The sequence below is a fragment of the Passer domesticus genome, chromosome 9, assembly GCF_036417665.1.
Source record: "Passer domesticus isolate bPasDom1 chromosome 9, bPasDom1.hap1, whole genome shotgun sequence".
Taxonomy (NCBI): domain Eukaryota; kingdom Metazoa; phylum Chordata; class Aves; order Passeriformes; family Passeridae; genus Passer; species Passer domesticus.
The window spans coordinates 9,856,323-9,927,673 of NC_087482.1; the positions used below are offsets into that span (position 1 = coordinate 9,856,323).

At 46.3% G+C, this 71,351-nt stretch overlaps 2 protein-coding genes across 2 annotated transcripts in view; both read right to left on the minus strand.

Moving 5' to 3' along the window:
• Positions 1-34,986: 34,986 nt before the first annotated feature.
• On the minus strand, positions 34,987-44,962 carry LOC135307616 (complex I assembly factor ACAD9, mitochondrial-like). The gene is made up of 13 exons (XM_064432025.1): positions 44,856-44,962; positions 44,040-44,140; positions 43,301-43,379; positions 42,220-42,394; positions 41,548-41,621; positions 40,251-40,326; positions 39,491-39,561; positions 39,041-39,160; positions 38,287-38,415; positions 37,454-37,533; positions 36,838-36,964; positions 36,057-36,134; positions 34,987-35,570 (listed from the first exon to the last, which is right to left on the minus strand). The coding sequence occupies exons 1-13, from the start codon at positions 44,937-44,939 to the stop codon at positions 35,346-35,348; spliced, it is 1,419 nt and encodes a 472-aa protein (XP_064288095.1). The 5' UTR covers positions 44,940-44,962; the 3' UTR covers positions 34,987-35,345.
• A 14,700-nt stretch (positions 44,963-59,662) lies between these two features.
• LOC135308320 (IQ motif and SEC7 domain-containing protein 2-like) overlaps positions 59,663-71,351 on the minus strand; it is a 16,314-nt gene continuing 4,625 nt past the window's right edge. Inside the window, exons 2-5 of the mRNA XM_064433261.1 lie at positions 68,724-68,885; positions 67,719-67,895; positions 61,518-61,567; positions 59,663-60,115 (exon numbers count right to left, since the gene is read on the minus strand). Of these exons, the coding sequence (XP_064289331.1) occupies positions 59,663-60,115; positions 61,518-61,567; positions 67,719-67,895; positions 68,724-68,885 (842 nt within the window). The remainder of the gene's footprint in view (positions 60,116-61,517; positions 61,568-67,718; positions 67,896-68,723; positions 68,886-71,351) is intronic.

Genomic DNA, 71,351 nt, shown 5'->3' on the forward strand with positions numbered 1-71,351 from the left:
TTTTCCTCTGCTTCAATAATGGCGTATCCTGATGCCCATTTTCCCATTACTGTTTGGGAGGATCCATCTATATACTGGATCCTTCCATATGGTAAGGGGTCTTCTTCTAGCTCTTCTCTTACATTTGTTTGCATCTCAATTAGCTCTATACAATTATGCTCTAAATTTTCCATTTTTGGTTCCCCGGTTAAGAATTGAGCAGGGTTTCAACCTTTTGAGGTGACAGTCTCTAGATTCTTGACATTCATCAGGGTTATTTCATACCTCAGGATTCAGCTGTGTGTTAGCCACTGAGGAGTTTTTGGCTTAACACTGTCCTCAAATAATGGGATGTGTGTACTGAAATCCTTCCATTTAATGTAGGATTTGGAGTGTCTTCTAATAAGGTAGCTGTGGCTGCCACAGCTTGAATAGAGGCTGGCCACCCTCTTGCAACCACATCCAATAATTTTGACAGATAAGCCACCAGCTTCCTGCTTCCCCCCCAGCCTTGGGTTATCACTCCATATGCTATCCATTCATTAACATTAACAAACAGATCAAATGGTTTTCTTCAATTAGGCAGACTCAAAACTGGGGTTTTCGTCAATCGAGCCTTTAAGTCTTGGAACCGTTCGGTATCCTCCAGAGTCCAGACTACAGGTTCTGTGCTTGTTAATTTTTCATACAAAAATTTTACAGCTTGAGTATACTGATCAATCCATAATATACAAGAGCCCATTAGACCTATTAGCTTTCTTACATCTTTTTTAGTCTTGGGTGGTGGAATTGACAGGATCCCCACAACTCTTTCAGGACTGAGCTTTTTCTACCCTTTTCCAATTAGATGTCCCAGGTACTTTATCTCTTCTTCTACAAATTGGAGGTTTTTCTTTGATCCTTTTAATTCTTTATCTGCCAGAAAGTTTAGTAAACTTATACTGGCCTGTTTGACTTGTTCTTGATCTTTGCCTGATATTAGCAGGTCATCCACATATTGTAGAATTTGTATTTCTTCCCCAGATACAGAGGATTTTAAAGGATCCTCTAAGGCTCGTCCAAATAGGTTAGGGGACTCTGTGAATCCCTGTGGGAGGCAGGTCCACCTGTGTTGTTGTTTACATTTGCAGTGTGGGTCTTCCCGTTCAAAGGCAAACAAATTCCTGCTCCCCACCTCTAATGGACGGGCCCAGAAGGCATCCTTCAAATCTATTACTGAGAACCATGCATGCTCTTGTGGAATTTGACTAAGAAGAGGATATGGATTTGATACTATTGGCTATCTGGAAATTGTTTGTTAATTTCCCTCAAATCCTGCACCAATTCATAGGTTCCGTCAGCCTTCTTGACAGCTAACATTGGTGTATTATGTGGTGACATGCATGGTTCTAGTATGCCTTCTTCCATGAGTCCCTGTATCACAGCTGTTAGTCCTCTCTGGCCTTCAGGGGAGATGGGGTATTGTTTATCCTGAGCAGGGGGAATTTCTGACTGCATTTCTGTCTTAATTGGTGGGATATTTAACAACCCTGGCCCTCCTCCTTCCGCCCAGACTACTGGGTTAATTTCTCCCAAATCCTGTCCAGTTAATAACATTATTTGGGGTACCAAATCCTCCCCTCCTTTGGCACTACTGCAATTCCCATCTTTACTTGCAAGCCTTGCCCCAGTAAGTTACAAGTTATTTTTGGGATATAAAGGAAATCATCCCTACATTCCTTTGAATTGCCTTGTATAATTATGCTCTCTGTAACCTGGGCTCTGAACGGTTCCCCTTTTGCTCCCCACATTTGGCAGATCTTTTGGCTTAGCTGAGCCCCTCTGGGAAGCTTTGTCACACAGGATCGATCAGCACCCGTGTCCACTAAAAACTCATATTCTTCACTCTGGGGACCAATTTCTAAGTTTATCAGGGACTCTATCTAGTGTCCAATCTCATCCCCCACAGCATCAACCCCTGACACCCCTAATCATCATCTCCTCTCAGAATCTTCTCTAGGATGTGACATTCATATTTTCTGAAAAATCCCTTTGCCCAGGGTTTTTCTCCTGGGAAGCTGAAAGGTAGTGAGAGAGGCCTCAGAGAAAAGGAAAACAGTTCTTATCTCCTTTGCTGCTCCTGTGTTGTGCTCGTCTGGAATGTGTTTGGACATTGTTTACCCAAGGGTGATTGCCGCTTTGGACTCTGGTGTGAGTTGTTTTGACTCATTGGCCAATTAGTGCCAAGCTGTGTTGGGACTCTGGAAAGAGTCACGAGTTTTCATTATTATCTTTTTAGCATTGAGTAAAAAGATAATAATCTTTTCCGTATTCTTTAGTATAGTACAGTATAGTATTCTTTAACATAATATAGTATTATAAAGTAATAAATTTGCTTTTGGAGAACATGGAGTTCTCCACGTCATCCCTGCCTACATTGGGGCCCTTTGTTTACAATACTAGGGTGTCCTGTTCTTTCTCAATTGCTTCATCCATTTGTAATTTTTCTACAGGACTGCTTAACATGCTTTCTTTAGCCACAGTAATAGGAATACACATAATCTAAGGGTGGTTTTTTCCATTTACCCAGCTTCTCTTTATTTTCTGCTCCCCCTTTTGGCTCCCCTCTTCCCACTTCTAGGCTTCCTCTTGTTACTGCCACCATAATTTTTGCTTTTGTTCTGTTCTCCTCATGTCTCCTTAAATAAATTTTCAGAGTTTCCCAGATCCTTAATTCCCCTTTCTTGCCAGTCTTCCAATTTTTCCAGTCTTTTAATTTTTCTAATTTCTGCCTGATGTCAGGCCAACCTTTGGTAACAAACCATACTTTTAATAATACTTGGCCCTCTGGTCCATCAGGATCAATGCTGGAATGTAACTGAAAATTTTGTTTTAATCGATTTAGCCATGCCCCCGGGGACTCATCCTTTTCTTGACTCCCATCAAATGCTAATTGCTGCTTTTGGGTACAGATTCTTTTATGCCTCTTACAATTAGGTTCCTGTAGTCTTGCATGTTTCCCTGGCCCTCTTCCTGGATGGGATTCCAATTTGGGTCCACTACAGGGAGTTTTTGCTCACCTGGGGGTCTGGTGCAGTTTTCCTTCTCCCAGATCTTAACCCTGCTGGCCTAATGAGGCATATTTCCTCTGGGGAGAAGAGGATGTTCATAACAGAATGCAGCTCCCCCCAGGTATATATATTGGGACCCAGGAACTGATCTCATTGCTGTGCTGTCCCAATGGGATCTTCTACCAGGTTACCCAGTTCCTTTTTCAAGGTTCTTTCTTCAGAGGTTGTCAGGGGTGCATTTACAAACCTATTCCTCCCACGCCCCCTCCTAGAGGGACTTCCCTCAGGGGAAACAGCTTGTCCAGATTTACCTCTGGCCTTACACCCCTTTTTGATCTGGTATTACAGTAAGGGCCAGCATCTGAAGGGTTATTCGACTGGCTCACTAATTCTTTGTTATCATTTTCGGAAAGGTGCAGTTGTTAGGTTGGAGGATATATGCAGAGGCTTTTTCTCAGGGAAAAGTGTTGTATTCTGACTTAGAGGTTGAGCATGCTGCAGGTTAGTGGGTGTAGGGGGCAGCAGAGGAAAAGCATCAAGGGGTGGATATATATGGGGGAGTGGAGTTGTTGGAGGGGGTAAAAATGACATGGAGATTCCCTGAGGAGACAGAGGAGAGGCGGGGATCACTGGAGGGGGTAAAGGTTGGTTTTGAGAAGCAGGAGGCTGGGTGTTAAGCAGGGGGGGGGTGGCTTGATAGTTGGGAGGAAGAGTTGGTGGGGCTACATAATCAAGGGGATCCCACCTCTTTTGAATAACTCTCTTGTTTTCTTTATCCTTTCCCTCAGATTTCTGCTCTTTATCTTTTTTTTACTTTGTATACCTTTGAATCTCCTTCTAAGAATTTGACCCAGCAAGTAACTAACTCTACTTCTTCTGCATTAGGGCTTTCTTGGTTACACACTTGCTGATATAATAAATTACATAACCACTTGTGAAAAATGCCAGTCACTTGTTCTAAAATTTTAAAAGTTTAATAGTAAATAAAATAGTTTTAAAATGAGTAATAAAAATTAGAGCAATATTAATTTGGACAATCAGAGTTAGGACAATAAAGGAGAATAAAAAGCAATTTTTTTCTTTTTATTCTCATTTATTGTCCTAACTCTGATTGTCCAGATGCTTCTTGGGCACCAAGGCCCAAAAAGCATGGCTTGCTAACAAAGGATTAACCCTTAAAAGCAATACCCTGTTGTATATTCATATATCTCATACATGATTCAAAAATTCTTTTCAAACAAAAGGTGTCTTCTGCTTAACTTCTGCTCCCCCCTCATCTTGTAAATCAATTCCTCTGCCTCTTTTGAGTCTGGAAGAAGTCTGGTTCTTTCCGATGAGAAGTTAATAATTCTTCTCGTGGAATTTTGGTGTCTTGGAGCTGTTATATCTATGCGCAGAATTTCTTCATTCTCTCACAGATTCCTTGAGCTAGTTACAAAACATATCTTACATCATATAGGGTCTATTTTAATATTATGCTGTAGATGAAAAACTTTATTTACCACACTATTTAAAAGGATTAATACAACATAACTTTCTAACATAACACATATAGCATTCATTTTAATAATTGCTGTGAAAAACGCCAACCACTTGTTTTTAAAATTTTTAAAAGTTTAATCATAATAAAATGGTTATAACAATAGTAATATAATTAGAGTAATAAAAATTTGGACAATTTGGATTCAGATAATATGAGACAATAAAAACAAAGAGTTACAGACTTCCGTGTACCTTTTTCTGGGCAACACAAGCCCGAAAAAGGACACCTGTTAACAGAGGATCAACCCTTAAAAACAACAGCCTATTGCATATTCATACATCTCATACATGATGCATAAATTCTATTCTAACACAGGATTCTGTCTGTTCATCGTCAACTTCTTTGTCTTAATGCTAATGCCAACTTCATGTCTGAGTGAGACAGGAAGAAGTTAGTTTACTGCTGATAAGGGAACAATAAATTCTCTTTCTCGGAAAGTTGTAGATGTCCTGTGGCTGCTACCTGGTGCATATCCTTTCTTTAAAAAAATGTCATACATAGGAATAAACCGTGGCAGGGGTGACTCCCACAACCCCTCGGCCAGGCAAAGTGGATCTGGAGCCCCCCTCGGCAGACCCCGCTAAACAACTTCAGAACAAGATCCAACCACAACTTGTTTGGAAGAGGAACAGGGCGCAGAAACAGCAGCCCTTGTTTTGCAAACCTTCCCCAAACTCTCATCTCTCACACCCGTTTGACTCCCAATCTCCCCAGAACACGACTCCTGACCCCCCAAATTCTCGCAGCGCAACGAAAATCCCGCATGCTTTCCCGGGAAATCCAGGGGTGGATGATTTTGCGGAGGAATGGAGGATACCTGGTCGCAGCATCAGAGGCACAGGGAATCCTGGAAGAAACAGAGGACACGACCGAAGCTGGAAACTGATCTGATTCCCCCTTCGGGGGGATTGGGATGCTGTTCACACTGCCTGGGGAAACCCCAGACATGCCAGGAGAAGGGAAAGAGCTACAAACAAAACCCGAGATCCTCCCAGAGATGGACAAAGACCTAGCACCACTCGGAGTTAACATCTTAGAACTAGGTGTTCTGTTTTGGTGTTTGAGAAAGTCTCTGTTACGATCATTCTGTTTAAAGCTCTATGATAAAGCTCTGGAAACAGGTTTGATTAAAGTCTCTTCCTTTTCAGAGAGACTAGATTGTAAATTTTCCAGTTTATCCAGTCCCAGAAATCAAAGGTAAAAGCAGACTTCAAGTCTATATTTTGAGTATTCACTTTTACCCAGATTAATAAGTCTTTTTGTTCATGTTTTGAGCTGTCTGAATGTCCTTTTTCCTGTAAAATTGTCTGAAGCCGGTAAAAGACATCCCCTCCTGTTTTAGATAGATGGTTTCCCATCTCATTGCCCAGGAGCCCCTAAAGTTGCTACTTGTTACTTACAAGGATACCAGCTACAGACAACAAAGGGCATGATCCATTCCTCCTTTTAACAGCCTGGGCCTCAGGCAATAGCACTGTCCACGGTTTTCTTTTTTATTTTTTATATTCCTCTAGTCTACAAATCCTCCTCACTGAGGAGCACCATTTATTGCCGGCCGGGGGGGTCTACGTACAAATCACGAATGGGATGGGACTGCTGGGGAATGGGTCTCGAGCTGTTTCTTTTCCAGCATCAGTCCCATTACATGGCTATGACAATGGGAAGATGCCAGCAGCTCACATCCCTGGCAGCAGACCAACAACTTAATATTACAACTTACTTTAAAAGTTTTTTGACCAATCACACAAAGCAAAAGCATATTGACAGTAGTTCTATCTGTGAGAAACAACTGCTCACTTTGAAAATTTAAAAAAGGTTTATTAAACCTTAACAAAAATACAACAAAGGACTATATAAGGAAAAATTTGCAGCGCTGGGAACTGGCCTTGTGGAGACCACGTTGCTGGTTCTTTTTCAAGATTGGTGCTCAGCCTGTTCTACCCCTGAGTGTTGCATCAGACAGCCCTGGGCCCTGCCAAAGTCTGTCAGTCAGCTCTTCTTTGCCATTTATCGGTGGAGATTGCTTTCTTGTAACTTGATGGGAGATCAGGTATTGCCATGCTGCACCCCCTTGGCAACAAGCTTCTCCATTCCCAACTGCCCCAGGTAAGGGACACGTGCACGCCTTTTTCTACCCGGCCTTGACAACCCCGGCTGCCTGATGGTAACAATACATGGGGGGAAAGGGAACTATGGGGAGAACAGAGGACATCTAAACTACAATAACATAACTACACATCACTGTTGCTTGGCCCAGCTAGATGGTGACAGGGGGGCAACAATCCCCCTCCCCCGAGCTCCACTAAATCCCAGCTGCCAGTGATGGCACAGCATGAAACAAAGGAACAGCAACACGGGTCCTGGGGTAACTTTATTTGATGGTAAAAGTTCCCCTCTTCATCATCCCAGGACCCTGAACTGAGGGCAAACAGTAACTTATAGACAGGGGCAGGTCCCAGCAGGAGGATAAAATCTTTAACAAATCAGGAAAAATGGGAGTAAAAACAAGGCGGGAAATACAATGTATAAACCAATAAAGAAGTTCAAGGGAGGAAAACAGTTTCAGTGAACTAATAAAGTTTGAAGAAATACAAAACTGAAAATTCTCAAGGGGAGGCAAGCTTTTGGGTCATTCCCAGTTCATTGAGATGTTAAGCTCATTTCCCTTGAGAGTGGTGCAAGATCCCTTAAAAAAGCCATGAGAATTCCTTTCCCTAAGGCAAAGGCAAACCAAGCCTGACTGGAGACATGAAACAAAAATTAAACTTGGTATATTATCCAACACCCATGTGCAGCGCAAGTGCCCGGCTGCTGAGGGAAATGCACCCACTAGGCCCCCTCTGCAGCTCACTCAGCCTCTGGTGCAGAAGTTTGGATGCCTGCAGGGGTTGCTTGTCTCCTCTGGGTTTGTTCTTCCCTCTGGGAGGGCCCCAATGGAAATTAGTTCCATTTCCCCTGCACACCAGAGTGGCAGTGAGTCACTGCAGGCTGCTGATAGTCTGATACAAGGAAACAGGTGTGCATAAAAATCACGCTGTGAAAAGCCAGTGTCCATAAAGGAGCCAGAGGAGTCCTGTAGCTTTGTTTGAACATAGGGAGCGAGTCCATTGGGACATCCGCTTGTGGGGTTGTCTCTCTCAGCTAGTGGGGAACACAGCCTCCTTTTAAACCCCCAGCCACATATTGCCCTCTTCCTTTCCTGGGGCAGGGGACTCCAGGGACCTTTGTACCCTCTTTTCCTTTTGCCAGCTATTAGTTCTGGTCTCCATCCAAACCCAGTCCAAAGGTGGGATGAGCGTGTTAGTCCTGACAAGGATGGGCTCCCTGCACTCCCAGCCCCTCTGCAGCCTGTGCTTTTCCGTGCCCCACTTGGCTCTTCAGGTGGCAGATGGCTTGGGGGAGGTTACTCCAGGCACACAGCGGTGCCCGTGGAGGCCCAATCCCTAAAGCTCTCCCAGAGCTGTGCTTGGCTCCAAATCTCGTCTGCATCCACCTGATTTTAAAGACTGTAGCACATCTGCAGTTTCAGGAGGTAGTACAGCCAGTGCTGCACTCTGAGAAGTAAGTCCACAGTCTGAGATGTTGATGTAATTTAACTAATTTGTGGCTCATTGTGATGATGATGATGATGATGATGATGATGATTGTATCCCAGAACATTTCCTTTTTTTTCCTCCCCCAAATGAAATGGTGCCATTCAGCTTCTGGAGGAAAGAACTGTCAAAGGTGCTGTTTGTCAGTCATGGAGGGGGAGGTGCGGGGGAGTAAATTATGGCCTGGAAGGATGCTCTGGTGGGCTCCAGCATTTTAAAAAGTTCCTTTGATACACAGACTGGGTAATTTTCAGTACTAAATGGCTGCATTAAAAGGTTTTCCAGGCTGTATGCTGGCCAGAAAGCATTGAAAGCCCATGGGAGATTAGGCTCCATGAGAAAGGTAGCATCAGTTCCTTTGCCAGGTGAAACACAGCATTCAGAAGCTCAGCTTGTGTTTCGAGAAGCCACCAGCCTAATGTAAGCAGGGTCAGAAAGCTTCTCCAATCCAGCTGAGCGGCTGTGGCAGAGCTGTTGTGTTTTACAGCAGCTCCATGGCAGTGCAGCAGCTGCAGGAGAGGGCTCAGGACAGGCTTGGGGGGAGCGGGGCGGCAGGAAGCTGAGAGAATCCTCTGCTCTAGAACTGAGGCAGTTCTTGGCAGAAACAAACAAAGATGATGACTTGAGGAGATTCCTACTGTGCTCAAAGTTTGCCTCTGGAGACTAAGAGGTGAGCTTGTCAGAAATCCCAGAAAATATGAGGGAAAAGGTTCTTGGTTAGTTGTGAGAAGATACAAATCTGCCCTGGGCAATGAGCCTCTCCAGTAGACTATGTTTCTTCAGTGAACTTAGTTCTTCCAGGAATAAAGATTACCAATTAAATGCAATTTTTTTTTTTTATTTTATTCTAGAAGTGTGAAAATATTCTGGTTTTCCAACTACTAAAACTACGCTGAGAAATATAGAACTGTTGTGGGAAAGGGGAAGAACTATTAGGGGAATATTCTATGACAAATGTTCCTAAATTTTGCAAAATTAAAAATAAATATATTAGATCCTAGTGTCAGGAGACACATGCCTGGCTGCTGTATGCACAAACCTGGCGGTGCCCAGAAAATCAGCACAGGCAGGGCTGATGCTACCACCCAGAGAGCAGAGGTAAAAGACGTTGATCAAGCCCTTCCCTGGCAGGAGGGTCCCACCTTCAGTCCTGGCTGGACACCAATGCCAGCACATTTAGGGCCAGAGGCTCCTGTTCTGGGTGGTGGCAGCATGTCCCTAGCAACAAGCTGGTAATGCAGCCGTGGCAGGGACTTTGGACACTGGCATAGAGAAGGCTGATGAGAGGCGCAGGTGCAGGTGGCAGTCTCCCTGATGGAACTCTTTGGCCGGTCTTGTGAAGCTGCAGAGGCGCTCCTGTGGAGAGAGGAGGTGGCTGAGGCCCCAGCTGCCAGTGGCACACAGGGACCCTCGTGCACAGCAGGGCCCAGAGCTGGCAAGGCTCCCCAGCATGGCTGGAGCTGCTGGCACAGCTGGGCCCAGCTGGACAGCTGCCCCTCAAGGCCCCAGCCAGCAGGGCACGGCTCTGGGCAGGGTCCCTGCTCAGGAGCGGGCCCCACAGCGCCTCTGCCTTTCAAGGGCAACCTCGGCCCTGCTCTTTCTCCTCCCCACCTCCCTCTGCCTCTGCCCCGTGCCCCTGGGGCTGCTCTCGGCCACAATTGCTAATCTGTGATTGTTCTGTCAGCAAAGGGACATGGAGAAGTTGCCTCCAGCATCCAGCATGATCTTCACACTGTGACTGGCCAGGACTTCCAGTCAATCCATCTCTCGATCCCAGTGTCCATGGGAGCACAGTTCAGAAGTGTCTCCATGCCGTGCTGGCTTGCCCACGTGCTTTAGGGAAGTGGGCATTGCAAGGAGCTCCTTCCTCAGTGGCAGAAGGCACGGCCTCAGCTGCAGCCCCGGTGCCGCCTGTGGCGCAGGGAGCGGCCGTGGCTGTCCCTGTGCTCGGCTGCAGCACAGGGCCAGGCCGGAGCGGGGCCCTTGTTGTGCCTCCGCCGCTGCTCGGCAGCGCCGCCGGAGCCCGGGGCCGCGGCCCTTCCCCGCCGGGGCCGGGACCTGCCCGACAAGGGTGCGGCGGCTCCAGAGGCCCCGCCCGACCCCCAAGGATGGGCTCCGCCGCCGGCCGCAAGGCTTGGCAGGAAGCTTTCTGCCCACTTTGCACAGCCTCCACCCAGAGTGGCCCTTTGCTGCGCTGAGGAGACTGAAAAACCCCGCTGTACATCTCATGAGGGATCCCTGCACACCTTCGTAGAGACCATCAATACTCCTTTGTGCCTCCTGAGGGATCCCTGCACCCCTCAGCAGAGACCCCAAAATATCCCTGTGTGCCTCACAGAGAATCCGTGCTCACCAATGCAGAGACCCCAGGGCAGCCTTGTGTGCCTCACAAAAGACCACAGCCTCCTGCCCACCTTAGGAAGGACTCAGCTCCTCTCCAGGCCTTGACGGCAAGCACTAAACCACCACGTTAATCACGAGGTACTCAAGCCCCTGCCAGCCTTACAGATATCTCCAGTCCCCTGTACGCCACAGAAGAGATCTCACATCTCCTGAGAACCTCACCAGGAACCCCAGCCCCGTGCACCACTTACAAAGGACGCAAAGCCCTGCATGCCTTCCTGCAAAACCCAACACCTACAAAACCCCCCCTCCAGTTCGTGTGCCACATGAGGGACCCCGGCCAAGTGCCATCCTTACAGGGGTCCCCCAATCCCCTGCATGCAATAGGAAAGCCAGGCTTGGCATTAACTCTAGCCAGCAGTGTGTTCCCTGGCAGAAACCAATTCCCTTCTGGGCATCGGGAAGACGTGTTGTGGTGCCGGCTGCATCTGTGGGAGCGATGGGGAGCGTGAGCCCGTGCTGTGCTGCACTGCTGAGCTGGCAGCACGGTGGATACGGGCAGGATGTTCCCTGTTTCCCCCAGAGCTGGGGCCTGCAGGCACCTTGCCGGCCCTTGGCACAGGCTGTGCCAGCCAACAAAGCCCAGCAGGCCGGGAGGAGAGCCCGGGGGCAGCAGGAAGCTGAGAGAAGCCCCTGCTCTGGAACTGAGGCAGTTCTTGCACAAGAAAACAAAGATGGTGACTTGAAGAGATTCCCACTGTGCTCAAAGTTTGCCTCTGAAGACTAAGAGGTGAGCTTGTCAAGAATCCCAGGAAACATCTGGGAAAAGGTTTTACATAACGTGGTTGTGACTAGGTACAAAGTTCCTGTGGGAAAAGATCTTTGCCTCTGCAGCAGGCTGGGTGTCTTAGGGTGCCTTACTTCTTTGCAGAGTAAATATTACCACTGAAATGCCACTTTATTTTTTATTGTATAAGTGTAAAAAATTTTCCAGAACTGTAAAACTACTTTCAAAAATAGAAACATAATGTGGAAAAAGGGATGAACCATCTGGTGAACTGTCTCTACAAGAAGCATTTCTAAATATTTCTAAAAATTAGAAGTGAAGATAAAATAGGGTTGCTTTTTCAGGATTCTAAAACTGCTTTAGGAGTGAAGTCCTTAGTCCTTGAAAAGTCCTTAAATTCTGTAGTACTCAGGAATAAATATTTCAGGAAATCGCTCTACAGTAAATACATTTAAAAATATTTCTAAAACTTTCTCATTTCTAAAAATTAAAAACAAAGGCAAAATGGGGTGGCTTGTTCTTAGGAGCCCCATGCTGCTGCCTGCCCCCTGGGCTCCCCCATCCCCTCGGGGCCCCGCCGCTGGGCACAGCAGCCCCTGCCTGGCTCCTGCCTGCCCACACCGTGGCCATCCACGGCTGCTCCTGGGCATGGAGCTCAGCCAGTGCTGCTGCCAGGTGGGCTTTGCTGCTGCTACCTCTCAGACACTGGGGTGACAGCTCCATCTCTCTATTGCAACAGAAGAAGGGGCCATCACCTACCGATTCATAGAATCACAGAATTTCAAGGTTGGAAGAGACCTTTAAGGTCATCAAGTCCAACCCATGTTCTAGCACCTCAACTAGATCATGGCACCAAAGTGCCACATCCAGTCTTTTTTTAAACACATGCAGGGATGATGACTCCACCACCTCCCTGGGCAGATGATTCCAGTGTTTGACCACTCTTGCTGTGAAAAACTCCCTCCTTAAGTCTAGCCTGTATCTCCCTTGGTGCAGCTTGAGACTGTATCCTCTTGTTCTATCTCTTGTTGCCCAGAGAAAGAGACCGACCCCCAGCTCACCACAGCCACCCTTCAGGAAGTTGAAGAGAGTGGTAAGGTCACCTCTGAGTCTCCTTTTCTCCAGGCTAAACAATCCCAGCTCCCTCAGCCGTTCCTCGTATGGCTTGTGTTCCAAGCCCCTCATCAGCCTCGTTGCTCTTCTTTGGACACACTCAAGCATCTCAACATCCCTCCTAAACTGAGGGGCCCAGAACTGGACACAGTACTCAAGGTGTGGCCTCACCAGTGCCGAGTACAGGGGAAGAACGACCTCCCTGCTCCTGCTGGCCACACTATTCCTGATACTGGCCAGGATGCCATTGGCCTTCTTGGCCACCTGGGCACACTGGTGGCTCATGTTCAGCCGACTGTCAACCAGCACCCCCAGGTCCCTTTCCACCTGAGCACTGTCCAGCCACACCGTCCCCAGCCTATAACGTTGCAGGGGGTTATTGTGGCCAACGTGCAGGACTCGGCACTTGGATTTATTGAACTTCATCCCAGAAGATTCTGCCCATCCATCCAACCGTTCCAAGTCCCTCTGCAAAGCCCTCCCTCCCTCTACCAGATCCACACATGCTCCCAGCTTAGTGTCATCTGCAAATTTACTAATAAAAGACTTTAAACCCTCATCCATATCATCAATAAAAATATTAAACAGAACTGGCCCCAGCACAGACCCCTGAGGGACACCCATGGTGGCTGGCCGCCAGCTGGATGCAGCACCATTCACAACCACTCTCTGGGCCCGGCCATGCAGCCAGCTCCTAACCCAGCACAGAGTGCTCTTGTCCAAGCCACGGGCTGCCAGTTTATCAAGGAGTATGCTGTGGGAGACAGTGTCAAAGGCCTTGCTGAAATCCAAATAAACAACATCTACAGCCTTCCCTGCATCCACTAGGCGGGTTACATGGTCATAGAAGGTGACCAGGTTGGTTAAACATGACCTACTCCTCCTAAACCCATGCTGACTGGGCCTGATACCCTGGCCATCCTGTAAATTCTGTGTGATGGCACTTGATATAAACTGTTCCATTATTTTGCCAGGTACTGAGGTCAGGCTGACCGGTCTATAATTACCAGGATCCTCCTTTGCACCCTTTTTGTGAATGGGTGTCACATTGGCCAGCTTCCCGTCATCTGGAACCTCACCAGTGAGCCAGGACTGTTGGTAAATGATGGAGAGTGGCTTTATAAGCTCATGTGGCAGCTCTCCCATTACCCTGGGCTGGATCCCGTCAGGTCCCATAGATTTATGAACATCCAAGCATTTCAGTAGTTCTTTGACTGCCTCCTCTTGGATAATGGGGGGGACCATTCTGCTCCCTGACACCATCAACCAGCCCAGGCGGACAGGTATCTTGAAGGCAAGTCCTCTTCCCACTAAAAACTGAGGCAAAGTAGGCATTAAGCACTTCTGCCCTCTCCTCATCTGCAGATACTGAGTTCCCTCCCTTGTCCAATAAAGAACAAAGGCTGGTCTTACCCTTCCTTCTAGCATTAATGTATTTGTAAAAATATTTTTTATTATCCTCTACAGAAGTCGCCATTCTATGTTCCAACTGAGCTTTGGCCTCCCTAATTTTTTTCCTGCATGCTCTAGCAGCCCTCTTGAATACTTCCTTAGAGACCTGACCCTCCTTCCAAAGCTGATACATCCTCTTTTTATTCTTAAGTTCCTCCTAAACCTCCTTGCCCAGCCAGGCTGGACGTTTACCCCACTGACTCATCTTTCGGCACACAGGGACAGTCTGTTCCTGTGCCCTCAAGATCTCTGTTTTGAGGCATGCCCACCCTTCCTGGATCCTTTGTTTTTAAGGGCTGCCTCCCAAGGGACGCTCTGAATAAGTCTCCTAAACAGGCCAAAGTCTGTCCTCTGGAAGTCCAGTGCAAGAGTCTTACTGGTGCTCCTCCTGACTTCATCAAATATTGAGAACTCTATTATGTCATGATCACTCTGCCCCAAGCGACCTCCAACCACCACATCTCCCACCAGCCCATCTCTATTTGCAAACAGCAGATCTAACATAGTCCCTCCCCTGGTGGGTTCACCCACCGGCTGCGACAAAAAGTTGTCCTCCATACACTCTAAGAATTTCCTGGACTGCCTCTTTACTGCTCTATTAAGTTCCCAGCAGATGTCTGGTAGGTTGAAGTCACCCACAAGAACAAGGGCTGATGATCCTGAAACATTACCTAGCTGCTTATAGAATAAGTCATCTACCTCTTCTTCCTGCTTGGGTGGACGATAACAGACTCCCAGTAGGGTGTCAGCCTTGTTGGCCTTCCCCTTAATTCTTACCCATAGACATTCAACTCCAGCTTCCTTAGTTTCAATTTCTATGGCATCAAAAGTCTGCTTAATATAAAGGGCCACCCCTCCACCTCTTCTTCCTTTCCCGTCTCTTCTGAAGAGCTTGTAGCCATCCAGTGCAGCGCTCCAGCCATGTGGGGCATCCCACCATGTTTCCGTGATGGCAGCTACATCCTAGCTCTGCAGCTGCACCATGGCCTCCAGCTCATCATGTTTGTTGCCCAAGCTGCGTGCATTGGTATACACGCATCTCAGCTGGGCTACTGACTTCACCCCTAACTTAGCCTTGCAACCCTTGGGCCTGCTTCCAGACAGCCCAGCTGCATCCCCATCCCCCTTCAAACCTAGTTCAAAGCCCTCTCAATGAGCTCTGCCAGTTCATGAGCTAAAAACCTTTTGCCCTTAACAGAGAGATGTACCCCATCTGGTTCCAGCAGAGCAGATGCTGTAAAAGTTTCCCCATCATCAAAGAATCCAAAATGTTGCCGATGACACCAACCCTTAAGCCATTTGTTGGTGATGCGGATTCTCCTGTTTCTTTCATCATTTTCCTCCGCCACCAAAGGGACTGAACAGAACACTACCTGTGCTCCTGCCCTATCAACTACCTGACCCAGTACCCTAAAGTCCTTTCTAATTGCCTTGACACTCCTCTTTTCAATCTCATCATTGCCAGCCTGGAGTATCAGCAGTGGATAATAATCAGAGGGCTGAATCAGCCCAGGAAGTCTCTCAGTGATATTTTGTACCCGGGCCCCAGGGAGGCAACAGACCTCCCTGTGGGATGGGTCTGATCGACATACGGGGCCCTCAGTTCCCTTCAGAAGGGAATCACCTACTACGATTACCCTTCTTTTCTTCTTGATGTTAGAGGTAGTGATCCATCTTACAGATGAATCATAATTGGGGGGCTCACTGGGCAGACAGTTTTCTTCTAAATCATCTAGTTGGGTCTTTAGTTCCAGGACCTCATACCTATTCTGTAGTGGGACCTGCCAGGATGATGGGGATGGGGAGGAGTTTTTGTTATTACCTCCCCAAATGGGGACCCATTTCCACTCCTCTTCATCCACCAGGTGCCCTTCTATTGCCTGACAGCGGGAGGCATAGAAGTCCTCAGTCTCTCGGTCAGAGGCCTCCCTTAAAGATGGAAGGGCCGAGCTCCACCAACCTATTTCCATTTCACTTTCCCTGATACTCCTTAACCTTTCAACTTCCTCCCTAAGCTCAGCCACCAGTGAAAGGAGGTCGTTCACCTGTTCACACCGCAGGCAGGTCTCCTCCACAACACTCCCTGAAGCCACCGAAAAGCTCAAACATTCTGGGCTCGGATGGGTCTGTACAGACACATCCTTTTTGGAGGGCTCAACTCACTTACACTTATACCAGCCACAGTTTGTGACCGTGTAGAAACCATTACTAACAGACACCTCAAACACAAGCAGGCAGCAGAAAAACCGCAAACAACACAGAGGACTCCTTACTAGCAAGAAAGTTGGCAACCCTGCCTGTTTGCCCTGCCTGTGGGAACTGCCGTGCAAACTGCCTTGTATAAGCCCCAGAGACTCACCACACCCCTGTTTGCTCGCTCCTGTTTGCCCTGCTCCCCAGACACCTCTTATAATCAGCCACGCAGCAGCAACTCAGGTAGCTGCACCCCTTGCTCCTCACTGACTCACAATGGCCCAATGGCGGGGCAGCAGGGCTTAACTCCAGTGTTGTTTAGAGGGCAAGGCCAGGGAGCTCAGGGGCAGAGGAAGGGATGCGTTGGTCTCAGGAGGGGCTGGAGGCTGCTCGGCTAGTCTTGGGGTCTCTAGAAGAACTTGAGAAATGGCTGGGACAGGATACAGGGAGACCAAAAAAGGGATGAAGGCATCTTGGGGAGACCTATGGGGAGAGCAGGTGGCAGTGGGATCTACAGGGTAGGAGGAGGTTCCCTTGCAGATGGCTGTTCTGGGGTCCCTTTCACAGAGCACTTGAGAGGGCTGTCCAGGCCCTTATTACTGCTGGAGGAGCTGCTCACGCTGTCTGGGTGTGAAGTGCAGCCACCGTCTTTCAACTCCTGTCCCGAACTGCCCCTGTGGTGAGAGGAGGTGGCTGAGGCCCCAGCTGCCAGTGGCACACAGGGACCCTCCGGCACAGCAGGGTCCAGAGCTGGCAAGGCTCCCCAGCACGGCTGGAGCTGCTGGCACAGCTGGGCTCAGCTGGACAGCTGCCCCTTATTGCTGGATCTGGATCTATGTAGAAATCACAAACAGGACAGTACTACTCAGGAATGCGCCTTGAGCCGTTTCATTTTCCAGCATCAGTCTCATTATATAGTTATGACAATGGGAAGATGCAAGCATTTCACATCCCAAGCAGCAGACCAAGAACTTAATGTTGCAACTTACTTTAAAAGTTTCCTGGCCAATCACAAAACCCAAAACCTATTGACAGTAGTTCCATCCAATTAATGTAAGCACACATTCCTTTGGTTAAAGTAATGCTTGCTTATTTCAAATACAATATCTGCTTAAAATACAACGCACAGAGCTCCATTATTAAGCTTAGAACTTCCTCACGTTCAACTAGATAGACTTTTCTGCAGGTTAGGGAGTTGTTTTAGACAAGTGTTAATACATAGACCATTGCTCTCTAAGTCTTTACTTGCCTACCTCTTATACAATTTTTCTGCTGACAAATCTTATGATTACTTTTTAGCTCTAATTGCAGTTCTGCTGTCACTGAGGCTTGCCTTTTGCAGCTTTCCCAAAACCCTCAGATTCTATGGATTTCCACAATTCCCCCTCTTGGTTCAACTAAAAAGAAACTTTCCTAACTGTCTCCTTTATTAACTCCCTTGCGTTTTGTAGATTTCCTATAATATATCTGCTTGTTACTTGCTTAAAGCTTCCTTTTTGCTCACATTAAGTATTGCTATACTAAAACACAGCAATTTTAATGCTGTGAAAGTCCAGTCAGTTCAAAGGGCATAAGTCATGTCTGATAATAATTACAAGTCATTGTTCAAAAAATCTCGCCTGTTCTAAGTTTAATTCAAAACATTTTTCTATGGCTATACCTTCATCTACCATCTCTGTAAGATTTTGACAACTTTCTGTGAATCTATTTCCTACTTTTCTCTCTTGTATGACAAAAACTTCTTTGATAGTTTTCTCCATCATTTGTCGCACCAAAGTCTGCAAGGTGTCACTACTAGTATGGCCACCAAAACACTCAGCACATATAGACCTATCTTACAGAGTTCCCTTAGCCAAGGTGCAAAGCTCCATTCTTGGAACAAATCATCTAACTATGACAGACCATCTTCTTTAATTTGAGCTGTCAAATCTTTCAGCTTTTGTATGCTGTTTGGATGGATTCAGAATGCTCTGACAGGATCATGCAACAGAATCCTTCAAATTCCTCACAACCGTGTCCATGTGCCAGTAAAAGAAAATCTACTGCTGCCCTGTTTTGAAGGGTAGCATGTCTAACACTAGTAACATCTGTCAGCATATCACTGATTGCAGTGGATGTGGCATTAGTTTCTTTACTCAGCCAATATCCAACTCAATCTCATTGTTTCAATGCCCTTGCTGAAGCCAGTTGGGGTGAAAACAAACCTGGCAGCCTGGGCAGCCCTGGCAGGCAGGGCCACGGCCAGGAGGAGCAGGAGGAAGAGGCGCAGAGCAAGGGCCATGCTGCCTTGCCCTCTGCCAGTCCCGCAGCTCTTGCTGCCACCGCTGTCCCGACACCGCTGTCCCAACGTCAGCACCACTGCTGCCACCGCCGCTGCTGCCGCAACAGTTGTGCTCAGGGACTGACTGCTGGCTCCTTGTGCTGCTGTGCAACCACGGGGCTCTGGGACCTCAGAGCCTGCTCTGACATCATGGCCAGGGTGGAATTGTTTGGGAAGGTGGATCTGCCTTCTTCAGGAGCGAGCTCATCCTGCCCAGCTGCTCTGCCCAAGGGCTGTGACACAGTCCCAGCTCAGCTGATCTCACAGGCTGGGACATGAAGGGATGCAGAGCAGCTCTGCCAGGATGGACTTGGGGTTGCTGCTAGAAGAGAGGCTGGACGTGAGGCAGCCATGTGCATCCAAAGGAGAGTGCCCAGCAGGTTGAAGGAGGTGATTCCACCTCTCTGCTCTGGTGAGACCCCACCTGGAGTACTGTGGAGGAGGTTTTACAGTGGCCTCTGTGAGCCATCAAGATGTTTGATAAGAGGATCCACGTTAACCCTGGAAATAATTTTCTGCCAATTTTCTATGTCATTGACATAGAAACCAAGAAAGAAAGAAGGATAAATAAGAGAAACCTGCAATGGCCTATTCCAAGAAGAGCTTTGTAAGAATGTAGAAAAGGCATGCAGGCTAGAATAAAAACAGGGTTTGAAGCCTTCTGGAAATGGAGTGTGTTGCTTTGTAGTGTCTCGGTCTCTACCACAACAGAGTACTGCATACTGCTGTGGGTCCCCAAGACAGGAAGGATCAAGTCCAGAGGAGGGACAAAATGCTCTGAGGGCTGGAGCCCTTCTGCTTTGGAGACAGGCTGGGAGAGCTGGCAGTGCTCAGCCTGGAAGAGAGAAGACTCCAGGGACACCTGATTGCTGCCTTTCAGTGCCTTATGGGGGCTTGTAAACAGATGGGACAGAATTTTTAGTAGAGACTTTTGTGACCAGACCGAGGGTCTTTTAATCTAAAAGATGGTCAATTCAGACTAGATGAAAGAAGCACATATTTTATACTATTGCTTTTGAAACCCTGGCACAGGTTGCCCAGAGAGCTGGACATCCATCCCTGCAGACATTCAAGCTCCTGCTCTGAGCAACCTGACCTAGTTCAAGGTGTCCCTGCTCACTCCAGGCCATTGGGACTAGATGGCCTTTAAATGTCCCTTCCAACCCAAGCCATTCTGTGCTCCTGTGCACCATCAAAGCAGTGCTGCATTAGTGCTGGGCTGATTATGCTGGCACCTGTATTTTGGTACTTGTGCCATTTAGCAATTGGCCACGAGAGGATTGATGGGCTGGACAGTGAAGTTTGCAAATAACACACAGTGTGCTCAAGGAGAAACAGGAGAGGAACACGGCTTCCACTTCAGATAAATGTCAGCATTTTGCTGCCCATTTCCAGTTAAGAAATATAGGAATGTCCTGAAGATCCCTTCATGTGGGTGCATTATTGGCCATATCAGTACTTGTGTTCTGTAAAACAGGTTAAGTTGTTACAGCTTCTTGCCCCATTTATCCCTGGATAAAACCCAAATACTGCATTGCTCCTTGTCTACTTTCTTCCAAGTCAAGGCAAATTTTGTTCATTACTGAGTGGGACATAGTCATCTCTTCACAAGCAAATTCCTCTTGCCATTCACACAATGGCTAGACTGCTTTGTTGATTTGCTCTAATTGGACTGTAATTAAGGCCTACCTCTCACTAGAATTAAAGCTGATGCATTGGGAGGCAAAGTGTTGAGTCATTTCTCCTGGAGTCTGACACTGTAGAGAGTTGTTCTGTAAGTAAATGACATCTGAAGACAGGTGTAGTCTACCATACTTCTGGCATACTAGAAGTGAGAAAAACCCTTTGAATCAGGATTTTATCCTTTCTTCCTCCACCTCCTCCTCCCAGGAATTTTAATCTCTGAGGTCTAAGCTCTTCAGCTGCCTCACAAACATTGTTTTAATTCAGACAGGCATCCATGCATTGAGCCACAAATCAGGACCATGGTGTGAACCTTGAAGCAATGTAGGTTTATAGCACTGAAAATAATAATCCAATACCCAGGTTAAGCCAAGCCTATTGGTTATTTCCCAAATAACTCTACCTATCCTCAGAGATGTTTCAAAAACGATCATTGTAAAGGCTAGGAGCGGGGAGAGAGAATGTTATCAAAATTAAAAATAGAGCTTTCTGAACTCTTTATATTCCTATAAAAAGAGAGTCCAAACCGTTCATCTATAGAACATTAACTGAGAAGTGAACAAAAGACTGTCAAAATAATTGCTTGGGGAACAAAAAACGCATAAATAAATACAAGCTTAAATGTAGTGTTGCAGTGTTGGTCTGCCCCTGATTGCCTGTAGAATAATCACCTTTGGAAAACATAGAGAAGACCTCTCCCTGTTCCTTGTCCCTACCCTCAGGGCAGTCCTACCCCCAAGGCAGTCCACCTGTGCTGTAGAGCAGCTGTGCCCTGCAGCCACAGCCCAGATTCGACAGTTTTCTGGGGGCGGCCCAGTGCCACTGTGGGTGTGGGCAGCTAGTGGGGCTGAAGAAATGGGGCAGCACAGCACTTCCCAAATCAGCTCTTCTGCTGCAATAAAGAGATGCAGCTGTGACCCAGTGTCCTGGTGGTAGCACAAGCAAAGCCCAGCTGGCAAAAGCACTGGCTGAGCTCCATGCCCAGGAGCAGCCGTGGATGCCAGGACTGAGCCCAGCTGTGCAGGAGGGTCCCTGTTTGCCACTGGCAACTGGGACCTCAGCCACCTCCTCTCTACACAGGTGCTCCTGTGCATATTCAGAAGACAAGCAGAAAAGCAGAGGCAATGAGAAGTTGACAGTTTATGCCAGGTCTTCGCTTCTGCCCCTATCTGCCCTGCTGTGGCTGCACCCCTGCCATGAGGCCGTCCCAAAACCCACCCCTCCACAACGAGACCCTCTGCCCCTGAGTCCCCTGGTCCTGTTCCCCGGCCAGGACTAAAGGTGGGCAGCCCTTGTCTGGCAGGGCAGGGCTTGTCCCACATTTTATGTTCAAATAAAGAGATGGAGTTGTCGCAACTATGTCCGAGTGGTAGCAGCAGCAAAGCCCACCAGGCACCAGCAGTGGCTGAGCTCCGTGCCCAGGAGCAGCCGTGGATGGCCACGGTGTGGGCAGGCAGGAGCCAGGCAGGGGCTGCTGTGCCCAGCGGCGGGGCCCCGAGGGGATGGGGGAGCCCATGCTGAGCGTCCCTGGGCTGAGGGCACATTTCCTTCTTTGGCATCATCTCGGCCTGGACCCCGTCCAGGGGCATGCCCAGGAAAAGAGGGAAACCACCTAGAAAGTGCTTGCCTTGAGATCAATGGAATGAGGCTGGACTCTGAAGGAAGTCCTTCATAGCCTGAGGGGTGAGCTCAGAGCCCAGAGACAGAGACTGAGCCTGTGGCACCCGCAGATCTCTTATGAGCAGAGAGGCCATTTGCCCCCAAGCCTCATCTGTTCCCCCAGGGACACGTGGTGAGCACACACCGAAGATGGCTCAGCCCTGTTGCTGCTCCCTGAGTGTTATGTTTGGCTCCCTCTAAAAGGCACGCAGGGGCTTTAGGTCATCTCGGTGCTGTGCAAGGGGCTGGGGGCACCCAAAATGGTGCAGGGAATTTATTGTATGTGGAAAGGTGTGCAGGGGTCAAGGGACACCTGTAAATAGAGCAGGGGTCTGGGGTCTCCTGTGAGGCACACAGGGGGATTTTAGGGTGGCTGAGGGTATAGCCATAAGATGTGCAGTGGGTTTGGGTGTCCCCTAAAGTGTGCAGCTCCCCTGATGGCCTGTGTTGCATTACTTTTGTAAGCTATGGCATCAAGTCCTCCACTTTTGAAATAGGGGTCAAAGGCCAGCACAGCGCACAGCACGGACTTGGTGGGAGCGGGGCAGGGCTGGGGCTGCCTGCAATAGTGGGAATGGCCAACGTGAGATGAATTTTGGACATGACATTGCTTTGGCATGTAGAACCATGAAATGTCTCACGTGTCCAATATTGTATAGCTCGGTTCTTGTGAAAAAGAGCTAGATTGCACATAACTACCAGCAGGGACACACTCTCCTTGCTGGAAGGGCACCTCTTGAGATCCTTTGCCACAAAAACCTGCCCCGGCCATGAGGTCACAGCAGGCTCACGGGTCACAGCAGGCTGAGCTCTCAGCAGGCTCTGAGGTCACAGAGGTGCCAGAGCCCCGTGGCTGCACAGCAGCACAAGGACCCAGCAGTCAGTCCCTGAGCACAACTGTTGCGGCAGCAGCGGCGGTGGCAGCAGCGGTGCTGACATTGGGACAGCGGTGTCGGGACAGCGGTGGCAGCAAGAGCTGCGGGACTGGCGGAGGGCAAGGCAGCATGGCCCTTGCTCTGCGCCTCTTCCTCCTACTACTCCTGGCCGTGGCCCTGCCTGCCAGGGCTGCCCAGGCTGCTCCGCTGCAAGCTCGGCGAGCAGGTGAGCCGGCAGCCTGGCTGCCCTTTCCCGGGACAGCGCTCCCTGCTCCCAGGAAGCGCTGGGGATGGTTTTGGCCAGGGCTTTAGGGAGGGTTTCCTCTGTGGGAGGGACAGAGCCCCCACAGGGCCTGGGCATCTCCAGCCATCACTCCAGGGATGTTGCACAGGGCCTGCAAAGAGGGTGGAGAGTGACCAGGAGCCAGTCCAGAGCTCCCCAGGCCCCTGTGCACCTCTGGCCTTGTCCACTGACATCTGGTTCCCACAGCCTTACCCGACCCCCTTGCAGTACCCAGTTCTCTAAGGCAGAGGGGGATCCCAGCACACCATGGAAATGGGTCTGATCAGATCTTGCTCCCCTCTAGATGAGCATGCTAGGAAGGCTTCTCCAGCAGCTTGGCTCCATGAAGATTTCCAGCCTCTTAACCCTCCAGCAGGTATGTTGTCAATGTTCCTAAAAGAATAATCATGGACAGCCTGGTAGGCACCAGGTGACAGGAGCTTCTGTGGCTGTTGAGTTACAGGTGTGTCCGCAGCAAAGACTTTTCAGGCTACTTTCCTGGTTGCTGCACACAAGCCCCGCTCCCATGGCAGGGGTGAGTAGTGTGTGCCTGCTGACCCCACAGGCCGAGCCCTTGTTCTGTGGGATCCCTCCCGGGGAAAATGCAAATAATTCTCTTAAAGTCCTCAAAGAGGGAGGAACAAACCAAGAGGAGACAGGAAGTCCCTGGAGGCATCCAAACACATAGGGTTTCGATAGGGTCCTGAGTGAGGTGGACAGGCAGCGTGGTGGGTGCATTTCCCTCAGCCTTCCCCTGGAACTCATCACCCGCGGGCTTTGGCTGCACATCTGGACACGCCGTGCCCGGCACAGCGGGAAGGGATCCATGGCAGCCTCGCTGCTGCTGCTGCTGCTGCTTGCATGCCCTGCAGGGCTCTTTCCCAGCCTGGCCTGGCTGCAGCTTCTGCCCAGCCTCTGCAGGAAGGCATTTGGCATCAGCTGCGAGGGAGCCCAAACTGCACCATGGGCCATGCCCACCCTGAGATCCTTTGCAATTTCCCTTCACTGGGGAGCTCCGGAGGGGTGGTGGTTTGGAGGAGGGAGGGCCCTGGTCCCGCTCCAAAGCTTGGATGACTTCCTGAACCTTATTAATATCTTCAACTAGCATTGCCTCCTGAAGATGCCGCCTTCCCATTGGGGAAGAGCCCCACCTGATTCATCTGTCCCTTCTCCTTTATGCAGAGATGGAAGGAAAGCCTGTGCTGAAGGCTGAGTTTCCCAGAGGAAGCAGTGGCTCATTGGCAGCCTCTGCTGCAGGAAGGGAGGCGATGCCAGGCACAGGCCCAGGAGGTAATTGCTGTGCCTCTGAGCCTGAGCCCTGCTGAGGCTTCAGCTGCCCTCTCTGCTGCTTGGCAATGCGGAAAGAGCCCGGAGAGGACCAGCACAGCCCAGGGGAATTATCCTGAGCAGGCTCAGGGGCACTCGGGTACTGAGCAGTCCTGCTGGGGTCCCTGCATGGGGGACACGAACTGAAACTTGGGAGCCACTGCACAGGGTGTCCATGGTGGGGAAAGGGCCGAGGGGGAGAGCAAGGCTCCAGTGTGTCCTGAGAGGGCCTGGGTATGTCCACGTGGGCTGGGGAAGCTGTCGCCGCAGAAGGAGGGACAGAGGTGGGGAGGGACACTTGTGGCACTGCCTGCTGCAGTCTTCCCCAAGGATTTAGTGTGGATTTCCTTTGTGGGAGGGACAGAGCCCCCACGGGCCCTGGGCTACTCCTGCCGCCCCTCCAGGGATGTTGCACAGGGCCTGCAAAGAGGGTGGAGAGTGACCAGAGCCAGTCCAGAGCTCCCCAGGCCCCTGTGCACCTTTGGCCTTGTCCACTGACATCTGGCAGCCAAGACCTTACCCGACCCCCTTGCAGTGCCCACTTCCCTAAGGCAGAGGGGGATCCCAGCACACCATGGAAATGGGTCTGATCAGATCTGTGCTCCCCTCTAGATGAGCATGCTAGGAAGGCTTCTCCAGCAGCTTGGCTCCATGAAGATTTTCAGCCTCTTAAGCCTCCTGCTGGTATGTTGTCAATGTTCCTAAAAGAATAATCATTGACAGCCTGGTAGGCACCAGGTGACAGGAGCTCCTGTGGCTGTTGAGTTACAGGTGTGTCTGCAGGAAAGACTTTTCAGGCTCCTTTCTTGGTTGCTGCACACAAGCCCCGCTCCCATGGCAGGGGTGAGTAGTGTGTGCCTGCTGACCCCACAGGCTGAGCCCTTGTTCTGTGGGAAAATGCAAATAATTCTCTTAAAGTCCTCCAAGAGGGAGGAACAAACCTATAGGAGACAGGAAGTCCCTGGAGGCATCCAAACACATGGATAGGGTCCTGAGTGAGGTGGACAGGCAGCGTGGTGGGTGCATTTCCCTCAGCCTTCCCCTGGGACTCATCACCCGCGGGCTTTGGCTGCACATCTGGACACGCCGTGCCCGGCACAGCGGGAAGGGATCCATGGCAGCCTCGCTGCCCCGCTGCTGCTGCTGCTTTGACGCCCTGCAAGGCTGTTTCCCAGCCTGGCCTGGCTGCAGCTTCTGCCCAGCCTCTGCAGGAAGGCATTTGGCATCAGCTGACAGGGAGCCCAAACTGCACCATGGGCCATGCCCACCCTGACATCCCCTGCAATTTCCCAGTCTCTGAGCACATCTGGAGGGGCCGCTCTTTAGAGGAGGGAGGGCCCTGGAGCAGCCCCAGTAACCTGGTGACAAGCATTGCCTCCTGAAGATGCCACATTCCCACTGGGGAAGAACCACACCTGATTCAGCTGTCCCTTTTCCTTTCTGCAGAGATGGAAAGAAAGCCTGTGCTGAAGGCAGCATTTCCCAGAGGAAGCAGTGGCTCCATGGCAGCCTCTGCTGCAGGAAGGGAGGCGATGCCAGGCACAGGCCCAGGAGGTAATTGCTGTGCCTCTGGGCCTGAGCCCTGCTGAGGTTTCAGCTGCCCTCTCTGCTCCTTGGCAGTGCGGGCACACAGCATTACCTGACCCCCTTGCAGTGCTCGGTTCCCTATACAAGGGGATCCCAGCACAGCATGGAACAGTTCCCATCTGTGCTCCTTTCTAGACTGGGAATGTGACTTCCGTCATTTGTTAAAGCACAGTTTAAGGATCTTGGAGCTTGGTGAAGGTAGGTCATCAGCAACCCTTCGCTAACAGAATAATCATTGTCTAAGTGTAATCATTGTCCAGAGTAATATTCCTCTGTCACTTCCCTTAAGATCCTCCAAAGTTTGATGGATTCTGGAAATCCTAGCCTCCAAATTTTTACTCTTGTACCCAACAATGATCCCACAGGATTGCTGTCAGTGGGAGGAAGGAGCATTTAGCTGTCCATCTTCCTCCCGTGTGCAATGCCAGTCTGTCCTTCCGTGTGCTCTGTGCAGCCAGGGAGAAGAGCAGAGAGGGAAGGGGCCGGGCCCAGGGCTGTGCCCCGGGGCTGAGCCTTTGGCACCTCCGTTACCGACCCCAGGGAGCCTGAGCTGCTCCTGTTGCCACTGCCAAGCCCTGGCCCTGCCCGGGGCTGGGTTTAGAGCTGCTGGCAGCTCCCGGGACTCCTTTCTGCCCCGACTGCCCCGCAAGGGACTCCTTCCATCCCAATGTGGGGCCACTGCAGGAACGTGCTCCCCCTGCTCCTGCTCCTGAGTGGGAGGCAGAGCTGAGGGAGTGCCTTGGAGGGCACCAAGAATCCAGGTGCCCTCATTGCCACTTGGGCCTGAAGGAGAATCTTCAACAGTGTCACAGGAGCTCTTCAGTCCTGCCTTTCTTTGCAGATGAACCTGATAATGATCCTGATGATGAATACGAGCCTGTTGACGAAGACTATCCTGTGAATGGAGATGACTTGGATTCCCAACGCATATCCATTACTGAGCCTCTGGGCGATGCTGAGGGTAGGTCAAGGCCTTTCCCCTGGGAGAGCTGCCAGCACAGAGCCCAAAGCTGGGCCAGGGGGGCATTGCTGCAAGTACCAGCACAGAACCAGGCACGTGTGTGCCCTCTCCCTGCGCAATCTCCTCCCTGCTCCTGCGGCTCAGTGGTGCCCGTGCAGATCAGCAGAGATGGCAGAAGCTGTTTTGTTACAGGTGTGTCTGCAGGGAGGACTTTCCCAGGTCCTTTGGTGGATGTTGCACACAAGCCCAGCTCCCATCACAGGGGTGAGTAGTTTGTTCCTGCTGACCCCACAGGCTGAGCCCTCGTTTTGTGGGATCCTTTCCTGGGAAACGGAAATATTTCTCTTAAGGTCCTCCAAGACGGAAGAAGAAACCTACAGGAGCTCGTACATCCCTGGAGGAATCCAAATATATGGAAAAACTCCTGAGTGATGTGGACAGCCAGCGTGGTGGGTGCATTTCCCTCATGCTTCCCCTGGGACTCAGCAGCCGGGGGCATTGGCTGCACATGTGGACACACCGTGCCCGGCACAGTGCGAAGGCATCCATGCACCACAGGCCATGCACACCCTAAGATCCCCTGCAATTTCCCAGTCTCTGCGCACATCTGGAGGGGCCGCTCTGTGCAGGAGGGAGGGCCCTGGAGCAGCTCCAAAACCCTGGCCATTCTCCTTATCCATGTCTTTGACAACTGTTGCCTGGAGCAGAAGGGCACAACACAGAGGAATTATGGCATGCAGGCTCAGGGGGTTTGGGTACTGAGCAGGCCTGTGCCAAGGGGCAGCAAGGTGCCTGCAGGCCCCAGCTGTGGGGTAAACAGGGAGTGAGAACGTCCTGCCCGTATCCACGGCGCTGCCAGCTCAGCAGTGCAGCTCAGCACAGGCTCACGCTCCCCATTGCTCCAACAGATGCAGACAGCACCTCAACACATTCTGACATCATCTGGAAAAGCATGAGAAGAGTTTTCTGCTGGGGAACACCTTGTTTGATTAAGTTGATGGCCATTGTGGCTGGTGCGGCACTGTGCCTGATGATGTGCTGTGCAGGAATCTGGTATTGCTGGAAGAGAAAATCGTGAGTGTTTTGCGATTCTCCACCTCAAACAGCTTCCTTTACAGGCTGCTCATAGTCAGGGAACATTCCCAGAGAGTCTGCAGTGCAGTTGTGGCCAGTCCATGATTTTCCAAAGAACTCTGCTGAGGGTTCTGCTGCTGCCCAGTGCTTCCATTGGCCTCTCAATTGTTGGGCCGTGTCCTGGGGGCCCCGCTGGGGCTGCAGCCAGAGCTGGCTCCCACTGAGGCTGCCTGGCCAAGAGCAGCCCCAGAGGCACGGGGCAGAGGCAGAGGGAGGTGGGAAGGAGAAAGAGCAGGGCCAAGATTGCCCTTGAAAGGCAGAGGCGCTCTGGGGCCCGCTCCTGGTCAGGGACCCTGCCCAGAGCCGTGCCCTGCTGGCCGGGGCCTTGAGGGGCAGCTGTCCAGCTGGGCCCAGCTGTGCCAGCAGCTCCAGCCGTGCTGGGGAGCCTTGCCAGCTCTGGGCCCTGCTGTGCACGAGGGTCCCTGTGTGCCACTGGCAGCTGGGGCCTCAGCCACCTCCTCTCTTCACAGGTGCTCCTGTGCATGTTCAGAAGACGCAACTAAAAACAGAGAAAATGAGAACCTGAAACTTTATCCCAGCTCTTCACTTCTGCCCCTATCTGCCCTGCCATGGCTGCATCCCCGCCATGAGGCCGTCCCAAAACCCACCCCTCCTCAACAAGACCCTCTGCCCCCGAGCCCTCTGGTCCTGTTCCCTGGCCAGGAATGAAGGTGGGCAGCCCTTGTCTGGCAGGACAGAGCTTGTCCCACATTTTATATTTAAATAAAGAAATAGAGTTTTCACAACCATGTCCGGTTGGTAGCACCAACAAAGCCCACCCGGCAGCAGCAGCAGTGGCTGAGCTCCATGCCCAGGAGCAGCCGTGGATGCCCACGGTGTGGGCAGGCAGGAGCCAGGCAGGAGCTGCTGTGCCCAGCGGCGGGGCCCCGAGGGGATGGGGGAGCCCATGCTGAGCGTCCCTGGGCTGAGGGCACATTTCCTTCCATGGCATCATCTGGGCCTGGACCTGAAGAGGCTCAAAGGGATATTTTGGGGTCCCTGCTGAGGGGTGCAGGAATCCCTCATGAGGCACAAAGGAGTATTGATGGCCTCTCCTAAGGTGTGCAGGTATCCCTCATGCGTTGGGCAGCAGGGTTAAATTTGAGGGGGTTTTTTACTCTTCTCAGCACAGCACAGGGACACTTGGCCGAGGTTTTGCCAAGCTGGGAGAAAGCCTCTTGCAAAGGCTTGGGCCCAGCCTGTGGGCACAGCGGGCGGGCGCAGCCCATCCCCTGGGCCAGTCCGGGCTGCTCAGGCCGGGCCGGGCCGGGCCAGGCTCGGGCCCCGGCAGGGAAGGGCCGCGGCCCTGGGCTCTGCTGAGGCTGCTGAGCTCCAGCCTGCCCTGTGCTGCAGCCCAACACATTGACAGCCATGGCCGTGCCCTGGTCCACCGCAGGCACCCGGGGCTACAGCTGAGGCCGCGCCTTCTCCCACTGAAGGGAGGCTGGCTCTGTTCCCTCGCAGGGCACAGCTTAGCTCCCAGCACCTTTGTGAACCTGCCTGCCGGGGAAGTGCTGGGGGACAGAGTGTTCCAACCCTTCTCATTGGGAAGTGTGTCTGGTGGTGTGGGGATTTTAAATTTTTTTCCCTCTAAATTTGTGTCCTGGCAGAGGTTTAAGTTTGGTTGCTCTCAGTAGGGTGCTTTTCTTCTTGGCAGTCAGTGGGGCTTCAATGCAGCCAGGGTTGAAGGAGGATCTCTGGCTGCTTGGGCTGTGGTTGTGGGACACCTTGGCTTCATCCTCCCTTTGGCTGTGATGTGCACTGGTGCTTGTGCAGGCATTTTATGGCAAGTGGCTTCAGTTCGTTCCTATGCCACCAAAAACCGAGAATAAACCACTTTTACCCCACTGTAGTATTAAGAGGCAGGCCTTACTTTCTTGTCTTGCTGGATGCACAGGCCATTGGCATCACAGGGCCTTCTTGGTGGGGTCTTCAGATACCCTGGTGGTCACTAATGAAGGAAGCTGATTTTTCTGGGAAAAAGATTGTTTCCCATGTGTGGAAAAGAATAACCTCTCACTTCCCCATCCCTTTCTATATAAAGTGATTCATCTATCTCTATCTGCCTTGTCTATCTATCTATCTATCCATCTATCTATCTATCTATCTATCTATTTATCTATCTCTATCTATCATCTATCTATCATCTATCATCTATGTTACTAATCTATTGTGATGTTGCATTTTATTCAAATGGTATGCTCTGTCTCAAAAATGTACCCCTCAAAAATATATGGTTTATTCCAATCTGTGTTCCTCCCCTGAAGTCCCATGAATCTGCAATCCCATTGGTCCAAATGTTATTTCGCACCCACTTTGAATTTCCCTCTTAAGCTGTGTGAGGAAGACCAGATTCTCTCATGGCCCATCTCTCCCCTGGGCTCCCCCTCTCTCCCCCTCCCTTTCCCTTTCCCCCTTCTCCCTCTGAAACCATGTTACACCCGGGGCTGGGTCCCCAATAAGCCCTCATCTAATCAGCACCCTCAGAAGCCGTGTGGAGTCTCCTTGCGTGCCTGCTGCTGCCAGCCAACTCACAGCCCAGGGGGCCCTCCGGGGACTCCCCGGAGAGCTCCTCGCAAAGAAACTGCTACAATCTGTGAAATATTTCTATGTATGATATTTTGTTTATTTGGAAATTATGACACATCTCTTGAGAGCTGGAAAAGAATACCATCCATCTTTGATACAGCAAAGCTTGGGTGGAGGAGCAGACATGATCTGTGATTTCCTTCTTGCTAGACACATGCGGGCTTGTTTAGATTGACTTTGAACTGAAATCCGGCAAAGCTGGAAAATGACTGGTGGCCATCACTCTGATTTCCTTAAAAGCCCTTTTTTAATTTTAATTTTTTTCATCTATGGTGGCTGGTAAATACCTTTCTTCCTTAAGCTATGTGCTGGCAATACTGGAGGTAGAAAATAACATAATACTGCATAGTTTAGATAATGAATAGTTTTCTTGTGAAATTTTATGGCAGTATCTCCTGCCCCAAAACTAAAGCAGCAGGTCAGCTACTAAGCACAATTTAGTGCATAGCTGCAGCTCATGTTTCTACAGTGGAAGTGGCTTTTTGTTCTTCTGCATGGGTATGAAACACTACCAATTGAAAGGCTTCTTACAGAGCAAAGAGCCTTTTTTAGGGTAGCCTGGACTTTGGGATGCTGGTAGCTGTTTGATCAATACCCAGCAAACTACCTAAATTATTTTTCGTGACTACTCCCTTGTGATTTTGGCCTGGCTTCTTTAGGAGATTCAATTTTCATTTAGAAATGGCACAGTGGAGCCAGTGCTGCCTCAGGACAGGTGGAGCTGGGACAAATGGCTCATTGATTTGGGTCTCAACAAAAAGCCACCTGAGCTCCTCATGACAGCAACCCCACGGACTGGTAATGGATCCATTAAAATTATCTCATCACAGAGCTTTTAACTTGAGGCTCTGACATATGGTGCTTGTTCAGTTCTGCCATGGAGGAAGGGAGTTTGAAGACAAAGAGGTTTAGCAAGGAGATCCATGTACAACAAAAGTGCTTCTATTTTAGCAAATGAAGTATCTTAGGATGTAAAACTTCATCCGTACTCCAGTCTTATCCCTCCATTTACCCAAATTCTTGGTCTTAATTCCTTTGTCAGTAGGAAAATATGACAGGGAAGTGTACATCTTCCTTTCCTTCTTCAGCTGGACAGCTTGTAATCTTGTCTTCTTCCACAAACAGGAGCAGCCAAACAGGAATCTTGTCATGAAAGCACACTTGGGAAAGTTTGCCCTGTGTTTCTTTTTGCCCTGAAGCAACTGAGATTCACTGGAGTCTTTACAAGCCATAAATGATGGATTTATTTGGGTTGCTAGAATCTTTCATATTTTATGACTTTTCTGCTGCACAAGAGCCTGGCACTTGCACAACTCTTGCCCCATGCACTTCTCCAGTGCTTCTTGCACAGAAGCTTTGGGAAGCACTCAGGAAAAGTGCCATGTTCTTGTGTGGGTTATGGAGCCCACAGGACAGGGAAATGTCTTTGCAGTGGGCACTGCCTTTTATTCCAAGGTGTAGAAGGATTCTTGGCTGAACAAGGCCATGATATTCTCCTGCGGGAATGGGACAGCCCTGGTCTGCAGATTACAGAGTTACTCTGAAAACCATGTACTGTCCTCGAACAGGAACAAGATAGACCATGCACTGTCCTCAAATAGATACAACAAGGAAGAATGAGCATTGTGTCAGGATGAAACCAAATGCGCCAAGCTCGTCGTGGGAGCTGCTCATTTGGCACACCTTAGCTAAAGATGCTTATAGCGTGACAACTAATCAGTAATTAAGATGTATGTGTGAATATAGCTACTTAACCAATCAGCATTAAGCACTAGTGGCGTGCGACAGTGTATAGAGAAGGATAAATATGCCAAAGTTGCTTAATAAAGGAGGATGACATGTAGCCACATTGGCTGTGAGTGTCGTTACTCAGCCGACTCTCCAAGGAATTGGGACCCTCCTCACCAAGGAATTGTCATTGCTGTGGGCACTGGCTGTTATTCCAACACCTGTGTCATTTATTCTACTGGAATCCTTGTGAGAAAGGTTGTTCTTCACCACCGAGATTTTTAGTTGACATTTTTGATCTCAAACAGCCCAAAGTTTTCCATCTCTCAGGTTTCTGATGCTGTTTTTTCCTTTCCAGTCTGTTGTTGGCCAAGGAAGATGCTGCTTAGATTCTGCAGGCCCCCATACATGGATACTGTTATAGGTAAAAATCGATCCAGCCAATTGAATAAAAATAAAATGTAAATTTATTCACAACCGATATACAGTCCCGACAGCCAACAATCAAGGACAGCACTGACCCTGGGATGGAAGCTGGGTGAACACAGATCCGCCTTCTATCGCACCCAATCCCCCCTGTTCACCAATGCTGCTTGGCAGAATCCCTTCTTATACTCTTTTTCTAGCCCGTGGCAGAGTCCCTTTGTCTTTCCTCAGGGTTTTTCACATTCATGATGCCTCTATTCTCCGTCCTGTGCTGGACAGAACCTTGTCCGGGAACTGATGTGTATCCACTCTTCGGTTACCGGAATCCCGTATGCAGATGTATGTCCTTGATGGTCCCCTCTGTCTAAGATGAACATCTCCATGGGCCACCATCGCTGGACCTCCTCCTGTTCACACCAGTGAGAACGACAATCTCCTGTGCCGGCTGGGTTCACTTCCTATGTTAATGACACTCCTCCTACCCGACTGCCAGCTGCGGTTTCCTCACCCTGTGAAGCAATCCTCTCTTCCCTTGCTACTGTGATTTCAAGGTTTGATATTTTATTCTTTTATATATATATATTTGTGTTCTATCAGTACGAATTACCATAATATACATAACAGGAACCAAGCTGAAAGTTCTCCAGTGCTCCACAGCAACCCAGTTATCCACAGGAGGGCCAAGAGCAGCTCCAGAAGCTCCAAGGGATTCTAACAGATGAATTTCTGTCCCTCAGGAAAGCAGGGCTGTGTCTGAAGTAAAGGGTCTGACCCTGCACCCACGTTTGCATGGCAGCAGCTGTCCCATACTTTGTGCAAGACACATAACATGTTCCACTCTTAATTCAGCACTGGCTCAGTCAGTCTTATAAAGTTCTAAAAAAAGCTTTGACTGGTCAAAAAATTATTTGTATTTTAGCTGTTTGGGTTTTTTTGTTGTTGTAGTTGTTGTTGTTGTTTGTTTTGGTTTTTTGGGTTTTTTTTGTGGTTCTTTGCTTTGGTGCTCAGAAATCATGGAGGAAGAGGCAGATTTTCTGTTCAACTTGCCTGGCAGTGTGCAGGGGGCAAGAAAAGGAGATGACTTTTTCACCAGCTGGTTAAGGAGCTCTAAAAGCAATTGTGCTGTCCCTAATCAGGGGGTGGGGGCACTGCTAACAGCCTGGATTGCCCCCACCTGTGTTCCCCTCCTTACCAAAGTGCTGTGTAGATCCAGAGCCTTGTGCCTTGGCCCAATGGTGCAAAAATCCTCCCAACATCCCTCCGTTGGCAAAAATAAAGGCTTTGTGCTCATTAAGGTGAAAAGCTGTATGGGTGGCCTGCAGCTTATGTTCTTTTGTTGCCTGGACCCCAGTCAGTACTGACATCTAAATGACTGACCAGCCCCAAGCTGCTCTTAAGACTGATTTGATCAAAGGCACTGAAGCTCTGTTGAGTGCAAATTCTCCAGGAAAACAAGCATAGGAACTTGGATAATGTTGGTGGCAAAAGCATATTAAAGAATGGTACCAATTCTAGGCTTTATTTTGCCTTCTTTTGCTACCATGCATCAAACTGTGTCAGACTCATCACTGACCTGGGTTCTTCCAGGATGGGGTGTGCAAGGACGATCCCACAGCTCATGTGTGGACCTGGTGTGCACCAGGCCAGAGACGTGACTGTCATCCATAGCCAGCCCCTGTCTGCCAAGAGAACAGGGAGCTGCAGCTCTGAGGAACTCAGGGGTGAGGCAGCAAACAGCCCAAATGCCTAGTTTATATCAGTTACTGGTCAGGAGTATTAACTGCTGAGAGATTTTTATCTTCCTGCTTAGAGCTGGAATAAAAGAACCCTGGCAGTTTGCTTTAGCTGTGAAGAGACTCTCTTCAACAGGTTCCAGCTCTGCTGCTTGTTTCAATTAAAAGTAGAGCCAAACTCTTCTGTTGGTCACATCAAACCAACATAAGTTTCAGGAGTCTGTGAAAGACCTAAGAGTGTCAACATTATTTCATTTTATAATACTTACAGTCTTCTAATTCAGCCATGGGATACCTTGGCCATCACTGACTATATCAAATAACTGGAAAAAGCACTGGGAAAGAAGTTTTATTACAATTAAGTTTTAAAAACTAATGAAGGAATTTCATAACAAAAGCCATGTAGTAAGAATACAGTAATTTAAACATCTCAACACTCTTTGATAATGGAGCCTTGAACACCAGTCATGTGCAGTGCAGCCTCAGCTGTCCCTTTGAGGCCAGAGAACTGCCAAGGCTCAGGGCTGGGATGAGCCTTCGCCCAAAACCAGCTCCAAGATTGACTGGGAATCAATCCAGAGCAGGGCTCACACAAAGAGGAAAGTCTCAAGGCCAAAGCCAAACCTTCATCACGTTGGATTTGTTTTCACACTGATCTGGAGCAAATTTTTCTTGTGCTGCAACACCACTGTTACCATGAAACTTTACATGAGCTACTAAATAAGCACTGTCCTGTCCTGACCTGAGCTGTGCTGCCCAAATACTGTTGTGCTTATGTGTTTTTATTAATGATTATATGGAAAGAGCTTGGGAAGAACTGCATGGTGTTAACAGATTTGAGAGAACGTGCAGAGTTGTGGTGAGGTTCTAAATGTCTGTGTATGTGTTAAAGAAGTATTTTAAACATGTTGAAAGTGTGCAGCTCAACAAGCAGAGCCCCTGAGAGGCTCCTGCACTCTGGCAGGTTTAGCCACGTTCTGCTGCACTTTTATGGGAGAGTTTGCTGTAATTCCCCAGAGATGCAGCCTGCCTGCTGCCAGGAGCACAGCCTGAGTGGGAATGGTTGGTGCTGAGGGACACTCACCTCGTGGTCATGGTTCCTGAGCCCGATGCTGATGGAGCGGCTGGCCCGGGAGATGGCTGCAGTCATTGCATACAAATTAATCACCACATCTGCCACTCTCTTCAGCACCAGCTGCTCATCCACTATTGTCTGGGAGAGAGAAAATCATTATCTGCTTGTGGTTTGCCAATTTAAAACTTTAACCAAATATCACTGTCCATACTTCATGTTTAGGTCCAGCTTTATTTCGTATAAACTGGTTCTAGCCTAGGTCAGAAATTATCATTGTTAGTTTTGGGTTTACTAAGCTGCACCTTTTAAATTCTACTTGTAAAATTGTAATATTGATGTGTGCCTTAAACCACTTTGTTAAATGCCTGTAGCAGCAGGATTTGTGCTTACACAAGAAGAAAACAACCAATTCACTGAGGGTGCTGGTACTTTGGTTTTGGTTCTAACAATGTAACTTGCCCATTACACTGAGTACCTAATGTCAGTGTGTTTTCTCACACCCAGTGAGAAGGTGTCATGTGAAGGAAGTGCTGGTCCTGCCACACTCAGTCCCCTGCAGGTTCCAGTGGGGCCCTGAGCATAAACTATTCAGTAACAAAGACAACAGACAAAATAAATAGTTACCTTGCCAAACCTACTTAGCAGGCCCCTGACTGTAGTTCCAAAATAATAAACGTTTTCTTCAAGTTTCTTGGCATTCTCCTATAAAACAAAACACAAAATAGAACAATTTGAGTAGTCTTATAACAGAAAAGCAACATACCCCCACCCCCTTTAAAGAGGATACTGGATTTTCTCTTTTTTAACATTCATCCACCTTGCTGCTAAAAGCCAGACAGGCGCATTTCTTTCTCTCAAAGATCCATTACAATTTTCTGGAGTTTACCCTCAGTAACTTTCAGTATAGGCTTATGATAACAAAAGTAACTAACAGAACGCCCCATGAAAAATATACCTTATCTTTTTCCTATTAACAGAACATTCATTTTTGGTCATAAAAACCTTTTCCTAAGTGATTAAGCAAGTATGTGTATGTGTAATTCACAGTCATTCTGACCTGAAACTCTGTTCCAATTAAACAGGAAAAACTCCTGTTTTGTAACTAACCTTATAACAAAGGGCAGCTATTAAAAACGCTTTCATATGGTGAAGGCTCAATTTATACAAATTATCCAAATGGATCTAAAACTGGATTTGGTATAAACACAGGCTTAGAGCAGCCTTCATCCTCCCTTGATACCTGGACAATAACTGTAACTTCTTACCCTGTCATGGTGCCAACATCTGCTTACCCTGGAAAATCTCACTGCCCCTAGGTATACATTTTGGTTTGCAAAAACAGGAGATGAAATTGTGGCAAGCAACAAAGGGAACAAACACAAGAGCTCAGCAGAGAGGCCCTTACCTGGAGGCTGGGATGCACCACCCCACTGTCACCTACAAGCCCCAGATCCACCTTCCTGCCCAGGGTGTCCTGTAACCTGGTCAGGAACTCCCCCAGCACCACTCCCACGTTTCCTTTCTTGATTGCTCTGAAATGTTGGGGAAAGAATGGCTGTTAAAAAAAATTCCAAGAGGTTCAGACACAACCAGTTGGAATTCCAAATACTTTAGCACCAAGTCCTGATCCACTGCTGTGAAGTCTGGAGAACAACTGTGGAGCCTTAAGAGTCATCAGCTGCTCTCCAAGACACCCACAAGGAATTCCAGAGACCAGTACTCAATATGCACAATGCAGCTGTTGTGTCAATACAACTTCATTCAGATACAAAATATTAATTACTGGTCTTGAAAGAAATAATTACAGCTTGTGTAAAAGTCCAAGATAAAATGCATTAAATGCTACAATTCCTAAATCTATGAACCATCCCATTAAAAACACAGAGTCCCTGTAACAGTGAACTTTTACAGACAATAAATAGAAATACTGCAGGTATTCCCTGCAGTTTGTCCTCTTATCTATAAAGTTATCTGATTCTGTTTAGTTTATTTAAAACTATTAAGAATAAATAAGAACATACTTAATTTTGTCAGTTAAGATCTTCCCTGCATGCTGCATCCCTGTCAGTGCAATGTACATTCTCAGGATTTCATTGGTGCCCTGGAAAAAGCAGAAGAGAAAGTGAGAAGGTGGGTAACCAGAGTTTACAATAGTGTTTTCCAAGCAGGTCTGTTGTGCCCCTGTGCTCTTCCCACTGCTCCAGTATCACATGATGACTCTCCCCACACATAAACTGCCGCCTTTTGCTTTATCTCAGTTTTAATTCTGATTTCATGGGGCATTGCAGAAGTTGAGCCCCTCATCATTAAACACACAAATATACCCCAATGTAAAAGAAAACAGACAAAATGCATTTTGATTAAAAATGCTCTGCACTGTTCCAGTGAAGGAATATTTGAATAGTTGTAGAACTGCTCAAAATGAGCTGAGTTAAAATCAAGTCTGACAGTGACTCTGATGTGCACATGATGGGTCACTGACAATCCAGCTTGGAAAGAGAACAAGCTTCAGAACCAACCTTTCTTTTAATTTAAATAGCCATCAATAAGTTAATTAAATGTCTAAGTTGATCTTTTATGAGTTTCTCTGCTTCTCTTGTGAGAAGCACACAAGAGGAAAGGTTACTGCTGTAACTCACACTGTGGTCAGTCTGTAAAAGCCATCATAGCTTATTTTATTATAGGGAACTACTATTGATATTCCAAAGAAAACAAGGTTAGTCCTGCAGTTTTACTGTTAGAGACTTTGCAGCTGAAGGAACAAGATCCTGGTCAATCAAACCTTCAGGTTTCTACTCCCCTTTATAGGAGGTGTGAACTGCAGTTTGCAGAAAAAGGGGATCCTGGTACTTGCCTCAAAGATGAGCAGGATCCTGGTGTCTCTGAGGTAGCGTTCATAAGGATAATCCTTCATGTAGCCAAGGCCTCCAAGGATCTGCAGAGCCTCACTCACACATGCCCAGGCACCTTCAGAGCTGAACACCTGCCATGGAACAGGGTTTGATCAGCAGAGAGTAGATAATAAATCAGCAATAAACACAGGATGCCCTGCTCTGGGGTTGTATCCACAGGACACTGCTGCAGCGTTTTCTGTGTGTTACACCGGTCCTGGAGCAGTATCCCTGTGGCTCAGGGGTTTGTCAAATTTAGTGATGCAATGCACAGGGCACTCTCCACATTCCAGGGACAGGGGCAGCCCCACACAGGGAGAGCAGCTGCAGCTGCTTGGCTGGAGCCCAGAGCAGGACTTTTCTGCAGTGACCATGAGGGACACCCTGACAGCCACAGCCTGGATATTCCACAGGGTTTGTTGTGCCATCAGCTCCCTGGGAAAGCTGGCACAGCAGCAGCTTGGCCAGGATGGCAGCTGGAGTGTGACTGAGTGTCCCAGTGCTCATGTGAGGCCTCCTCAGATGCCAGCTCAGCGGCTGTGACATTCTCAACCTGTTCCCTGCTGGTTTTATTTTGCACGAGTCTGAGCTTGTGGGGTACAGACAGAACAGTATCTGTCATTCCACCTGGCTGCAGTGCTTCTCTCCTCTAAATGCAGCCCTGAGTTCTCAGCCCTCTGCAGGCTGAACACTGAGCCTTTTCCCAGCCCTGGTTACCTTGACCATGGCAGCCTCGACGGAGCAGTCAGGGAAGCCTGGCCTGTCCATCATCCCTGCAGTCAGGTAAGCCATGCTCTCCATCACGTAGGCTTTCACAGCCATCAAACAAAACTTCTCCTGCCACACAGCAACAGGAGGAATCGTACAGAAATTCAGATGCAAAAGTCCACAATCAACCCTCAAACTTAAAAAGACCTGCAGTTCTTATATGTTTTACATCATCAAATTAATCAATCAATAAAAAGTACCACTTTGAAACAACAATAAATAAAAAATACCTTTATACATTTATCATTCTGGACATTTAAAAGATCAGTGTACAGAAGTCAGCACCAGGTTCACACAAATTTCTAGCAAATCCTTTAAACCAGTACAGCCAAAATACACCCAATGCAATCTATGTCCTGGCACTTCGCACAGAGATTTAGGTGTTTCATGTTTTGTTACCTGAATTAATCCAAACTGGCTGAGTTTCTTATTGAATTGTTTCCTGGTGCAAGCATACTCTGATGTCAGTTCTTCAAAGAAAGAAAAACAAGTCATTCTCAGAAGGGCTGTGACAGACCATTCCAGCAGCTGGTGTCCTTCCCTGGGCGGTGACATTCCAGTCTGTGCCCAGGAGCCCCCTGGCTGTTCCAGAAGCAGCACTTTGTGAAAATCACCCTCACACTGATGTTGTTGACCAAGTGTGGGACCAGCCTGTCAAAGGCTTTTGAACCAGAGGTATGAACCTGTACTCTTAAGAGAAGTGATCAGGTTTGGTGCTAATTGGTTAGAGAGACTTCTGTTACTGTTTTGGCTAATAATTGGCAGAAAGCAGTTTTAGCCCTAGTTACTGTGTGCAGCTTTGAGCCAGTTATTCAGGTGGGAGGTTCCAGGGGAGATTACACCTTCTAAAATCAATAGTACAGAGGTTTTTTTGTTGGGAATAACATTTTACCTCAGGGAAGTCCAACAGAGGCAATAACCTCCCACTCTATGAACTGAATCTACACTGTACAAAAGGAAAAAGACCTTTATTTCAAAACCTCTGCAAGCAGGCTTTTAATTTAATTTTTCAAAACCATATTTTCGTGTTTTAAAGATATCAAAGCCTGTTATGACAAGGTCAAGACTCCTGCTCCCACTCTGAATGTCTTGCATGATCTGCCTCAGGCAGAGCAGTTTCTGCTGGCACCCAGCCATGCAGAGCTCCCAATTCACCCACCTATCAACTTCTTAATCATTCCAGTAGATGCACTGCCCATGCTAAATCTTCCACTGTTGAGGATATTCATGGCAACCTGTGAAGAAACAGATGGGGTTTAGGCCACATTCTCCTTAGGTCACTGGTTCCTGCTTCTGTGTTCCCTGGATTTCACTCCTCACTGGGACACACTGCCAGTCCTGGAGAGTGCCCTCACATCAGCCACCACAGCTCTCAGCATCCCAAGGAATATGCTTCAAAACTGGGCTTTTCCTGCCACCCATTACATCCAATTTTGTATCTGAAGTAGATGATCCGGTGACTTGGAAATAATCTCTAATTAGATGAAGGTAAAATGTAGATAAAAATGCATTTATCTGCAGCTGGTAAACAACATTCCAGCTGGACAGCACGGCTCCAGTTTATCAGATGAAGAAAACCACAGTATTTCTCCTTGCAGCTGACCTGTGATGGCTGCTCTCTGCCTCAGGTGGCTTTCAGCAACACATCACAGAAGGGATAAGAAAGGAGGTATAGAAATGAAATACAGACCAATAACGTAAAAAAAATAGATTTTGGAGTCTGGTGTCTGTAGTGTTGTTTCTCAACATGGGTGACTCATGTCAAAGCCTGTTAGGAAAGAAGTCACTGTCCTACATTTTAACTTGTCAGGAAGGCACCATAACAATCTTCTTTTAATCTCTACTACATTAAGGAAAATAATTTCTTTTAGCACTTAGGCCTGGACTTGCCTGCTACAGCAGGAATAAGAAATGGAGAAGGAGTAAGAGCAGGTTAGCAACTCCCCAGGTCACACTCTCAGAGAAAGGTTACACTGCAAGGCCACCTGTGGTTTTCTCTCCTGGGGTCCTGCCAGCATTTCCCTGTGCAACAGGGCAGCCCTGGAGAAGCACCTGACAGCCAGGGCACCTTGGAGCTGGGCATGCCTCCAGCACTCCCTGTGACATCCACACAGCCTGTGCCAGGGTGTCTCCCTTCCCACATTCTGCTCTGGAACCAGCAGAGGACATGTCCTCCATTCAGGGCAGAAGGGCAGCTGAAGTCACTCCCTCTTCTGAGGGGACACCACAACAAACAACCAAAAGCCCAACAAGAAGAGAAGAAACACAGAAATCTGAGATGATGGCACACTGTGCACTGTCCAGTGACACCAATTTACAGATCAATGGGGGAATCTCTCCTCCTGTACCCTAGAGTGTGGCAGTGCTCTCACCACCAACAAGGAAACTTCAGCACGGGGGGAAACAGCCTCCTTCAGACTTCTATAAATCACCAGTAGTTATTCTCCACTGCTTACCTTAAATCCCCCTCCAACTTCTCCAATTACATTCTCTATAGGCACTTTGGTGTTTTCAAAATGTACTTCACAGGCTGAAACACAGAATTAACACTTGATCAAATATGACACAGAAATACTTAAAAGACATTCAGGAACTTAAGTCACTATTTGTAGCAGGAAATGAAGTCTTCCTAATGCATTGTTTATGACAGAATTATACATGCTTCACCAAAGAAGTGAGAATTTGGGAAAAGGCTGTAGCTGACATCAGTTATTGATGTAAAATATTTAAAATATTATGAATATACACTGTGTAAACAGAGAACTACAGTTTGGTCTTTATTTCTAGTTCTAAGGAACTGACTGAACAGTCACCAAGATGGTGAAAAGATGCAATCATTACAAAGCTTAGAAGAGCTGAAGAACGTGGACTTCTAGATTAAACCTACTGGCCACTGAGTCTCCTGAATGATTTCTTTCACTGCACAGTGAATGAACTCCACAAATTGGATTTCTTATTTCAGACCCTGCGTCAGGAAGGGCTCCTGGGAAAAGCCAGCTAAAGAAACATGAAACTTATACTGTAACATGGAATACGTATTGATTTGCCCCTGAATTCAGATGATCCAACCAAAATAAAACCTTAAACTATGAAAACAAGTTCTGCTAACAGTTTTAGGTGGCTCTTACTGTTGGAGCCTCGAATGCCCAGTTTATCCTCGGGTTTCCCGTGGGTGACGCCCCCGAAGTCCCGCTCCACGATGAAAGCAGTGATTTTATCCTTCACCTGCCCGTCCTTGTCCACAATCTCTGTCCTGGCAAACACTGTGAAAATACTGGCCAGGCCACCATTGGAGATCCAGACCTGTTTTGAGAGAGGGAAGATGTGTAAGAAAGGTAAATGTGCTGATTTTGTGGGCACAGCCCTCCAGGGTTTTGTAACAGGCTGGGAAAAGAACAGAGTGCTGAAAAATTGCTGTTCCTTCCCTTCAGTTCTAATGAGGGTCTGCTCCCAGGGTGAGCACATTTCTGAGGAGAGCTGACCACATGTGCTCAGTTTAGAGCAACTTTAAAACCAGAATGTAGTATCAATATGCATTAAATTAAAATCCACAGTGCATTTCCACAAAAGCTGGTCCATCCTGCTGCTGCTGGCACCTGAGAGATACAGGGGCAATGCAGACTGGACAAACCCTGTGGCCAAAAATTAACTCTGATGAGAAATTCTCTGATCAGCCTCTCCCCCAGGGTGGGTCTCTTCACACCACAAATGGATCAACAACTACAGACCAAGTCTGCAACGCATCCAATACTGCTGAAACCAGGACATCTCTGATTTCTTCAAGACTGGCTTTTGTCACGGTTTCTTTTAACAGAAAGGTTCCAGGCAGACCTATTTCTAATTAAATATCAAGTTGTATTTTAAAATCTAGCCTGCAGAATGAAGAGATGTCAAATACAGGTTCAGGTTTCCTTTTACCTAAGCTGTCATGGAAGGGGCTGATTTACTAAGAAACCAACCCGCCCTGAAGCTGAACACACAAATGGCCAACAGAGAAAGAACCCAGGGTAGTTTTCCATTTTCCTTACCAGGAGTTTAATGCAGTAATTCTCTAACAATAATTTTCTATTCCCTTTGTGCCTAATCTTTTTGACAGGGTCATTCTCCTCTAGCTTGGAAACCTCCCAGTTCCAGACTGATGCAAAAGACAAGAACACTTCCTACATTTGTAAGAAACCCCTTTCCTGTTCCCAGTCTGTGAGTAGGTACCTTGGAGCCATTTAACAGGAAGTGTTTCCCATCTTCACTCAGGGTTGCCCTTGTCTGGATGGATGCAGCATCACTCCCACTAGAAAACAAACAAGTTACTAATGTTTAAAGAAGTAAACACGCTTTAAAAAAACAAAACTGCATATTCCCCCTCTTCCTATTCTGTAAAAAGGAGGGGGTCTCAAATAGCAGTATATAAATTTTAGCTTTTAACTAACAAGGAAGCTCACTAGATTGAACAGTTCTAAAAGTTACCTGAGGGGACATTTCTTCTCATTACCATGTTATCAGGATTATAACCTGACCAGACTGTGTAGAATGCCACAAAAGCAACATTTTGGAGCTACACTTTGAGCTATGTGAACACACAATGAGCCTCTCACTTAAGTGACAACAAAAATTCTTCCTTTTAGTTTTGGTAGCTCCTTCAAAACAGGCTTTTATATTTTGAATAAGAACTGAAAGCATCCCAGAACAGTCACAGCACATTATTTCTGACGTAGCACAAAGCATCCTTTCAAGTAAATGAATTCCTGGGATGAGAACAAGAATCAAGGATTTCATGGACACTGCCAAAAGCAGCATGTTGGGGAAAGAGTAATTGGAGTGTTCCTTGAAATACCAAAACTAAGCCACAGATGTATATACTGAAGCCATGGGCCCCAGATAAAGAAGCCTGAAGGTATGAAGCAATGCAGCTAAGGCAGTGAGCCCCTGTGGGGCTGTGGGGCAGCAGCACCTGCCGGGCTCGGTGAGGCAGAAGGCAGCAATGTGCTCCCCCGAGGCCAGGCGGGGCAGGTACTTGGCCTTCTGCTCCTCGGTGCCAGCAATGAGGATCCCCTGCAGAAACAAGCACAGGAAACTTTGCAGCATCACCCTGTGGGAAAAGAGAGGGAGCTGACAAGCTCCAGCATGTTCAGAAAGCTTCATCTGCAAGTTTTATGGCATAGCAAGAGACAGTTTAATCAACAAGACTGTATTATTTGTCAGTCATTAAAATATTTTTTCATTAGCATTCTCTGCTCAATTCCACAAGGAATCTTCTCTTGCTATAACAAACTGAGTGTGGTTTCAAGCTTCTTTCTGCCATCCACCCAGCACTAAAAAGGTAAATACCTATGGCTATATTCAAGTTCAAAACTGACACACTTTCTCTCAGATGAGTTATCTCCTCTAGGCCCCCCAACATGCAGCCCCAGCCAGCCAAAGTTCCTCTTTTCTGAATTCTTTCCTTCCTCATCACCTGAGCCCCCCTGATACTGCTTCAATTCTATTTATTCTAGGTACTTTAAACAAGTTTAGCCAATTTAAAAAAAAAAAACAACTTGGACTCATTCACCTAAGAACAATTATCCTAATAGTAACTTCCTTGTGTACTTCCTATGCAGCCTTTCTGTCTCACACTGAACCAGTGGCAGAGGCTGCTGCAGACACCAACAACCTGATTTATGCTTTGCCAGTAATTCTGATTTGCTCCCCCTAAGCCCCACATTTTTCACTTCACCTTTTCCATGCAATCTGTGCAGAAGCCCTGGCCCCAGAGCAGCAGCATTACCTTCAGCCCAACGGCCTGGTGAGCTGCCAGGGTCACTGCAATGGAGCCATCCAGGGAGCTGATTTCTCCCAGACGTGCATACATGGTGTTTGACAGGCCCAGCCCACCTGGAACAGGCACCAGGTTTTATTTCAGTACATTTTTTGTGCCACTTCCCCGCTCCCCCAAAAATCCATTTCAAGTACAGAAATACAGGAATGTAGCAGCTTTAACTGGAGAGGTACAAAAGCGGCACAAAATGCACCCCTAGATGTTCTTCTGTGGCATTTACTCACCATATTCCTCTGGAATCTGCATGCCAAAGAGACCCAGGTCCTTCAGTCCTTGTAAGGTTTCGGGTGGGATTTTTGCATCTTGATCGATTTTCTTCGAGTCCACTACAAATAGAGAATTTTTTCTCATTTAACACTGTGTTTCTCAGTGCCCAGAGCAGCTGGGAGGCTACAGGATTCTCCCACCAGGGCCACAGTCACTCATGACCCTTCTCATTCCCAGCTTCACAAGAATTTCTTCTTTCTAGCTTCAGCCTGACCATCCTGTTTGTCCTCATGACATATTCAGGAAAAAGACTTGGAAATGGGAAAAATACAGCATTTATTTCATTTTCTCAAACATTTCTACTGGTTCTGCATGCCAGCAGATTCCAAGACTGGAATAAGCAAAGTATTTTCAGGATTTTCTATCTGAACTAAGTCTAGGTTGTGAATACAAGAAAAAAAAAAGTACATAAATGAGGAAATTAGAAAATCTTGTTCTTAGGAGATTTTAAGATTCTTGGGGGATTAAGAGAGCTGTTCTGTACCATGGCAGTGAAAACAAACAGGAATCATACTTTCTCCAGACTCCATAATTTGACCCTTTTATTCCTTCCCTAAACATCAGGCTGTTTACTCCATGAACCATGTTCCCCCCCACAGAGCAAAGAGTTAAAAAATGTAATTTGAATAAATCCTTTATTTACTGTCAGTGAGCAACACTACAATTTTACAGTTAAAATCACCTGGATCTCGCCAATTGTGATGTGTGACAATCACTGGCTTCTCCAAACTCCTACAGAGTTTGGAAAACCTCTGTCAATGGGAAGGCTGAGACAGTGCTGTTTAACTGCCCCAGAAATTGCTGTCTGTGCAAACCACTATTCTGCAATTGCTCTGGAATTGGCTTATCCAAGGCAGCACGAATGGAAGGACACCCTGCAATGCTCTCTGGAATGCAGATGGTAATAAGGCCTTTCCCAAATGGAATTATTACTCTAATACTGAAAAAACAGAAATGCTTTTGATTTTTCATAACTCCTCAACGAGCCAGCATTTCTGAGTATCTCTGCTGCATTTTGCCACGGTCAGTTTTAGCAGAGTAGGACAGCTATAAAGTTCTAGGAACTAGAACTAGGAAAAAAAAAATCACAATGTATGAAGTAGTTAGAAGCACAATTCAGCTGAGCTAAAACCAATTTCAAATCCTACCTTTATCCCAGAATTCTTTTACATCCTTGGTTTTTCCCCTGTTTTGGAGATTTAATTCTTCTGATCAGCACCCAAATACTTCCCAAAAAAGCCACAAATGGACATGCTACAGAATCAGCATCACTGTGTGAGCAGCAATAAATGCATAAACTAAATTAAATGTTTGAAACACCTTATAGAACTGCTATAGTGAAATAATTTTGTAATCACTAAATCACTTGCATGGATAAAAACACAATAATATACCTTCTTCATTGAAGAACTTTTCAACAGGTCCCACAAACTGGTTGATTTCTGCCAGTTCTTCATTGCTAATTTCTGGGTAAGGAAAAACTTCTTCCTAAAATAGGAGAATTATTTAATAATTTTTAATACACGAACCATGCAGTTAAAATAAAAATCATGGGAGATATGCCTTGCAAAGACTCTAAAACACTGTGCAAATTAAGAATTGTGGAAAATGTCCCGAAACAGAAATAGGGCTCCACAGGACCCAACTTTATTTCACATCAAAACCAGACCAGAGGGTGTTAACTGAACAACAGAAACATGAGGGAGAAATCAAGAGATCTTTTAAGAACCACGAGGATGCAAAAGTTCTTCATCACCCATGAGTTTTAACCCTATTCAGGGACTGATAAAAATGAGTTTGATGTTTCCAAAGCTCAGCCCATGAGCACTGTCCCTTGCGAACACCCAGCACATTTCACCTGCTAATGCCTCGAGGACAAAGGTGAGTGAGCCCCACCACTCCTTATCATCCCCAGGGTGTTCTGGCCATGAACTGGAAGCAGCACAGCCTGACAGGTTGGAATTGGTAAAAAATACAAACAAGGAACACAAGGAGTGGGAGGCTACGTGAGAAGAACACTTCTGATTTTTACTGCCTTTCCCCTTTTAAACAGAAGAATTTATCTCTGTCCACACAAATCTGTTCATGGTACTCTGAGCAATATATCAGCATCAAAAATTCAGGACCTGTGAAATGTTAGAGGTTTTCAGAAAGCTGCTGTGTTGAAACTTGAGGGAAGAAACACCCGAGACACATCTGTAGAGGGGTTTAACACAGTGGAGCCTGAGTGCTGCCTGTTTTAACACCTTATCTGACAAGCTCCATTGCAGGAGACTTTATTGCTCAACTTATTTCAGTGGATTTGAGTTATTCCTTCTTTCCGTTTACTTCACCCTGCAATCTCTGATAAATGCACACTCTAAGCCCTGCAGTAACAAACTCTGCTAAATACAGCGTTCCATCTCAGATTTTAACTTCTTTGTCCAGTGGCATCTCAAGGCACCACAAGAACACCAATCTTTCCTACCAAAACTGTAGGCAGAGATTTACAAGAAGCCTCCATCCTTGAAGAACAACCAGAGGACGAAGCGATCCAAGTTCAGCGGCATGCCCAGAGGGGGAGCACGGCGACAGGCAGCGCCCAGGGGACCCGCGGGGCTGGCAGGCACAGGGGCTCTCGGCGTTGTTTGGGTCACTCTGAGCCCCATCGCCTGTTCTGTGTGCAAAGGCTCCCTTCAGTTACCCGGCTGCAGCTGAGGGACACACAGAGCCAGGGCAGGGAGCTCCGCAGGGCTGGACCCGGGGGCTGCGGGGCAGCCGGGCCGGGCCGGGCCCTGCCGAGGGCTCACAGCAACGCCCGCAGCCCGGGCTGGGATGAGCAGCTGGGAAAGGCCCTGGCGCTGCTGCGGACGAGCCCCCGGTGAGTGCCAGCCTCGCTGTCCGCCGGTGAAAGGGCAGCGACCCCCGGGCGCGGCCGGCCCCCACCGCCCCCCGCGGACCCACCTTGCGCAGCGTGCCGAGGAACAGCTCCTTGGCGAAGGCGCGGCGGGGCGCGGCCGTGCGCAGGCCGCGGGGCCGGCCCGGGGCTGGGGCTGGAGCTGGGGCCGGGGCCGGGCGGAGCGCAGGGCCCGCAGCAGCAGCAGCACCGCGCTCATGGCCGCGCTCGGCGCTCCGCTGACGGCACCGCCGAGCGCCCGGCCCCGCCGGGGCGGGACACGGCCCGCAGCCCCACAGCCCCGCGGCCTCACCGCCTCACGGGGCGGCGCTTCGCTCGCAGGAGCCGCGGGGATGTGCTCCATCCGGGTGACCTGCGGCGGGCACGGCCCCACAGCCCCGCGGCGCTTCGCTCGCAGGGCCCGCAGTAACGCCGCTCACGGCTTCCTCACGGCTTCCTCACGGCTTCCTCACGGCTTCCCTGGTGCCCTCCCCTCCCCGGCCCGGCAGCTCTTGCCCGAGCCGCACGGTCCCGCCGAGAAGCAGCTCTTGGTGCAGCCTTTGAATCGCCCTCATGAAGCGAAAGCCGCGGCGCAGGCCAGCCCGCGAGCAGCACCGCAGGCAGGGATCGCTGCTTCCCCTCCTGGAGCTGCGGGACACGCTGGGCTGCAGCGTGGAAATCGCCCCCGAATCTCCTAAATCCAAGCCTGACTCCCCCTCCTCCGTGTGTCGGGAGCCGGGGCAGGATGGTGTGAGCAGCTCCAACCTCCCCTGAGCGGCCCCGCACTCCTGCAGCCCTTCCCACACATAAACAAGTGTCAAAGACCTGTCTGCTCGCTGTGCCCTGCGAGAGCGCTGCCCTGCACCGAGCATCCCCCTCCTCCTTCACTTCCCCTGCCATCCCTCTGGCAGCGGGTTTTGTCTTTTTTTAAAAACCCAGGTGCCAAACCTGTGTGAAATTACTGATATTCACTGAAATCTGGCTGAGAAGCACTCAGTACGGGAGGTCACGGTCAGTTTTGTGGCACCATCACCCCACAGCCGCTGCCTCACCTGCAGGTGGCTGGGGCTGCTCACCGACACAGAAGGGCTGTTAAAGGCGTGTTGAGCTTCATTTACTCAAGGGTAGAATTAATTTGTTTGAACTATTTATTTCAGATAAAATAATCCCTTTAAAGGCTGCTGCTACTCTGTCATTTTAGGCATGTCCATGTCCACCTGCCTTCACTTTGCTTTGGTCTGTGTGGAACTGCAGAATGTGACAAAATGGCATTTGCAAAAAGAACAAGTAAACACAGGCTTAATGAACTCACTTATTTTGCTTCCTTTACTTATGACTCATAAAATGAAAATCCTTTAATGTTGTAACCCAAATAAATTGCCATGTTGGTTGCCTCTCGACTGTACTGCAAGTAGGGAACAAGAAGGGCTGAGAGTGAGGGATCAGGAAAAGGTGAGGATGTGCTCAGCTCTGATTAAGTAACATTATCCTGCTTCTTTTGCTTTTGAAGGGTGGAAAAGCAAGAGGTGATGTCTAATCCTCCCGGGCAGCAAAAAATGGGTGGGGAACGCTGAGCTGGGTGCAGCACTTGGCAGTCTTTGGGGTGCAGTGATGAGGTGCCAGTGCTTGATGGTATGGATAGAAGGGGACACGCCTCAGCCTTGTGACATGTGGGGTTAATGGGGCAGAGCCACACCATGTCCTTCTGAGGGGACCTGGGTGGCACTGCCACAGCAGTGTCACATCCCAGCTCTGGGCAGGAGAGGTAAAAAATGATAAAAAAATTAGTTTTTTATCTTCCTGGGCAGGAGAGGTGCAGGTCCCACAACACCTGCCAGACTGAATATCAGGAATGAAAGGGTTAAACTGAGGCCACCCTCTCCTGAGACAAGTCAGGCAGGTTCTGGTGATGTAGGGGTGATGTGGCAGCTTGAAAGAAAGGATAAACAGAGCGTGGTACAAACTGCTTGAAGAAAATGATCCAAAGAGTGAAAACAAGGCTGGGCAGTTGGGAAGCACAGGGAAAAGATGCCTCATCATGAAGTTCACAAGAACTGAGGCAGCAGCCAGCACACCCCACCCTGTGTGTTCACTCAGCAAGCATGAGGATGGCATTGTGGGGATATCCTGAATAAATAAACACCTGGGGTTTTCCAGTCACAGGGGGTGATATCACACCCACAGCACGAAACTGCAGGTGGACCATCACTGGCACAGAGAATGCTCTGTCCCTGCGCTGGCACCAGTGGTGCCACACCACAGATCTTGTCCCATCCAGTGCTGTGTGTAACCGCAGCTGAAATCACACTGCTGGCAGCTGCAGTTCTCTGCAGAATCCCTCCACCCTGACCTGACACATCTTCAAACTGCCTTGCACAGAACTGCACCATCTACTAAAAAAAAAGTTAAAACAGTATTTTTCTCTTTTGCTTCAGCAATATGCCCAACCTTTTCCTTTCCCCACTTTTATTTATGACTCCTCTCTGCTGTCTCTGCCACTGAGGTATTCATCCACGTGTTCCCATCATTTCAGGTTCCCTTCCTGGGCCATCCAATCCCTCAGCTGTTACAGCTCCTCATAACCCACATTTTGTGAACAACCACAACTCCCACAGTGATGTCCATTTCAGCCCATTCCACACAGAAGCGGAAAAATTTCTTCCTGAGAAGGAATTAATGCAAGAGAAGTGGAGATCAGTAAATGACTACAATAAAAATACCCTTCAGCTTTCCTTTTTATTCTTCCATATTTTTCCAGCAGCTGCTTAAAAACTGGTATTCAGCAATAAAATGACCTGATAACATTTAGGTCTTTGAGACATAGATATTTTATTTACTGAAAAAGTGTTACTAAACCACTTTACAAAAACATTCACCAGGCTTTGCAGCACTTCCAGGAAAATGCATACAATTCCTCCTCTCTTTATGCAATCATTGTTTGCTCCTGTTCAAGCTGACAGATGGTATGAAAGTTTTGCACTTGACATCCATAATTGTCTTTCCCACAGGCGTGTGCTCATCGATGATGTGCTCATTGCATCACCTCCTGACTTGGAACATTTTTTTAAAAAGCTGTTTCACATATGAAATCCTGGGAAAGGTGAGGGCAGGAACGGGTATTTCCACTTTTGCTCCTGGTTGTGGGCTGTGCAAGTGATGTGATGTGTTTGAAACCCAGATGTTAACATGGTCACTGTATAAATACATCAATAAATTCGTCCAGGCTCTTGTCCATTCACACTGACTGGACTGTGGCCATCTAAGAAACCACCTGAAAAATAAAGACACATTCTGTTAGTCAAAGGGACTCTCACAACGTCAGGTGGCACTTGCAGGGAAATTGTCCATCAGCTCTGCCATGTTAGATTAAAAGGAAGCACTAAATTGCCTCATGTTTTGAAGTATTTTATATTTTATTTCACGCTATAATTTTTTTAACAGCCAAATAAGATTTAGTTTCTCAAGCAAGGGAAAATGTTCCGGAGAGTGTATTGAAATCAAGTTTCTGGCTCAGCGAGGGGAGGTGACCTGAGCTCAGTGCAGGAAAGAAGCTGTTGCTGTGGGATTGCACCCAAGGAGCTGTGGGCCAGCCTGGAGAGTGCTGCCTTTATGTCACACCCAGGGGACAGTGATGAGTGAGAGGCCAAGGCTGGCTATAAAAAGACCTTGCAGCAACTGGTTAAAGCACATCTTGGCACTATTAATGGATACAGAAGGGACATGGGTCAAGAAGCTCTTTGCCAAAATAACCTTCATTGCACTGTAATGTCAGAGACAAGGGAAGAGCTCCATGAACTCAAGAACATTTAATTAATAATTATTAGTACAATATTAATAAACTATTATTTACATTATTTATATCAAATAATTTAAGTATTTCTATTAAATAATTTATTTATATATTTATGTTAAATATTTCTATTATTAATTTAATTTATTATTTATTTATTAGTTCAATGAGGCATCTGTTTCTCCCTTTTCTCATCTGGGAAGAGAAACAGATGACCCAAAATGCCAGTGCTTTTTCACCAGCTTTTTTTCAAAGGCATTTCAAATTCCTGCAGTCAGAGGAATTGCTGAGGACATGTCCCCTGTGGTTCACTACTAATATATAGACAGGTTGGGTTTGTGGGTTTTTTTTGGTTTTGGTTTTGGTTTTTTTGTTTGTTTTTTTTTTGGGGTTTTTTTTTGTTTTGTTTTGTTTTGTTTGTTTGTTGTTGTTGTTGTTGTTATTGTTTGTTTGGGTTTTTTGTGGGTTTTTTTGCATGAAGCTATGCTGGCAGTCTGGAAATTTGTGAGGAGGGTAATGGAATATTGCAACAGCCCAGGAAACTGCATATTGTACTAGTAGAAAAAAAATAGGAAGAGCAGAAACAAAGTTTCCTCCTCCTTTAGGCACAAAATACACAAACAAAAGATTTTTAAAATGTACAGATTGGCATAGCAGAGGAGTTAGCACATAATCAAGGACATTTTTAAAACCTGCTGAAATGCCATGAAAATTCAGGGCTATAAACATGTGGGATGCTCCAAGTCTGAATTGGAATATTCAGCACATTCGTCACTGGGCTGGAAAATGTTGCTGCTCTTCCAGTTTCAGGGGTTGAAGGACAACAGAAGCATCTCAAACTCTGCTGATTGCAGGGGTGTGTTTGGTTGGTTGGTTTTTTGGGGTTTGGTTGGGGTTTTTTTGGATGTTATTTTTAATTACAGCAGAGTCATTTTTTGGAGCCTGGTGTAAGGGCTGAGGCAGAATCAGAGACACGAGACTACCAGAAAGATGGCAAGGACAATATACAGGATGAATCATTAAATAAAAATGTTCTTCCTTGTTGGAGATGGGCATAAAGAAATATTAGCCAGCAAGTGAAGGAATATCAGCCAAGAGAACACAGGGAGCTGGTGGAGGGGGAAGATGCTCAGGGGGTGGGCACCTCCCTTCAGGGCCCCACACTCAGCTGAGCTCTGCTCCTATAAAAAATCACTACAAAGTCAGACTGGCAATGGTTAAATGAACTAATTTCCAGCCTTGGTTCACTCTGATCCCACTGCTGAGTCACAGAACTCCTGCACGGTCCCTGCTTCTCCCACTTCCCTGGACACTCACCCAGGGCCCATCTCCTCATCAGAAACCAGGCACTGTGCTGTGGCAGAGCTGAGAAACTGCAGAGAAAAGACATTTCCATCATGCCCTCCTAATATTTCATTTGCCTTGGAATGAATTTCCTCTGCTCATCTTGTTAAAGACAGATTATTTTTGCTTTGCTCATTACACAGACCTGTCTAAAGCACTGTGTCCAAGGATGAAAAATAAATGAAAGCTCCAGTGGTGCCGTTACCCAGCAGAGCTGATGGATTGCACTCTCCTGTGGCTGCTTTCAGCTGCTGTGTCTCGTGAACCATGCTGCTAATTTCACATCTCAGTTACTGCAAAAATGCTAAATAAAGGTTTTGTTGTTGTTTTTTTTTTCCATTTTATCCCTAAAAATGTGTGATTATTCACATGGCAAAAATGATAAATCTAAAGATTTGAAAAAGTGAAGAAGTGATGGCTTCAAGTCAGCATCATGCACACACAACTTTCATTTAAGTCTTGCTTAGCTGAGGAAGTACTTCCAGCAGAAATATTAATTTAAGATTTTCCTAACTTTCATGACCAGCCTCATCCTGAAGTTGATTTACTTTTGCTGAGTAATACAGGATTTGTCTTTAATTCTTGAAATAATAGGAAACAGAAAGAAGGCTTACTTAAAAAAACTACACCTAAAATGAATTTTTTGTGTGGTTCAGATATTTCTATTAAATTGGTTGTGCTATGTTCCCTTCCAGGAATTTTACATCAACAAAATATGGCACCAAAATCACTAAGCAGGGTAAAAATCCAGAAAGATTCCTTTGGAAAAGGTGTATTTAATGCAGCTGTAACACAGGGTGAAGATGAATAAAACACTACACAACTATTAAAATAAATATATGCTAAAATACCATACCTGTTTTTATGAAACTCTGAATCAAAATCAATCATTAAGGCCAACTGGAAAAAAACAAAGTTAAATAGAATTCATTGATTGTTAAGTCAACAAAAATCTGAAGAAAGATACAGATAAAACATTTGAAGATCTTTATTTTGTTTTTCTGTCCTTTTAATCTTGCATTTCTTTATTTCAACAAAAAAAAAAAGGCAAAAATTCTTGGGAAAGAACCTGTTTTTAAAAAGTTGCTATTTAGAAGAGCTTGAGAAGTTGTTTATTGCATGACGACTCATTCCCACAATCTGTGAGTGCACTGCCACGTGCAAACCTCTTGTCTTCTAAAAATCTGCTAAAGTTCTACAAATCCTAATTTCTAAACCAGGAATAGAAGCATCAGTGAAGAACAGCTCTGCAAATTCTTCTACTTCCACTAGAGGATGTTTCACTGATCACCTTCAAAGGGCTCCCACAGCTCAGAGAGTGGCACAGAGGATGATGGTAAGTGGGAACTTACCTACCAAAAAAAAAAAAATTGGTGAAGATGCGCATCCTGAAATTACAGCCCTCCAGAAAGAGGTCATAGTTGACTATTCCCACAAAATAATTCAAGAATGTCCTAAAATTTGTAGAAAACAGAAGCAAACATAGTGTTTAGTTTAACTGACAGCTGAGCATTAGCTTGGCCAGGCTTTCCAGAACACACTACAATCTCCTGGAAAGGCTGGAAATGCACCAAGTTCAGGGCACAATGGAATATCCACAGGTGATTGTCAAAGTGTAACTGCAATTCAAACACTGGGAAGGTCACGTGTGGCAAAGGATCCTTCAGGGCTGGAAACTGAGACACACAAACAGAGGACAAGGAGTAACTGGGCAGTACTTACTCGGTGCTGGGCTGAGGGGTCCGGGGCTCCCTGCCCGTGGCCACGAGGCACTGCCAGCTCCTGGGGGTTCCACGGAGCAGCCCAGGACTTGACCCTGGAAAGGACAAACGGGGCCCTGCCCAGGCAGGGCACAAGTGCCCTGGACAGGAGCTCCTGAGGCTGCCTGGGGTCAGCTGGACACACAGCCCCTGGGACAGAAGGTCTCAAAGCTGCCAGCACTCTCCGGGGCTCGAGGGGTTTAGGAATTGTCCACCAGGACCTCTGCCGTGCTTCCCTGTCTGCACATCTGGGTGCTGGAGTCACTCTCTCCCTGTCTGCACATCTGGCTGTTGGATTCATTGCTCTTTAGTGACTCTAGAACTCAATTTATTTCAGCACTACCCCACCAAGCTGAGTGAGGACGGGTCACAGACTCCACTCACCACCTCCTCCACCTGATCCTCAGTTCCTGGCCCCTCTGAAGTGAGCAGCACAAATCCCACTGCCTCAGCAGGGCCAGGATACCATTGGAAGGAATTTCCTTCATTTCAAATATGAAGAGTTGAAGCTCTTGGATTGCATTAAATGAGAAACAAAGAGTTTTAAATGATTTATTTGATTTCTCCACATGATCACAGTTATAGTTTTACATCAATAGGGTCTGTTACTACTTACAAACAGAATGCATATTAAAATGAAAGCACTCCTTTCTTCCCCAGAGTTACAAAAGGGGTCTCGAGCCTCCCCAGAACAGAAGCTTCTTGTAAGCATAATGATTTTTGAAGTCTTTAAGAGTCTGCATTCAAGACCTAATTCTAACAGTTTAATACAACTCAAAGCTGATTTAAGTTCCTAGCAGGAGATAGGCAACCTCAAAGTGACTGCAGACTTATAGTAATGCTAATTTACACACTATGTACAATTTAGATAATTCTCTATTCCCCCTACTGGTCCCATTTCCACCACCCCCTTTTCTCTTTTCCAAATTGAATCTTGTTATTGGTTCCACTTTTCTTTGAAATATATACACAAGAATCCATTTTTCAGTCAAGAAGTGCGATGGTATTTTACAAGGGAACAGCAAAATGCATGCTTAACTGCAGAAAACACACAGCTTCATATGGAACAGCAAGTCAACATCTAGAGATTCAGTGTTTAAATATCTGCTGACTGTCTTTCAGCTCATTTTATCAAGAAACAAGAGGCTTCTGCTGCATGCAGTACATGATGGGAAAATCATTCTACACTGTATGTTAGACTCTTTTTTTTAGCAATACAAGGCGCACATTATATTAGGATGAACTTTGATTTTTTGTTTCTTTACATTGTTTTACATTTCATTCTTAACTTAAAAAAATAAAAACCCCAAATATATATTTGATTGTTGTCCCAGAAAAGATTTTTTTTGTTGTTGCCACACCTTCATTCTTTACATTTCCCTTTCATTTGTCCAAATCAGCATTACTGCTTTGCCACATCGTTTATGGGAAGAGAGAATCACGGTCAGTCTATGCAGTTCTGTACCAGTTTGTAATTGGCAATGGTATCTGATAAAAAACCCTCTCCATTCTACTCCTGTCTGCAGGCTGAAGAATTCATTTTAATTCATTTTCTTAACCCCAGGCAGTGTTAAGTGCTGGAATTCTCCTATTCTAGGCACGACCCACACTGCTCTAAGCAACTGTTGATCAAGGATGGAGTCAGAGAGGTTTTACTATGACCCTATACAAGCAGCAAAGGTCTGGAGACTTGTGCTGACACCAAGACACTTTTGTTTGGTTGGAGTACATAGAAACACATAGTCTAAGAAACAAAACAGAACAAAACTAGGAAAAAAAAAAAAAGTAAAGTCCACTGTTTCTCCTCCTTGGCTTGAAAGAGCAAGAACAGAGTTTCCAAATCCCGTGCTCTCAGGTTACCAGTTTTGGTTTCTAACCAGCCTCCAAGTGATCTGTGATTTCACACTCCCTGCAGGCCCAGGGCAGGCACATTCTCCTCCCCAGTGTCCATGGAACCATGTGGAAATGTTTCTGTGCGTGCACGTTTGTGACATCTCCTCAACACTTTGGTTCACAAATACATTGACTGCACATGGAAAATCAGTGGGCAGGCATTAAACTGTGGCTCACTGTTTAAGCACAGAATATATGTAACTCTAATTTAAATGAATGAAAGGGTTTTTTAAACACAAAGCAAATGCAGATCTGGGAGATTTAACACCTTCAGCGTTAATCAACACAGTGAGTCAGATTTTCCTCTCCACTGCTACTGCATATTCTGCCTTTATTCCATCTACAGAATTTTACTTCCATTATGCCTCTGCATCTGAAACAAGTACAGACTCCATCACCCAGTGAAGAGGAGCTTTCTTACCTCTGTTTTAATTAAAAGATGCAGTTTCTCAGAGATGTTTGCACCTAAATGGTTCTTCATCTTTTCTGGAACAACCTATAAATTACAGTTAGACTCTACTATTGGTACAGATGTATGAAGAAAAGTCTACATATTGAAACATGTTATCACTTTACTTCAACTAATATCAACAGTAACACTGATATATTTTGCAATTATACAATATGTAGAGTGTAGCCTCACACTAATAACATTAGATGACATGCAGACAGTTCTACTTTCCCTTATAAGAACAGTATATATTTTTTAAACTGCAAGGAACAGAGCCTCAGGGGACCCAGGTGAGCCCTCTTAAGGTAAGCCGCAGAATTTAGAATAGAATGAGTGACACAGAAAAAGAATAATAATCACTTGTTTTCTTTTCATGGAGATCATTCTGAGGAGAAGGAGCAGAAGGGAAAAACATATTGCACATGTGTGAAACAAACGTGAACTGCTGGAAACAAAAGGCTAAACTCTAGATTGCTGTATTTGCTCTCTGTGGAGGTGAACAAAGTGCTCAGTTTGCAGTTCTGCTGGTATTGTGGTATCCATGGTATGAAAGGGAAAAAATGACTGAACCTCTCCCATCCTCCCCACGCTAGAGATGCCATGAGCAAGCCAACAGGACAAGTCACTCTGTTGCTCCCATGTCCTCCCGATTTGGGACGCTTTTATTACTGTTTGTTTTCTGTTACACAGAAACCCGACTGGTTGGAGCTGTGATTACTTTTACCCATCTCTCACTGGAACTTTTTGCTCATCCTCTTCAAGGTTTGCTTTTAGGCTGGTACAGTTTTGCAGTTGTGATTCCTTTGTCTCTACTGTTTAGGTGTTAAGTCCTTGCAGTGGCTCAAAGTGCTGAAACTACAAAGTAGGTGCCATGGATAACTTTGTACAGGATTTCGGGATACAAATTGTAGAGAAATTTGCAAATTGTTTGGTTACAACACATAAGCAACAACAGCACAGCCTATTTTTATGTGATGTCTTGCAACTAACTGGACTATGGAAGTGAAGGTTTGAGCATAAACTCAGCCTGCTGAGTGCTGGGTGTTTCAAACTAACAAATGTGATGAGTAAAAATGGTAAAGCCACTTCATTGCTAGCACATGGCTACATGGAATTACAGATTTTGAATTTTTTTTTAATATATATATATATATATATAAAAACCCTATACTAAATTCTAAAACAAACCTTCAAGTTTTAGAGCACTTCCACTGGAAACACTCTGGACTAGAATTCAGCTTCGCTGGGGGTAAAAATGAGCAATTATGGTAAACAGGAACCAAAGTAGCTGAGAAGGATGGAGGTTTGCCATTTTCATGTTTGAGATGAATGTTTTTGCAGTGTTTACATGCACCTGGCGGAACTCTTCCCATGTGCTCGTTCAATCCATATGCTTACAAAAGAAATGTGGATCATGTAAATTCACAGTTATCACAGCCTTTAAAGTGTCTAAGAACTTGTGTGACCAATGCTCGGAGGTGCCCCCTGGTAGGTGGGCACCCTCCATTGCTACGGAATAATTACTGCATCTTAACGAGTTTGCTTACCTGAAATAGCAGAGCAGCTCTAATACTGATTACGTATGATATCATCGTGTGAATAAAATAAGGATTTATACAAAGCAGTATTGGACTATAACATTTAAATGCTATGTTACTTGGCACATTTAGTAATGATTGCTTAGAAATCTTAACAAGTCCAGGGGACTTGTGATGAAAATACTGAAATGTTTGAAATTGGTTTCTAACGTTTAATGGTTTTGGTCTACTTTCATATGCTATTCATCTATTATACTGTCCTATCAAGTAAGTGGAATTCCTTGTAAAGTCTATATTGCTAGTTTTGTGGACTGAAAAAATTTCTTTCCAAGCACAAATGTTAACTATACAGTATATATATATATATATATATATTTATATGTATATATTTATATTATATAAAGTTTACTTACGTACTTTCATCAACCATATCAGGTCTACTTATTTTTTTTGCCCATTGAGAGTAAAAGAGCAAGAATGCAACACTTGGTTCTCTCTGACTTTTTTCCCTGTTTTTTTTCCATAGGCTAGCTTTTCATTATGTGTGTAAAATTGTCCAGGGGTTTGGTGTAAAAGGTAGCTTTCCTCAGATTCAGCAAGCAGCACGTTGTCAAGGCAAGTTTGGAAATAAGAACTAACCAGATGGTGGTGAACATCTATCCAGTAGATAAGTAAAACCAGTATGGCCTGGGCTAACTGGAATTATTTTATTTAGTAACAGCAAGCCTTTAAGCTCATTAAACGGCCTGGGTAAAAACTGACGGTGTGATTTTGTTGCTTCCTCTAAGTGCCTTTGCAGCTGGGTTTGGAACTAGAGTCACGAGGAGGGTCTTTAGGCCTAGACTATGGTGCTGATGCCGCTGTGTTTGGGCTTGGTGCTGGCGGCGGCGGGCGGCGGGGGCGGCCCGTGGTGGTGCGGGCCGTGGTGCGGGCTGTGGTGCGGGGCATGCGGCAGGTAGGGGCCGTGCCCGTGGCCGTGCCCGTGCTGGTGGTACTGGTGCGGGTGCGGGTGCGGGGGCGGGGGCGGGTGGTAGTGGTGGTGGTGGTGGTAGGGCGGCGGGTTCTGGTGGCAGAACTGCGCGTGGTGCGGGTGCGGCGCGGCGGCCACGCCCTCCGCGTGGTGCGGGGTCTGCGCGGCCGCGTGGCTCTGCGAGGGGGGCTTGCCCCTCTTGCTACCGAACAGGGACCCTAGGAGTGAGGAGGAGTTGGGCATAGTCTGGTGAGGGCGAGATGGACACTCTCGGGTTGATGTAGCTCTTCGGCGCATGTGAGGACTGCTAATGATGGACCCCTAAAAAGAAATTAATAGAAAATAAAAATTAAAAAAAAAATATCTTGAAATGTTCGGAAAGGGAAAAAAAAATTAAAAAAAAAAAAGAAAAGAAAAAGTTCACACTGACCCACAAACTCCTCCTTTAGGGTTAACATGGGTGGATTATGTTAGAGAGCTCTAGGGGAAATTTTATCTCCACCTTCCCTAAGTGGCCAGTGGGGCACTCATGCCCTTCTTAGAGGATGTTAAGCATTGGGTGATTTTCTCTCAATATTTTGACATAAAGTGATATGACTTCAAATTAAAAAAAAAAATGTCACGGAAATGTAACATGATATAAGACCTACAAGTGTGTTTTTAAAGGAAAAATACATTTTAAAATACTGCAAAAAATACCATACTTGCTTTTTTACCACAAAAAAAAGCGCTAGATTAAATGCAACCTAAATAGTTAAACATACAGCAGCAAATATTACAGTTACAGCTCAGATTTTAAAATGGTATTTAAATATTTATTTATAGCAGTTTTCCACTACTATATATGACAGTGCTGCTTCTCAGGCCTACCTCTGCATTTTGTGTTAAATGGAACCATACCATTTTTGCCACTAACATTTCTATGTGCTTATATTTTTCTGACCTATGGTCCAACATTCTCTATTATTTAGCCTGGAATTTAGTTGCTGAAGTTGAGGGTTTGTATTTTTAAAGAGTTATGGGACACAAGAGTAGTTAGGCAAAGTATGCTAGATTTAAACTGTAATCTACCTAAAGCAAACACAAAAAAAAAAAAAAAGAAAAAAGAAAAAAGAAAAAAAAAGAAAAAATCTGCAAGCTGAATTCAGAGACATGAACAGTATATATAAATGGTTTGAAGATGAATGAAATCTCATGAAATCCACATTGAATTCACCTATCTGAATAATTTTTTTTGTCCTCCCATGCCCTATCTGTGCAATTCCATGGTGTCATGACTGCATACATTTAGCAATTGAACTCGAAAATAAGCAATGGGAATGGTTGAGCATGACAGTCAATAGTTGTAGCTAAATATCAAACAGCAAGAACAGTGTACTCGGTAACAAAGAGCAAGGTGGGCTTTTAAGCTGGGACCAGACTGAAATGGTGGCAAAAGGACACATCATATCCATTTCACCATGCTGGCAGGAACAAAGGGAACAAGGTTAGCTCAAACCAAAAATGGCATTGCTCTAAAACAAGCTGTCAGTGCTTTGTAAGCTGGAAGAATACAGAGTGAATAGCCTAGGCATGCATTTTACTCGTGGCAGGCAGGTTATATATATGTGTATATATATATATGTTAGAAGAAAAAAGAGCAAAAAAATATGTATGTATATAAAAGAAAGGTTTGAAATGCACATCATCACATCCAGCTAGACATCAGGAACTTCCTACTTACTTCCATATTGCTGTCTAGCGATCCTGCACTGCTGCGTCGCCCACGCTTGCCTGCCCAGGACATGCAACAGCAGAGATTAGAGACTGCGACACGACCAGCGCCAGGAGCCGCGGCCCCACAGCCCCACAGCTTCAGGGCCAGCAGGGACAGCAACTCCCTGCACCTGCCTGCGTTTCTAGGGGATCAGTGGAAATTTGGAGAGCTGCTGGTGCTGGGGATCGGCTCACACGAGCGGGGGGTGATTATTTTGTTGGTAATTTGCACAACTTTTGAAGTAGAGGTGTTTGGGCAGCTGGGTTTAGTGCTGCGCTTGTGATGCTGAGCAGCAATGATTTTAAAGGGTTTGGTTTACTGGAAGCTAATCGGCCATGGAGGTTTTTTTTTCTTTAAATATTGAGATATAATTGTGGGGTGGCATTAACTTAAATGCAAAATTTAACGTTGAAATATTCTGAACTTCAGTGTGGGGCACTGTGAGGGCCATCGGTTTTATCAATTAATCCGTTTTATCACTTCATCGGTTTTATCATTTTATCGAATTTATAATTTCAATTTCAGCTTTGAACCTCAGTGGATTTCATACAATATTCTTTCATGAGGTTTAAAAAAAAACTAAACTTAATTTTTGATCAGCAAATCTGGAATCTGTCTTGACATTATGGCTAGATTTTGTTTGTTTAGCTGTGCAGTGCTTTATCTTTAAGCATGTTGGATTTGTACTCCAACAGTCTCAAACTGCAAAAACTTTTGCCTAAACCCACACGTGAAACTCCAGACAGTTTGCCTAAAGAGCCAGAAGACCTCAGTGGCTGGATAGGACACAGGATCTCAGATTTTCTTTCTCACTTCACAGCAGAGAAAATAGCATCTGGCTGCAGTGGAAATAGAGATTTTTAGAAGATAACTTGTGGAGCTTTGCTTTGCAAAGTTTCAGAATACTTTCCTGGCAGGGTGCAGAAACAAAGCTGAGCTTTGAGGAGCCCTCCTGGTGCTCAGAGCTTCCCTAAAATCTGCAGGGCTTTCGAAACCAAAGCTTTCTCAGCACTCTCTCCTTGTTTTCCTGCAAGGCCAAATATCAGTCTCCACCCTGCATTGGCTGCATTCAGAGTTTTCTACACTGAGAGGTAGTTTTGGCAGAGAATGTGAGGATTTCAGCATCACTTAACCAATTAATGATGTACCCTCATCACAGACACCCCAAAAGCACCTGTGATCAGAACTAGAGAGCAGTGGAACTGCTCATAGGGCAATTCAGACTACCCAAAGGATCAGGATGACCAAAAACTACCACCTGCTGGATTTATAAGCATAGTATTGACCTGGTTGGTCACAGAACACTGCCCTGAAACAAGTTTCTTGTAAGAGCTACAGTTCCAGGCTACTGGAACATTCTCCCCTCTTAAAAAGAGTTGCTCCCCAGTACAACCCCTCTGCAGTGACATTAAATTGAGGGGAAGGCGTTTGTGGTCAAGGTGTTGTGTTTGACTTGAGAAATTCATTGGGATTTGGAACAATTTCCCTGGATGGGCTCTTTGTCAAAAGCTCACTGCTTCATCTCCTGCTGCAGTTTTAGCCTCAGCCAAACTCTACTATCTTATGAGTCCCCCAAGAAAAACTGGGTTTGTTCATCCCTTATGTTGACTCCTAGTCAGGTTTGATATTTTGCTGCTCTGATAACGGGATTAGTACTGATTAACACTCCAACCCCTCTTGCTTGCTGATGCAAACACACTGCGGCAGCCACCTCGGAACTTAGCAGTCAGGGTTGCAAATAAGACTGAGAGCTGACACGGGGCATTTAACGTGGCCAAAAATGAAGGAAAACACAACAATCCAATGCCTTTTGCATATGGCAGGAGTCACAGTCTGATCAAATAACCACGGACACAGTAAATACGGACAGCGAGCGACAGATGGAATTTTGCTCAGAATAACTCCAGGGCAAAGTAGTACTTGCAAAGCCAAGAACAAACAGAAAAATCCACCTTAAATGCCTGTAATTTCCCTCAGATAGGCACTACTGCCGTACAGAGGCTTAGTTCTTTTTCTTAAAAACAAATTGATCCCGATTCTGTGCTGACATGCAGTGTGGTGGGTTTACTCAGTAAATCCCCTGGAGAATTCCCCCTGCCAATGTGTGTTTATTCCAGACTGTTCCCTGGTCTTTGGGATAGCATCCCATCGCAGAAATGCCTCCCTGGAGCTCCAGCCTTCACATGCATCTCAGGGAAATTCTAAACTAGAACTGCACCCAAGCATGTACTGGCAGGATAATTAGTAGCTGTGGTACAAAGCAAGGTGGTATTTATCAAATCTGAAGATTAGTTTTGCTTAATATATTAAGCTTACTTTAATATTTTAAGGCTGTTAGAGTGGACTTTAATTTATAAAAATAAATTTTCAATTAATTTAACCTTATCTGTTAGATATGAATATTCCTTGCAAGAAATATCTTGAACTTACACAAGTGTATGCCTCATATATGAACATGCACTATATAGGGCCAAGAACATTTCAAATTTATAGTAGAGATATGAAGTGATTACAAGATTTTTACAAACTTAACCATGCCAAAAGAATATTGAGCTTCATTAATAAAGGCCACTGCACCTTGCAGAATGGATGTGTGCAGGACACATCACAGGATGTGTGGTGATCTCACAGTTTAGGCTACAGATCAGCTCAGTACATGGAAATATTTCTCACTCCTGCTCTGTAGTTCTTGAAACTCTTCTGGGCCAGTGAGATAACTGATAGCTAAAGACTATCAATGATTTGATATTATGATTTAGTATTATGATTTGGCTTTGAGTGTCTTGGGGGAGAAAGCTTGGAAAAAAGTTTTAAGTTAAATTACTCTCTCCAATGACTGGAGAGACCACTTTTGAGGGGGAAAGTACTGTTTGCCACCTTTACATTTTCAGCTTGTTTCTGTGTGAAACAGGTACAATCTTAAGATTTCACACTGAAACAGAACTATTTTAATCCTGGAAATACCTTTGGTTTTGTTTTGATTTTGCAGTAATCTTTTTTGGCCTGTGGCTGTTTTAGACAAGCCCAGCTCTCAGTAACAGGAACCACTGCACCACCCTCACCTGGTCAGTACTACCTGGCTGTGCCAGTTGTGGAGTACTGGGGCAAACAAGAAAACTGCAATTTTTAAACCAGTTCAGTGTGTAAATACTACTCCCACCTTACAGATTAGTGATGTGGGAATAAAGTTTGAATTCCTCTGTAAACTCAATGTAAAAGCACTGGGTCCCCCAGCAATTCAAAGTGGCTGGAATTCAAATTGAAGAACCTAAAATCAGTGCAATGGGACTGTTTCTGGGAGAAACAGAATGGGAAACACAGCCAGTCCAACTCTTTCTGCTCTGCTTTAGTGACCAAATCATTCTTCCTGTGGAACAGTGGCCATGAGGGGACATCACACTTTTTCTATCTTTCTGTAAACTCATAAAACTCAGCTTTAGATTCATTAAAATTTGCCTGGCTCTAATATTTTTGTATAAATTAAGAATTTCAAGGTCTGGAAAAAATAAATTCAGTTCTTCCAGCTCAAGAATGTGCAATAAAAATTATGCATTTATCTTTAGAGAAAAATAAAGCCCTAAATATTTTTGACATATTCGCATCTTGGAACACTTGGATGTCACATTCTGTTTTATATTCCATGGAAAGAACTGTCAAGGCACAAGGAACAACAGCATCTCCCAGTGAAGAGATCCTCAGCACATCCTTCCCACAGCTGGGAGTTGAGCTGCTGTGGCCAAGGCATGGAAACACTCTCAGGAAAGGATACCTGATGGACACATCCTGCTTTTCTGTGCATGCCCAGCCTAGGAGGCAGAATCAGTCAGGGTATTTGCTAGATCTCAGAAGCTGCTGAATTGTCACTCAGAGAAATTTAGTAATTTCCACAGCCTCCATTTACTGGGATGTCTGGGGGACAGCAATGGATTTTTTTCCTAAATAGTTCTGTCAAGTACCTGTGCAGCCAAATGCTGTTCAGTCACATTTCCCTTCACTGAATAAACAGTTAAAATTTTGAGTTTGCAATGTTCACTGGACATTTACCTGCCTTCCTGCATAAATATGAAATCAGGCCATTTTCTCTTGTTTGTTAGATTTATTTTTGATTCAAGGTAGAAAGGTCTCTCTAAAAATCTACTTTCCTACAGGCCCACACACTCCTGTTCCTCCTCCTTGTTCATCCTGTGCTTCATCCACAGAAGGATTTGAGGGAACCTAACTCAGGCCTGTTTTAGAGAAGCAATTTAATATGGGATAATCACTGAGGGGCAGTATCTTCCTAACTGAAAGAGATTTCTTTGCTTTTCTGTGGATCACTTCTCCCACATTAAAAATAAAATTAGCCTCACATGCAAGCTATTCCCTGAGAGAAGGCAGAATGATATGGATCATCTCCCTTAAGTCATTCCACCAAATAACACAGCAAATAACAGGCTGGTTGTTTCTCAAGTCAGTTGCACTGCCCAAGACCAAACAGAAGCTCTCCATAATTCTCAGTTATTTCAGGTTAAAATTAAGTTTAGTTGGGTTTAACAAACTCATTGATAAACCCTGCAGTCTGTGAGTGATTTCTACTTTTTGTCATGGAAAAAGGTTATTTTCAGTAAGAAGCATGCCAGTTGTAGGCATGCCCTGTGAAATGTGTTTGTGATTACAAATGTTGGTTTGTTGAATTAAACCCATAATATGAATTCAAATACATGGCAGTGTTTGAAAGAGAGGGATGAGTAATTCTAATGGAATGAAAAAATTAATCAGAAATCACATTTAGGGGTACAGATACCCACTGAACTCGCATATTAACAATATGGTAGTTCTCATTCTAATGAAATAAAACCAAAACAACAGAAAAATATGAAGTATCTTCATCTGAGATATAAGAGTGGTGAAGACTAGGGCTTGATCTAAAATCCACTGGAGCCAAGCAAGCACCAATAGTCAACTTCAGCCTGATTTTGGATCAAGGGCCTAAGTCTTTTTAATGAAGCACATGGAGATGTGAGTATGAAAGCCTAAACAGAGAAGAAAAGAATTGAAAGAGCTCACTCTCTACATATTTGTATGCACATACATATACCCACAAAACACAGGCTATCATTTCAGTTTACAACAATTTTATTTATTGCAGCATAGCTAATGTCTCCTCTTTAGTGAAAAAAAAAAGGAAATAGGTAAGTAGTGTCTACTACCAAAGATATACAGAATATTGAAATTATGACTACACTGGACATCATCACTGCAATTGAAAGAACAAAGCAGAGTATGCAACACAGCCTATGAACTAAAAACCAAATAACTAAAAAAAATAGAGTTGCTACTATCTATGGAAGTACTTTCTGAATAGTGGACATGGTGTTCAGATAAGAGTTCTTGTCAGTGACAGGAATCTTTAACACTGAAAGATTACATGGCTATGCCAGGTGTGAGGCAAACCATCAAATAAAAACATGCCCAACTTCCCCTGGCTTGCTTTGGCTAACAAATTGTATCACCACTGCTTTCCAGTCTTTAACCAGTTAATAAAACTTAAGACACATCAGTGGCTTTGTGGGTTATCAGCATCCTTGTCCAATAGGGCTTCTTTGGTTCTGTTGCAAAGAGTACTTCACAACAACCTCTTTTTGCAAGAATTAGGAACTGTGTCTGAGTTACAGAACCAGAAAAGAGCATCAGGGGCACACTGGTGTTACACAGCTCTAGAGAGAATTTAGTAGGGCTTCACTCAGTTTCATTCATCGAGGTGGTGACACAGGTACACTTGAGCACAGAGTACACAGAAAGCGCTCGTCACACAGAGACCAGGAGCTTTCCTTCCCTTTCCAGGCCTAGTCTATGAGGGGGAAAAAGCAAAGGCAATGAAAAAAAAAGAAAGGAAAACCAAGTGAATTGCTCCTAGCACAAGTCAGTCACTTCTGTTTTATTAAAAACTTACAATTTTTCCTCTGTCTTCACTGTCCTTTAAAAGTTTCTATAGCAACCTACAACGGCTTTAATACTTTCAAACAGCAGCCGCTTAACAGAACAAAGGTAAAAAAAAAAAACCCAAAACAAACAGAAATTAACCACGAGCCGAGGAGGGGGGAGTAAGGAGCTACTTGGAAGTGTAAGATTCCACCACTGCTATTTGTGGAGGCTTGCAGTGAGCCGGGGAGGAGAGGCAGCTCTTACCTGCTTCGGACAGGTCGCGCAGGGAGGAGCTGAGCGCGCTCCGCTTCAGCCCCTCGCCGCCGGCGTAGCTGTCGTCCAGGCACGCCCGGGGCAGGGTCCCGTTCCCGGAGTCCTTCTTCAGGCTGGAGCACTGCGACATGCTGGGACGCACCACCCCCTTCTGCTTCTCCAGCTCGGCTGCAACACACACGGGGGCTTTTACAGGGGTGTTTGTGGGCATGAAACAACCCAGAACGTCCCACAGGGAGTTTCACCCCTCTACCCACAGCTGGATTTCTCTTTTGGGAAAATGGGATAAAATTTCATCTTCAGACACTCACGGGACTACCAGCAAAATGTATCGGTTTGGACCATGACTTCCTTACTGACCACAGGAATTGCAACCCGGAAATGAAGAAAAATTCAATGAAGCTTATTGGAAGAGCCATCATTGGGAATTTCAGTGTGAGGTAAATTGCCCTTAAAATTCCTGCTGTAATTTGTGATACAAATCACAGAGCCAGCTCTCCTCTGTCCACATTATCCCTAAAATTCTTACAGGAATTTATAGTACAAATCACGGATCCATCTTTCTTCTCCACATTATCCCTAAAAATTCCTGCAGTAATTTATACTACAAATCACAGACCCAGCTCTCTTCTGTCCAAATTATCCCTAAAATTCTTCCTGTAATTTATGCTACAAATCACAGACCCAGCTCTCCTCTGCCCATTGTTATTTGCAGCTTGTCCAAGATGAATTCCACTGCAGCTACACTGCAGTAAATAGTAGTCAATGAACTCAGCCGGGGCTTAAGGCATTATTGGCTTTTTCCTTCTTCTCAAGATAAAGTCACAGAAAAACCCACATTATTTTGAACTTTTACAGAGTTCTAATGTGTTATACTCTTATACTTTTTATTAATGGTAATTTTTAATTTAAAATTTAAATTTTCCAAGGGTAATATTACTTTTTATTATTTTGATTAGCTGGAAAATGCTCCATTATATGTACCTTTGTACTTACACTCTATTCTGTGCTTTTCCATTTCTTGAACTTCTGCAATTGATTCCCTCAAATCATCTGTAAACTTCTTCCTGTCCTGAGGATTTGGTGCATTGAAATTTATGAGTACTTTGATATCTGCTCCTGGAACAGCTGACGTGAGCCGAATGCCATTGGGATAATCTGGAAGAAAAAGGCAAGAAAAACTAAGCTCTGATTAATACAATTACTTTTCTTTTAATAAAAATACCCACAAAACCGGAAAGCTTTTAGTAATATTACCACAGAGGATACAAAGTCAGAGAAATAAAAGTCTGACAGCATAAAATTAGAATAAAAATCCCTAAGGTACATTGGAACAGCCTAACTGTCAAATACTGAACAAATACTGAGAGATATCTTTATGTAGCTGCTGCCCTTAAGGCACAATATGCAATATATATCAAAAACAGTAGGGAAAAAAAAAAATCTAAGGGGATATTTTTTTTTCATGGAACAGATCCCATGATCACCTTATCCACTTGTGACCAAAGTTTTGCTGAGTGTAAAGGCTACTTGAAGACATTTCAAATGCTACAAATGATCTTTTACTTTTAACTCACCATTTGCGGGTGAGTTGACACACAAACAGGTACAGATTTAGTATTTCCTATTGGATTGTTCTCCCTGTACATGCTACTTTCCTTTTTTTCTTTAAAATGAAATTAAAAGTATCTGTGAAATCACATACTGAAGAAGTAAAAGGACTGATTTGGTTTTTTCACCCTTCTTTTGACCCATATTATGGACTTTTAATAAAAGGCAGATGTTTCAGGAAACTGTCTTTGCCTCTTTTCTAGGTGTACTTCTGAAGTTTTAACAGCTGGTCAAAAATACCTCCTGGTTGAGACAGAATGTTCATTTACAGAAAGATACTCAGAATGAAAATATGTTCTGTGTTGAGAGCTTTGTAACAAGCTAGCTCCGAGCTAAAGCTCACAGTGAGATTAATTTGACCAAGATAGAAAATGAGGGGAGTTGCCTTCCAATTAAACTGTGTCCTTGGCCCGCGGATGAAGTAATGCACCGAGCAGGTGGTGGAGAAAAACAGCCTGGGAAAGTAATAAGTAGTTATACCAAAATAGCACGTAAATAGCTGATAGCTAGTTAGCCAATGGTGAGCTGGGATTTTGCACTATGCATGAGCTAATTGAAAGGTGTATAATAATCGGTAATTCGGGAATAAAGACGAGACTTGTCGATCATCATATGGTGAGCAAGTCTTCCTTCTCCATCAAATGGTGACCCCGACGTCGACGACTACGGACAGACACGGCTGCCACGGATGGGGAAGTAGGAGCGGGTCCTTCTGAAGCAAGGGGGGGGACGGCAAACGACCACTGCGGGTCGCGGCCCTAGGAGCTATAAATATAGTCCTAGCCTACGTGCTGCCGAAGTCTGTAAGCCTTGCAACAGCGCTGATTAGAATTGGAAATGCAAGCAGCATATGATTTATTTATTTGCTTTTTAAAAAAGCGGCAGATTAAAGACATGGACTTGCAGAGAGAGCTCCCACAGTTGTTAGATTACGGGTACGCTACAGGGTTGTTTTTCAACCCCCATACGGTCCATGAGCTAACAGAGTAGCGTAAGTTCGGGACCAGGAGGGCGGTTACGCGCACTGCGGGACAGCCCGGGGCAGACGCGGAGGCGAAAATGCGTATGCCGGCGGCGCTCCCGGTGCTGCGGCGGCGGAACGGACCGAGCGCTGCAGAGGCGGCGTACTCGGTGCCGGCGGCAGTTACGCGCACCGCGGGTCCAGTGACACGCGCGGTGACAAAAACTCGCACGGCAGCTGTCCGTGGGGAAAGCGCACAGATCGTGAGGGAAGTGCCGGCCAGGGCCAAGCCGGCCAAAGCGAGACGCGGCAGCCGAATAGGTGCTAGCGGCGGTGGACGCGCACCAGTAACGCGAAACCCGAAAGCTGGAGCTAGGAGGGCTTTTTCACTTTTTGCAAGCGCACAAAAGCACCAGCGGTGTGGGACATTCTCCCGCTGGCTGCGGGTGTTGGCGCAGAGCCAGGGGGAACCAGCCCGAGCGGAGATCCAGGCAGAGCGGAGCCCAAAGGAGATCGGGGCTGCGTGGGTCCGGGCGAGAGCGTTCCTTTCCGCACCCCCGGGATAGCGCAGACTGAGGCTGTGCCGGAGCACACAGGAGACGGGCGCGGGCAGACATTCCTCAAGCACCGCCCTGTCACAGCTGCCTAGCAACCACAGCAGACAGCCCATCGCAGCAATTCAAACAAGTGTCTGAGAAAAAACAGGTCAGGAATTTCCTTCAAGATCAGGATAGAAAACTTCTGAAAATTCACACAGTGCTTCATCCAGATGTTATACGGGGCATTTCACCCAACTGTTCCACAGACTTTACAGTTTGTTTACCAGTTTTTTTTGTAAATGTGTTTGCTTTTCTAAAAGTGATTGAGTATTTGGGTTTGATGGCTTTGAGTTTGATGACTTCATTTCCTTTCCCTTGCCTGAGGCAAGAACAACCTTTTAGGGGGGCAGAGTCTAAGTAAACTTCCTAGTTTCTGTTTGGACTACATATGAGAAGATTTAAACTGTAATATTTCTGTATACTATGGGCTTTATAGTCTTTGCTTTCTTCTAT

Bases quoted from the DNA above. Each gene is read 5' to 3' on its own strand.
- LOC135307616 (XM_064432025.1), bottom strand. From the start codon at position 44,939: ATGTATGCACGTCTGGGAGAAATCAGCTCCCTGGATGGCTCCATTGCA. The intron at 41,622-42,219 runs GTAAGAGCCACC...TCTGTGTTTCAG, and splicing joins GGGCATTCGAGGCTCCAACA to CCTGTGAAGTACATTTTGAA. The intron at 38,416-39,040 runs GTAACCAGGGCT...GTTCCATGGCAG, and splicing joins TCGAGGCTGCCATGGTCAAG to GTGTTCAGCTCTGAAGGTGC.